Source organism: Bos javanicus, chromosome 24, assembly GCF_032452875.1.
Source record: "Bos javanicus breed banteng chromosome 24, ARS-OSU_banteng_1.0, whole genome shotgun sequence".
Classification (NCBI taxonomy): Eukaryota; Metazoa; Chordata; class Mammalia; order Artiodactyla; family Bovidae; genus Bos; species Bos javanicus.
Window position 1 is genome coordinate 61,738,279 of NC_083891.1, and position 69,151 is coordinate 61,807,429.

At 45.8% G+C, this 69,151-nt stretch overlaps 4 protein-coding genes across 9 annotated transcripts; 1 reads left to right on the plus strand and 3 right to left on the minus strand.

Moving 5' to 3' along the window:
* Window positions 1-5,227: 5,227 nt before the first annotated feature.
* SERPINB13 (serpin family B member 13) lies at window positions 5,228-17,280 on the plus strand. Of its 3 annotated transcripts, none has more exons than XM_061400391.1 (8): window positions 5,228-5,507; window positions 6,807-6,988; window positions 8,142-8,232; window positions 10,558-10,682; window positions 11,108-11,225; window positions 12,743-12,885; window positions 13,323-13,478; window positions 16,504-17,280. In XM_061400391.1, the coding sequence occupies exons 2-8, from the start codon at window positions 6,824-6,826 to the stop codon at window positions 16,894-16,896; spliced, it is 1,191 nt and encodes a 396-aa protein (XP_061256375.1). In that variant the 5' UTR covers window positions 5,228-5,507; window positions 6,807-6,823; the 3' UTR covers window positions 16,897-17,280. The 3 variants fall into 3 exon arrangements, with proteins under 3 accessions (XP_061256375.1, XP_061256374.1, XP_061256373.1); XM_061400390.1 differs by lacking the exon at window positions 8,142-8,232 and adding an exon at window positions 5,938-5,996 and having other exon boundaries at window positions 5,232-5,507; window positions 10,554-10,682; XM_061400389.1 differs by lacking the exon at window positions 8,142-8,232 and having other exon boundaries at window positions 5,232-5,507; window positions 10,554-10,682.
* A 5,711-nt stretch (window positions 17,281-22,991) lies between these two features.
* LOC133237837 (serpin B4-like) lies at window positions 22,992-30,112 on the minus strand. The gene is made up of 7 exons (XM_061400392.1): window positions 29,719-30,112; window positions 29,076-29,132; window positions 27,231-27,359; window positions 26,795-26,912; window positions 25,631-25,773; window positions 25,181-25,336; window positions 22,992-23,832 (listed from the first exon to the last, which is right to left on the minus strand). The coding sequence occupies exons 1-7, from the start codon at window positions 29,881-29,883 to the stop codon at window positions 23,428-23,430; spliced, it is 1,173 nt and encodes a 390-aa protein (XP_061256376.1). The 5' UTR covers window positions 29,884-30,112; the 3' UTR covers window positions 22,992-23,427.
* Window positions 30,113-39,742: 9,630 nt separating this feature from the next.
* Window positions 39,743-46,806, minus strand: LOC133237838 (serpin B4-like). 3 transcript variants are annotated; one of them, XM_061400393.1, is made up of 8 exons: window positions 46,700-46,806; window positions 45,497-45,686; window positions 44,855-44,911; window positions 43,450-43,578; window positions 43,010-43,127; window positions 41,683-41,825; window positions 41,237-41,392; window positions 39,743-40,569 (listed from the first exon to the last, which is right to left on the minus strand). In XM_061400393.1, the coding sequence occupies exons 2-8, from the start codon at window positions 45,659-45,661 to the stop codon at window positions 40,162-40,164; spliced, it is 1,176 nt and encodes a 391-aa protein (XP_061256377.1). In that variant the 5' UTR covers window positions 45,662-45,686; window positions 46,700-46,806; the 3' UTR covers window positions 39,743-40,161. The 3 variants fall into 3 exon arrangements, with proteins under 3 accessions (XP_061256377.1, XP_061256379.1, XP_061256378.1); XM_061400395.1 differs by having other exon boundaries at window positions 45,497-45,719; window positions 46,700-46,792; XM_061400394.1 differs by lacking the exon at window positions 46,700-46,806 and having other exon boundaries at window positions 45,497-46,252.
* An 8,825-nt stretch (window positions 46,807-55,631) lies between these two features.
* LOC133237839 (serpin B3-like) lies at window positions 55,632-62,828 on the minus strand. 2 transcript variants are annotated; one of them, XM_061400397.1, is made up of 8 exons: window positions 62,747-62,827; window positions 61,543-61,765; window positions 60,901-60,957; window positions 59,495-59,623; window positions 59,064-59,181; window positions 57,739-57,881; window positions 57,293-57,448; window positions 55,632-56,370 (listed from the first exon to the last, which is right to left on the minus strand). In XM_061400397.1, exons 2-8 carry the CDS (start codon window positions 61,705-61,707, stop codon window positions 55,966-55,968), a joined length of 1,173 nt encoding a protein of 390 aa, XP_061256381.1. In that variant the 5' UTR covers window positions 61,708-61,765; window positions 62,747-62,827; the 3' UTR covers window positions 55,632-55,965. The 2 variants fall into 2 exon arrangements, with proteins under 2 accessions (XP_061256381.1, XP_061256380.1); XM_061400396.1 differs by having other exon boundaries at window positions 55,633-56,370; window positions 61,543-61,732; window positions 62,747-62,828.
* Window positions 62,829-69,151: the final 6,323 nt, after the last annotated feature.

Consider the following 69,151-nt stretch of genomic DNA (forward strand, 5'->3'; position numbering starts at 1 on the left):
CTGCCAGGCTCCTCTGTCCATGGGATTTCCCAGGTAAGAATACTGGAGTGGGTTGCCATTTCCTTCTCCAGGGAATCTTCCCGACCCAGGGATCAAACCCATGTCTCCTGCAATTAGAAGCCCACACACTGAAACTACAGAGTAGCTTCCGCTGGCCAAAACCAGACGAGCCAAAAAACTAGACATGGCTAAAAAGCCCATGAACAGCAGTGAAGACCCAGCACAGTCAAAAATAAACAAATAAATCTTAAAAGAATTGTTGCTGTTGTTCAGTTGCTAAGCCATGTCTGACTCTTGGTGACTTCATGGACTACAGCTCCCCAGGCTCCCCTGTCCTTCGCCATCTCCTGGAACTTGCTCAAACTCATGTCCATGGAGTCGGTGATGCCATCCAACCATCTCATCCTCTGTCGCCCCTTTCTCCTCCCGCCCTCAGTCTTTCCCAGCATCAGGGTCTTTTCTAATACCAGGCTCCTGTCCACTGAATTCTCCAGGCAGGAATATTGAAGTGGGTTGCCATGCCCTCCTCTGTTCTGGCCTACCCTTTGCCAAAACCACATTTAAGTATTTAATGACAAGTCTTGCCCTCCAATAGAACAGGCCTTACATTCTTCTCCTTCAAGAGCACTTGGGCTATTCTTGGTGCTCTGCTATTCCATATAAATTTAGAATCGGCTGGTTAATATTTTGAAAAATGAAACCTCTTGGGATTTTGATTGAAATTATAATAATCAATTTGAGAGAATTGAAATTTTTACAGTATCGAGTCTTCCAAACCACAAAATATTTCCCACCATTTGCTTAAATCTTCTTAATATTTTTATATTATGTTTGATATTTTTCTATTTACAGGTTTGCACATTTTTCAGTTTTAATAAATATGAGATGCTTTTTTGATAATCTTTTAAATTGTACATTTAAGAAATTTTCAATTTCTAACTGTATGTTGCTAGTATATTAAAATATTTGATTTTTTAAATATTGACCTCACAGTCAGCAATTTGCTAAACTCACTTTTCAATTCTTATAATGTATGTGTGGGTTCCTCTGTAAATGATTATTCTGTTTTTTCATTTTGAGCCTTGAGACTTTAATGATTTGATCTATCAATTGTTTGTGGTTAAAGTTTCTTTACTTCAGTTTTTAAAATTAATTTTTATGGAGTTGATTCACAATTTTGTGTTAGTTTGTGCTGTACAGCAAAGTGCATCACTTGCACACACACACACATATCCACTCTTTTTAGACTCATTTCCCACATAGGTCATTACAGAGTATGGAGTAGACTTCTCTGTGCTGTACAGTAGGTCCTTACTAGATTGTGTGCATATATATTTGTGTGTCGTGTTCTTGTTCAATTGCTAAGTCAAGTTCTACTCTTTGGGACCCCCATGGACTGCAGCAGGCTAGGTTCCTCTGTCTCTCACCGTCTCCAGGAGGAGTCTGCTCTATTTCATGTCCACTGAGTTGGTGATTTTTTAATATATTAATAATAATGTACATATGTCAGTCCCAACCTGCCAATTTATCCTTCCTCCACACCTCTTTCCTTCCTTGGAGACCATAAGTTTGTTTTCTACATCTGTGACTCTTTTTCTGTTTTGTAAAAAAGTTAATTTGTACTTTTTTTTTTAAGATTTCACATATAAGTGGTATCGTATGATTTGGTTCAGTTTTGAACGGAAGCAGTGATAGCAGACACACTTGTTTTTTGTTTGATCACAAATAGAATACTGTTTTTTCCTCTCTCTCCATTTCTTTCTGTGTATTGACTCCATTGAAGAACATGTAGTATGAGTGTGATTCCTACTCAATGTGTGAAGACTCCAACGTTCGAGCCATTAATGTGCCAGTTCTGAGAAGTCCCCGGAGGATTCTTCACAGACCTTGATAAACTGATACAGAGTTTATCTAAAGGAGACTATATATAAGATTTGCCAAGGAATTTGGGGGAAGCAAAAAAGAGTGAAAGGGCTTGGCTAGATAATTAAAACAGGCTTGCCTCAGGTGAGCTGTCCTATGGGTAGAACCAAAGACAGAGAGGCTTATTCAGGTCCTCTGGGGGGTGGAGGTGAGGGGAGTGGTCCTCAGAGAGAACCAGGGCAGGGTAAGGGGCAAGTTAACCACCCTGAGGTCTCCAGTGGAGGCCGGCTTCTGTGACCCTCTGGGGGCTCTGGAGGACACGCTGCACTAGAAAACTGGCCTCATTCTGACGCAAGGGACCCATCTGTCCTTTTTACCCTTCTGCAGGTGAGTCACACCTGAGGTGTGGCTTGGCTGGGGGCAGGCTGCTGCCTAGCTCCCCGGGCAGGTAGCTTCCAGTGAGCTGGAAGTCATTTGACTGACAAAAGAGTGACTATGAACTATTAGGCAAAACAGCAGCTCGGCAGCAGGAGCAGTGGGGGAAGCAATCTGATTGGGACCCCAGGAGCATCCATGCCTTTTAATGAAGAATGAGGATCTTATAGGCAGTATCAGTAATAGACATGTGGAAGTTGTGCCAAAACTTGAGGGGCGGTGGGGAAACCATTAGTGCCCTGGTTTGGGGCTTAATTCCTTCCTCTCCTCACTCCTAAGCATAGAAAGCATTCTCCTATTTTCTAATCATCCACCTATTTCCTACCTTTAGGATCATTTTGATACAGGAAGGAAGAAACTGACAGAAAAATGGGATTGGGGCAGGGTCTAACGATTGGAGGTTGTGATGACATTGACAATTAGGTTTAGAGAAAACAATAATGAGATCTCTAGCCAAAGAGAGGAGGGCTTCCCTGGTGGATCAGTGGTAAAGAATCCACCTGCAAAAGGAATCTGCAGGAGACTCGGGTTTGATCCCTGGGTCCGAAGATCCTCTGGAGGAAGTCATGTCAACCCACTCTAGTATTTTTGCCGGGATAATCCCATGGATTATCATGGGATCACAGAGTCGGACACAACTGATGGTACTGAGCATGTGTACACACAACCCAAGGGAGGAATTGCAGAGTTCAGCAGTTTATAGCAGGAACAGTTCCTGCTGATGGTAGCATCCAAAGCGTGACCCTGTGCATGAGCTACAAGCCAGAGGGAAGGTGAGGGTCACTGACACACACGTGAAGACACAGAGAGGGGTGGTGGCAGGCAGGGGGACAGGAAGACATGTGACAAGGACCAAGGGGGCTTCTGGAGGGGGAAAGGATGCCACAGCAAGATGGGGGCCATCTCTAAAGGACACCCTGAAGGTGTCACTCTGAAGGTGACTGAAGGAAGAAAGGCTTGGGAGAAGCAGAAGTAAGCAGAGAGGCAAGGAATGGGGACCTCACCTCCTGACTGCAAGATGAGAGTGGTTGTCCCCAGGCGAAGACTTTGTGGTCTGTGGTGGTCTTCAGGGTAAAGCCAGGTTTTCCTGTAAAAATGAGGTGGTAGAAAAAATGCTTTAGGAGAAAGCAGGGGGCTTATGGAGATAAGTGGGAACTAGAACCGAGAGTCCAGGGTCACAGAGAAAGGGATTAGGAGATATCAACTGATGGACATATTAAAACATAGAGCACTATGGCCAGCTCAAATATTTTTTGCTATTTTATTTATTAAAATAAAAATAATCATTTTATTTTATTTTTTAGTGTTTTTTTTTTAATTTGTTTGCATTGAGCAAATTGTGAACATTGAGATGATGGTACGTACATTATCCACGGTCTTAGCAGCTGCTTCACTAAGCTGCTTCTTTAGACAGTCAGGTGAGAGGGAAGAGCTGAGATGGACTTCTAGGATTTGCTGCTTGGCAACGGCGACGAATCCTCACACACTTTACCAATGAGAATCATCTAAAGAGCCAACAGAGCCAGTAGGAATACCCTAGGGGTGGCAGGAAAGGCTGGAATTTGGAGGTGTAATTTCCGAATGCGTTTTAAAAAACAATGTTGTTTTCCTGAAATCAGTGAGCTTGTTGGATGTTCATGAATTATTGGCACTTGGGTTTTCTTTGGAGGGAATGATGCTGAAGCTGAAACTCCAGTACTATGGCCACCTCATGCAAAGAGCTGACTCATTGGAAAAGACTCTGATGCTGGGAGGGATTGGGGGCAGGAGGAGAAGGGGACGACAGAGGATGAGATGGCTGGATGGCATCACTGACTCGATGGACGTGAGTCTGAGTGAACTCCGGGAGTTGGTGATGGACAGGAGGCCTGGTGTGCTGCAATTCATGGGGTCGCAAAGAGTCGGACACGACTGAGCGACTGAACTGATCTGAACTGATTCCAGTGTCTGGTGGGCTAGTGGTAAAGAATCTGCCAGCCAATGCAGGAAACGCAGGAGACTTGGATTCGATCCCTAGATCTCGAAGACCCCTGGAAAAGGAAATGGCAGCCCCGTCCAGTATCCTTGCCTGGGAAATCCCGGACAGAGGAGCCTGGCAGGCTACAGTCTATGGGGTTGCAGAAGAGTTGGACACGATTCAGTGACTCAGACAATAACAACCCGGGTCTGGTACACAGTGAACTCTCGACAAACGTTCGGTAAGTGAATTAAAATGAGACGTTTCATAATGAATGGGCAGAATCCTTGAGAACGGGAGTGGTGTGTGTGTGTTGCCTCTCCAGTTTTCCTCAGTACCTTTTCTCTTTCTTTTCTAGGAAGTTAGCTTTCATACTTTACTTCTTCCTTTGCATTTGGTAACCCCAAGCCACGCAACTGAGAAGTTAACTTTATTGCAGGGTCTGGTCTTGTCAGGACAGCGCTCTGTACGTCTGACGTTAGGAAGTATGCTCTCAGATGTTCACCCAGCCTGTAAACCAGCGCTTCCCGACCTTGGCTGCACACCAGGATCACCTGAGGTGATAAAAATTCTGACGCCTGTTCCTGCCTTAACGATGCTGACTCAGTTGTCTGGTGGTGGGGGGCGGGGGGCGGCGGGGTCACTTGGCCACAGATTTTCTTTTTAAGTTTCCCAGGGGATTTTGCTGTGCATCCAGGGTGAAAACCAGTGGACTGAATGGTTCTTTTCAGAGGGTCCCCCATAGTATCAGGGAGGGAGGCCCCCTTATCACTGTCTGCTCCCACCCCCAGCATGGGGCGTAATTCATTTCTCTTGGTCATTCCAGTCCCTTTCGTCCCGGGGTGAATTCCTGCTTTTAGTCTTGTTTTGTCATCTGGTTAATTTAGATCTCTTTATGCTTGGGCCCCTAAAAGAATGTCTGAGAGACTTTGGAGAAGTGAGAATTGAAGCTCTATTCCTCTGTGTCGAGGTGTGTATTACTCACCACACAGTTGCTGACAACTTCAAGTGCAGAACTTCGCGATCATGAAGGAAAGAAACAGAAAATTCAATCCTCAGTTTTGTTGTAACCCTTGCATGCTAATTTTATTAGGGAAATAGCCATTGAGAAACCAAAGCTTGTTTCACGGGAAATGCGAGCCATGATGACTAGGGAGAGGCAGAGAGACCTATAAATTAAAGACTTCACCTGCTCATTTAGCACATGCTTCCTGGTTCCTTGCCCTGTCACCTCTGTCTTTCCAGAAACCAGGTAAGTTCCTTCTGCACCAACATGAGATTTCTGTGTTATGAGAGCCCCCATGTTTGTTAGTTTGAAAGAAGTACTTTTCTTGTACTAATCCCAAGTACCTAACTCGCCTTGGGGTGGTTTTGTTTAATTCAGTGTTTACTCAGCTGTGACAACGTTATCTTGTCTGTAAGTTAATTCATTTTATTTCTGAGTGAACCTGCAAGAAATCCTTGCAAGGAAACATGGGGTTGACATGGAAGTTTAAACAGCAGATATAAGATGCCTTTGCAGGGATGGGCCCTTGAGAGCAAAAATCCCTCAGAGTAGGCTTTTGATTGGCTTTAATCTCATTTTTGTTTTAAGATTTTTCTTTATTAACTAGTTGTAATTTGGCTGGTGAAAGTGAAAGCTTTAGTCACTCAGTCGTGTCTGACTCTTTTCGACCCTACAGACTGTAGCCGGCCAGGCTCCTCTGTCCATGGAATTCTTCAGAAAAGAATACTGGACCGGGTAGCCATTTCCTTCACCAGGGGATCTTCCCAATCCAGGGATCGAACCCGGGTCTTCTGTATTGCAGGCAGATTTAGCTGGTGAAGAAGAAAATACAAAGCATGTTCTAGTTATTTTTGGTAAATGTTAATTGCTCTTTAACTTTTGTGAGATAAGCAAAAATAATATGAACTCACTGCATAAGCTTGAAACAATATAGAAAGCTATATAAAAAAAGCTCTTTTGCCCCCAGTTAATAATCCATGACCAGAGACGCGTCACTGCCCTTTAAGGAGCATTTAGCCTGGGGTCAGGTTTGCATGCAGCTAGGGACTGGGGTTTAGGAGCTCTCGTGTATCTGGTCACTTTGTGCTGGATTTGAAGCAACTGAGAAATCAGCGTCAGAGAAGGCCACTTTGCTTTTGTTGAGGCTGGATCTGAGAACTCTGCTCGGACTCGAGGCCAACCCTTCCTACAGAACAAGCCCCTGGCCTTGTTCTCGGCAGTGGGACACGCCCGACATGGGAGGGCCAGGCTGGGCCAGCCCAGGAGGGGCGGCCAGCAGGCAGGTGCTGGTGTGGGCAGTTCCGACAGAAGGAGAGAGAGCAGAGCCTCTAGGGGATTCAGCCTGCTCCCTGGGACCCAGGAACCCAGAGTGTGCGGTGACACCCTGTGATTCATGTCCCGTCAAGAGCAGGGCTGGGAAGTGACCTTTCGCTGCGAGGGTGAAACTCCCTACGTCCTGGCTCAGTGCCCGAAGAGAAGCGGGAGAGGGTGCCCCGACACGAAGCCCTGTGGCTAAGTGCCGGGTTCTGGTTGCTGTTGTTCCAGGTCCTGCTGGAATCATCATGGACTCACTGGTCCCAGCAAGCACTTCTTTTGGGTTGGATCTTTTCAAAGACCTGAGTAAAACAGATGAAGGCAACGTCTTGTTTTCCCCTGCGGGCATCTCAACCACGATTGGAATGCTGCCCCCCATGATCCGAGGAGCCACCGCCACTCAGGAGCAGGAGGTAGCGTGGGTTTTCCTTGCTTTCCAGCCACAGGCTTGTCTCTAGGGCAACACTCTGGCATTACCTTGAAAACCTGCCTCCCTTGATCTGGGGCCAGGAAAAGACAGCATCTGACTGGGGCGATTTCAGGCCTATCAGCGAAGTTCTTTCTCCTCTTCCAATACCATCATGCCTTCTGCTCCCAAATGCTTGAGATTCTTTTGGGTAAGTGTCTTTGTCCAAAGCAATTCAGTTCAGTTCAGTCACTCAGTCGTGTCCAACTCTTTGCAACCCCATGAACTGCGGCACGCCAGGCTTCCCTGTCCATCACCAACTCCTGGAGCTTACTCAAACTCACATCCATCAAGTCAGTGATGCCATCCAACCATCCCATCCTCTGTCATCCCCTTCTCCTCTTGCCTTCAATCTTTCCCAGCATCAGGGTCTTTTCCAATGAGTCAGTTCTTTGCATCAGGTGACTAAAGTATTGGAGTTTCAGCCTCAGCATCAGTCCTTCCAATGAATATTCGGAACTGATTTCTTTTAGGATGGACTGGTTGGATCTCCTTGCAGTCCAAGGGACTCTCAAGAGTCTTCTCCAACATCACAGTTCAAAAGCATCAATTCTTCGGCGCTCAGCTTTCTTTATAGTCCAACTCTCACATCCATACATGACTTCTAGAAAAACCATAGCTGTGACTAGACAGACCTTTGTTGGCAAAGTAGTGTCTCTGTTATTTAATATGCTGTCTAGGTTTATCATAGCTTGCTCCTTTTCTTCCAAGGATCAAGCGTCTTTTAATTTCATGGCTGCAGTTGCCATCTGCAGTAATTTTGGAGCCCCCCAAAATAAAGCCAGCCACTGTTTCCTCATCTATTTGCCATGAAGTGGGAAAGCCATTAAGCTCATAATTATAGGTAGAGCAAGGAGGACAGAGCTCCTGGGGGAAACGACATGGTGTGAATGCCACGTCAAGGAGGGATGAATGAAGGGACTAACCAGCAGGGGTGAGATGAGCGCACAGCCCAGAACTTCTCAGGGTTTTGCAGGGACAGCCCTGTTCCTTGTGGACGAAGGAGGCCTGTTTAACAGTCATCCATTTTACCCGCACTGGGTCCCTGTGAGCTTTTCTCTGCTCTCACCACGGCCATAGTACTTTTTTTTTCTTCCTAGGTGCCTTTCTCTGAAAAAGACACAGAAAGCTCAAGAATCAAAGCTGAAGAAAAAGAGGTGGGGAGACATGGGCTTCCCTGGTGGCTCACTGGTAAAGAACCCACCTGCCAATGCAGGAGACGTGGGTTCGATCTCTGGGTTGGGAAGATCCCCTGGAGAAGGAACTGGCAACCCGCTCCAGTATTCTTGCCTGGAGAATCCCATGGACGGAGGAGCCTGGTGGCTACAGTCTGTGGGGTCGCAAAAGAGTGATTCAGCGACTAAACACCAAACAGCAGGACGCGTCCTGGAGCGTCCAGTGACGCCTTGGCAGATGTGGCTTCCCTGGGGAAATGGGTAGAAAGGTGTGATACTTATTGTTAAGCAATAATAACAATGGCAGCCAAATAATGTGGCTTATAGAGTACCATACAATAATAAACCGCAGTGTTAAGAGGAGGCCTCAGCTTTAATGCTCACTAACCACTAGGGTACATATCCATAAAGGCAAATAGACTGAAGAGTCCCTGTAGCAGAGGGAACGTGTTTTGGAGTTAGCAGCTGTGTGTGCTAAGTCACTTCAGTCGTGTCCGGCTCTTTGTGCCCCTGTGGACTGTAGCCTACCAGGCTCCTCTGTCCATGGAATTTTCCAGGCAAGAATACTGGAGTGGGTTGCCATTTCCTTCTCCAGAGGATCTTCCCGACCCAGGGATCTAACCCGTGTCTCCTATGTCTCCTGCACTGGCAGGGGAGTTCTTTACTATTAGCGCCACCTGGGGAGCCCATTTTGGAGTTAGAGTTCAAATCCTGGCTTCGTCACTTAACAGCTGTGCTAGTCTGTGCAAGTTGTTCATCTTTAAGCCTCTGTAAAGTGTCTAGTAGAGCAACCAGAACACCCTGGTGACTCACCCCATGGGCGCTGTGGTAGTAGTGGGTGATAATATTACTACAGACTTCCCTGGTGGCTCAGATGGTAAAGAATCTGCCTGCAATGCAGGAGACCCAGGATTGATCTCTGGATCAAGAAGATCCCCTGGAGAAGGGACTGGCAACCCACTTCAGTATTCCTGCCTGGAGAATTCCATGGACAGAGGAGCCTGGCGGGCTACAGTCCATGGGGTCACAGAATCAGACAGGACTGGGGGACTAACACTTTTATCACATTCTATTTTTATTTTAAGGAACTCTTCCTACTCTGATGATGTTTTACTCAAAAAAATATTAGGCCAGAACCAATGACTTCTTGAGATCTCTTCTGGCTCTAGGGTTACAGTATTCCTCACTCATGCGGCAGTCTGTGCACACGTGGCAGAATCCGTAGGGCAGGGCTGGCACTCAGAGGTGAACAGAGCTCCCTGGCAGGTCACGTCTGCCATGACCGCTATCACAGCCCTTTCCCCAGGCCCTCATTAAATTGTGGCTCAAGTCCCCCAACAGTATGAGCCATTCGGTCCACGATCCCACGTGGCCAGGCTGTCTGCATGGCTCAGCTGCATATATGAGGAGTCAGGCTTCCTTGCGGAGTATGTACCACAGAGTTGGGTCCAACGGCCGCTCTGCTATCTCGTCAGTCTATCAGTGCTACAGCTGTTTTCAGGCACTTTCTCTCCCAAGCATAGTCCTGTGCAGAGTCTTTGTGCAAACTAGGAAAAGGTTCACCTTGGGTGACAGATGCCTACTCCTGGGTGAAAAGCTTTTAATCTTTCACCACTGAGTGTGATGTTATCTGTGGGCTTTTCACATATGGCATTCTGTCCATGGGATTCTCCAGGCAAGAATACTGCAGTGGATTGCCATGCCCTCCTCCAGGGAATCTTCCTGACCCAGGGATCGAACCGAGTCTCTTTTGTCTCTTGCACTGGCAGGCGTGTCCTTACCGCTGACCCACCGCCGAAGTGCAGTAATGACCTCACTGCTTTGCGGGGTTCTACTCAGGAGCGCCCCCTGGTGTTTGTTTGTAGTGCTGCAGACCAGGGTGTGTGTTGATGGCCTTTGTGCTCAGGGACCAACCTGGTGCCTGTTCCTCTTGACACTTAGATTCAGGCAAGACACAAACCAGTCCCTCAGGCAGCCTCTGAAAAGTCAGAGTGCTGGACACACATTCCACACGCTTCTCTCCTCAGGGAGTTGGGGTTGCGAGTTTTCCCCCAATCACACCATGAGGTGAGGCAGGGAGAAGCATGGCGGGGGGAACATCATGAATTGTCCTGGGTTCATGCTTCTCTGGGCTACAGGAATCTCTGAGCTGGTTCCTGGGTTTCTTGTATTGTTGTTAAGTTGGTGTTTCCAGTGGAGGAAGAATGGCATCCAGAACCTACACCAAGCTCATGGACGACCCCCAAGGCTGCCGTGTCTTCTTGGTGTGGGAAGGGTGGTGAATCTAGGTTTACTTTTGCCAAGATAACTCACTGAGTTTTTGTTTTGATTTTGAAGTTAGAGAAGACAGAAGAGATACATCACCAGCTCCAAAGGGTTTTGAGTGAGATAAGCAAACCCAATGATGATTATGAACTGAAAATAGCCAACCGACTGTTTGGAGAAAAGACATACCTCTTCCTTCAAGTGAGTTTTGCTGAGTTCACAACATCTGTGAGTGGTACTCAGGAATGGCCAAATGACTCTGTTAAGACTGGGATCTTTGAGGCAAGATGCCTAATTTGAGTGCCTGACTCAACCCACATCACTGGGGGTGTCCCTCCCATCTCTCCCTCTCACCCTCCACCCCACCTGCCTCTTGACCTGTTCTCCAGATACCCAGACCTTTTGGGAGCTTCTTTTTCATCTTGAAATCTGATTGTTGCCTTAACTGTATTGAACCTGCACAAAAATATGCATGGAAGTACTCAAAGTGATTCACCCAGGCCCTAAAAAGATCTCTTCTTACAATGTTAGTCATCTTCCTGTACAGATACATTTGTTTAGAAATGATGGTAATGGATGAATTGAATTTTAAAGCTATTTCTATTCCTTCCCTGTTTCTCCTAAAGAAATACTTAGATTATGTTGAAAAACATTACCATGCTTCTCTGGAACCTGTTGATTTTGTAAATGCAGCAGATGAAAGTCGAAAGAAGATTAATTCCTGGGTTGAAAGCCAAACAAATGGTAGTGTATGGATGAATTGTTCATCATAAAAACACTTCTGAGTATCTGCTGTGAGTGAAGCCCTGTGCTGGACGCTGCATAGGGTATAAGGGTGTACAAGCTTTGGGAGGGGACCTGAGATGGGTATTTCAGCTTGGAGGGACTGGAGCCAAGGAGTGGGGGAATCCACTGCAGACAGTGGAATGGCCTCAGCAGATGTGGAGAGAGCCAAGGGAATTGGGCAGGGGACCACAGGAAGCCAACTTCGTGGAGACACGTAGTGGAGAATTACTTGCGCATAGCTGGGGATCCCAGTGACTTTGGGGCTCCTGATACCTGGCTCATGTCTGTCGTGAGGTCACATTTGACTTTTACGTGAGCACCTTTCTTTCTGAGTCTGGGTCCATAAGTAAAAACGTCAGAGGGCTCCTTTCTCTCGGTCAGTGAGAAGCATCAGCCCACTAAAGACGCGCCTGGGCCGTCCGCGGCTGGGCTCCTGCACGGAGGGCGGCAGCCTTGAGCCTCGTCCGCAGCAGGGACTCGACAAAGCCCCGCCTCCTCCGGCCCGCCTCACGCCCCGGTAGGAGCCAAACTCGCAGGAAATAGCAGACAGCAATGTTAAGATTTTGCAGAGCAGTGCTGATACTTTAGTGTTAGTATTTCAGAATACATTAAAAAAAAAAAGGGTTTATTTAAGGATTTGGCTGTGCCAGGTCTTAGTTTTGGCTTGTGGAATCTTCCGTGGAGGCACGCGAGGTCTTTAACTGCAGCATGCAAACTCTTAGGTGCGGTTTGTGGGATCGCGCTCCCTAACCAGGGAGAATACATTTAAAAAACAAAATTCCAGTTATCAGAGAGACAGCTGTCATTTCAGATTGCATTTTTTCTTCATACTCAGTTCAAAGGAAATGAAAATTTTAAAAGGGGGATAAAAGAGGATCTATCAAAGGGTTGGTTGAGGGCAGTATTCTTCAGAATTTCAGTGGGATGGGCTGAACCCAGAGATAAAACATCAGCTCCTTTGCAATAAAATAAGAGATCTCTAAACCTCACGTAGCTATAATGAATGGGTTAAAAATAATAATAGCTAACTCCGAGTGCTTATTATGAGCTGGATAATATTCCAAGTGCTTCTCTACATAGGGAATCATTGATTCCTTTCAGCAGCTCTGTGAGGCAGGTTTTATTCCTGTTTTACAGGTGTGGAAACTGAGGCTCAGAGAGCTTAAGTAACTTACCCAGGACCCCTCAGCTGATGAGAGGCAAAGCTGGATGCCAGCAGTGGCAATCTGACTCCAGAGCCTGAGCTCTTAGCCCTCACACCTCAGTTTATCCTATGGGATAAATTGGAGATGGGCAAAGTGAGAACCTCCTATGATTTCTGCCAGCGAACTCTTTATTGGCTAAGCCTTCAGGCGCTGACCTGGCTGAGGTTTGAACGGTCGGTCAAGTCCGTGTTCATCGTATCTGACATGTGTAGATCTGACTTGTAATTCTGAAGATGGACCCATTTTGTTCTTGTGGCTGTTCATTTGCAGAAAAAATCAAGGACCTGCTTCCAGACGGCTCTTTAAGCAGCTCCATCAAGCTGGTGGTAGTGAATGTAATTTATTTTAAAGGGCAATGGGACAGGGAGTTTAAGAAAGAAAATACCAAGGAGGAGGAATTTTGGCTGAATAAGGTATGTTCTTTAATTAATTTATGTGATATGCTTACAGATAAAATGTAGAATCTGGAGTCATCTTTGAGCAAATGTACATGGTATGTGGCTTCCCAGGTGGCTCAGTGGTAAAGAATCTGCCTGCTAGTGTAGGAGACACAGGTTCGATCCCTGGGTCGGGAAGATCCCCTTGAGGAGGAAATGACAACCCATTCCAGTTTTCTTGCCTGAAAAATCCATTGGACAGAGGAGCCTGGCAGGCTACAGTCCAAAGGGTCACAAAGAGTCAGACACATCTTAGCCACTACACAGCAACAGTGATATGTGTGTATATAAATAAAATGCTGATTCCCAGGCTCTGGTCTTTAGCATGGTCGAAGGTTGAGTGAATTATTCTGGGGAGCCCCCTTGGTGGCCTTCCGCCCCTTGACGCCTCGAGCTCTGCTGACTCGTTGCAGAGCACAAGCAAGTCTGTGCCGATGATGACACAGCGCCAGTCCTTTAGCTTCAAGACCCTGGAGGACGTGCCGGCCAAAATTCTGGGCCTTCCGTATCGAAGCCATGACCTCAGCATGTTCGTGCTGCTGCCCAATGACATCGACGGGCTGGAGAAGGTAAAGCCTTACCTCTTCCTCGTTCTGCCTTCATCTCCCGAGGCTCTCTGTCCCAGAGCTTGTTTCTGGGTGAGTCTGGAGTTAGGGCTCTGATCTGGAGCTGGTGAAATAGAAAATATTTCTGTCTCTGCAGCAGGTAAAGATGGGTATCTAAAGAGGAGCATTACATGGTGTCAGGTTTATTGAGAAGAACCAGTACTAAAATATTTGGGGATGAGATAACATGAACATTTGAGGTCATATAGGAGTTCTAAAGATAACCCACCGTTCTCCAAAGTGGTTGATCTCTGTAGACCCTCTTCCCCAGGGAAGAAAGTCACCTAGGCACGTGGACAGCAATTTTGAATTCTGTTCACAGGCTATTGGACTTTCTGAGTTCCTTTTTTAGACATTTCATTTTTTGAAAGACTTTTTTCGGGCAATTTTATGTTTACAGCAAAACTTGGAGGCAGGTACAGAGATTTCCAATACACCTTGTGCCCCACATGCCACAGCCTCCCCATAATCGGCATCACTCACCAGTGTGTTTTTTTTAACCCCAAATAAACCTACCTCCACTCATAATAAAAGTCCATAGGACCCTTAATCATAAATCCCTTGATTTAGTCCTGCCCACTGGTTGCTCAGACAGTAAAGAATCTGCTGTAACGGGGGAGACCTGGGTTTGATTCCTGGGGTGGGACGGTCTGCTGGAAAAGGGAATGGCAACCTGCTCCAGGATTCTTGCCTGGAAAATCCCATGGACACAGGAGCCTGGCAAGCTATAGTCCATGGGGTCGAAAAAAGTCAAACACAACCGAGTGACTAACACTTAAACTGAAGCTGCTTTGCAGTTAAAACACTGATGTGGCGAGTAGCCTGTGCTTTGGAGAACAGGGAGGTTGTTTTAAGTCCCTGTTCTGTTTAGTGCCTTTCGACCCTTTGACGTTTCTTCATTTCTTGGAACCTCAATATTTTCTCATTTATAAAATGAGTTCCACAGTTCTTAATGTGTGTGTTGTAATTAGAATACACACACGCGCACACACACATACATGTACGTCCTGGACCAACTCTAAGGGACCTCCTAGAATGGATCTGAAAAATGAAGTTGCTCAGTCGTGTCCCCGTGGACAGTAGCCTACCAGGTTCCTCCATTTCCTTCTCCAGGAGATCTTCCAGACCCAGGGATTGAACATGGGTCTCCCGCATTGTAGGCAGATGCTTTACTGTCTGAGCCACTAGGGAAGTCCAGAATGGATCTAGGACATGAAGACTTGCCTAGAATGGTTCCAGTTCTTGGAAAGTGCTCGATAAATCGATGGATGCTGTATTATTAAGATACTAGAAGCTCTCCTGCTTCTGTGAAACGTGTTTAGCTGCTGCTAAGTCGCTTCAGTCATGTCCGACTCTGTGCGACCCCATAGATGGCAGCCCACCAGGCTCCCTCGTCCCTGGGATTCTCCAGGCAAGAACACTGGAGTGGGTTGCCATTTCTTCTCCAATGCATGAAAGTGAAAAGTGAAAGTGAAGTCGCTCAGTCGTGTCCGACTCTTCGCGACCCCATGGACTGCGGCCCACCAGGCCCTCCGTCCCTGGGATCCTCCAGGCAGGAGCACTGGCGGGGGCGCCATCGCCTTCTCCATTAGCAGCATTATATGTTGGCAAATATTTTGGGAAAGCAAAATGGCAGGACGAATGCAAGCTTTATGAGACTGACACACTACTTACTGTTCTAACAAGGCACTTATCTGCAAGCTTAAAAGTATTCATAATCTGACTCAAAAAGCCCAGTTGTGGGAATTACTGTAGGGAAATAATTCAAGAATAAAATTTACTTTCTGAGCCAAATCAGCAGCATCTTCCTTAAATCCCTGGTGGCTCAGACGGTAAAGAATCTGCCTGCAATACAGGGGACCCGGGTTCTATCCCTGGGTAGGAAAGATCCCCTGGAGAAGGGAATGGAAAGCCACTCCAGTATTGCTGTCTGGAGAATTCCATGGACAGAAGAGCTTGCAGGCTAGAGTCTACGGGGTTGCAAAAAGCCAGACACTAGGATGCTCGGCTTGAAATTTATATAATAGTAATCATAATTTATTATTAATAGATGCTGCATCCACAGTATCTATCAGCATCCACTTGATACATATTTAGATGATTGTAAAATGAATGAGAGGATGAATGTTAGGTGGAATTTATCAGCTTGATGGAAATATCTATCAGTTTGAAGATACTTAGAGATATGCAGTGCTGTGAAATATATTTACTTTATAACAAGAAAAGTGGATATTCAATGTAATTGCAACTATATAAATATATATTATATTAATATAATATAAATTACATTCATTATAATTTTATAAATTAAGTTCATTATAATATAGTAATATATAAACTATATTATAATATTCATTATATAAGATAGTATATAAATTATATAATACATATGTAGACAAAGATTATGGAGAAGGCAATGGCACCCCACTCCAGTACTCTTGCCTGGAAAATCCCATGGATGGAGGAGCCTGGAAGGCTGCAGTCCATGGGGTCGCTGAGGGTTGGACACGACTGAGCGACTTCACTTTCACTTTTCACTTTCATGCATCGGGGAAGGAAATGGCAACCCACTCCAGTGTTCTTGCCTGGAGAATCCCAGGGACGGGGGAGCCTGGTGGGCTGCCGTCTATGGGGTTGCACAGAGTCGGACACGACTGAAGCGACTTAGCAGCAGCAGCAGACAAAGATTAAAGGGGAATAGTAAAAAATGAAATAATATATATTAAATTGATAGAATAAGAAATGACTTAAAAATTTATTTACATGCAATAGAGTTTTCATACATACACAGATAATTTAAATATAGAAATATAAGACAAGTAGCTGGTATATGTATATATATAAATAGCAGTTGAGTGAAATAAAATTTCTGGTTTCACTTGTTGCTAAAGCTAATATTAATAATTTCTGACTGACTGACATTAGTATTGCACTGTTTTGAATTTGCACTGATGATCAAGCCATTCTTCCCTCTTTTTCTCCTTACCAGATTATAGATAAAATAACTCCTGAGAAGTTAATAGAGTGGACCAGCGCGGGGCGTATGGAAGAGAGGGCCGTGGACTTGCACTTGCCCCGGTTCCGGGTGGCGGGCAGCTATGACCTGGAGGCCGCCTCCGCGGGGCTGTGCGCCGCTGGCCTCGCGGGGGGCCTCGCGGGGAGCCCCGTGGGCGCCGGGCTGCGCGCCCAGAGGCTGCTGCACAGGTCGGTGCTGGAGGTGACCGAGGCGGGCACGGAGGCTGCGGCCGCCACCGCTGTGGGCTTCGCCGTCACGCCGGCCCAGGACTGGGAACGTTTTCACTGCAATCACCCTTTCCTGTTCTTCATCAGGCACAACGAGTCCGACAGCGTCCTTTTCTTTGGCCGATTTTCTTCTCCTTAGTACAGTCCCTGTCTTGGCGGAAAGCGACCACCACCGCCGGTGCCGGGGTGTTCACAGGTTTATGGAAATAGCCCGCTCTTTAAAAAATTGTTTTACTTGAATTCCAGCCTTACCATCAAAATCAATGATTAATGATGGCAATACTGTTTTCTCTGAAACGGAAATGTTTTGTTTGTGACGTGCAGATATCAGGTCAAATCAAGGCTCCTTAATAACCTTCCACTGATTTCCTCTAGGAGATCAATGCTTTGTAGTTTCGTGCACTATGGAGAGAAACAGTCTCTTTGCTGAAGACCATGGACTAGTGCTTTTGAGACTCCCACCAGTTCTAATATTTTGGTAGATTATAATACAGGAGTAAAAGAAAACAAAAATTTATATTCAGTTCATGTGTTGCTTTTTTCTTTCTTAGCATATAGTGTGGCAAACTGAACCTAGGAAAGAGAATTGAGAAACACATTAGCAAAACATAAATTAAAACTCAAAAACCGAAACAAAACAAAACAATCTACCAGGCAGAGAGGATTCCCATATTTTCATCCTCTGTTCTAATAGTAGATTATCCATGGTCAGTTACATGAACACTTTGATATTGTGAAATAAATGTGATCATAAAATCCACCCTTTTAAGCCTAGAACCTGACACATTTTGACAAATGTGCCGTGAAAACGCTACCACACCCGGAACACAGAGCGCTTCGTCATCCCCCAGGGTTCTCTGCTCTGCTTCTGAGTCAGCTGTCCCTGAACAAGCCCTGCCAGCCGGCGGCTGCCCTGCCTTCCGTCAGTCCAGGGTAGACCTGCCGTCTCTAGCTTCACACAAACGGATTCCGACCATGTCCTCTTTCATGTCTAGCTTCTGTGGCTCGGCACTGTGTTTTCAGATTCATGAGACTAGGTGGGATATCAGAAGTTGATTACTTTCTACTGACAAGCAGTGTTCCATCATCTGGATAAACCACATTTGTTTATCCATTTACTCATTGACGGGCATTTTTGTTGCTTCTAGTGTGGGGCAGCTATACATAATAATTGTTGTCTAGTTGCTCAGTCGTGTCCAAATCTTTTGTGACCCCATGGACTGTAGCCCGCCAGACTCCGCTGTCCTTGAGATTCTCCAGACAAGAATACTGAAGTGGGTAGCATTTCCTCCTCCAGGGGATTGCCCCAACATGGAGGTTGAACTCACGTCTCCTGCATTGCAGGTGGGTTCTTTACCACCGAGTCACCAGGGAAGCCAGTGAATAATGTTACTATGCCCAGAAGTTTGTGTGAACATATGTTTTCACTTCTCTTTGAGTGGATAACTAGGAGTGAGATTACCGAGTCAGACGATAAATACATGTTTAATTGTATAGGAAACAGTCAGTATGTTCTCCAAAACGCCCATACCATTTTCTACTACAAGCAATGAGTGAGCATTGCAGGCGTCCTGAAGACACACCAGTGGGTGGTGTGGCCGGTCTTCTTCATTATAGCCGTTCTCGTGGATGTGAGGTGGTATCTCATTGTGGTTATGCATCTTCCTTTTAACTAATAATGTTGAGCATCTTTTCATGTGCATATTGACCCTGTGTATATATTCTTTTGTGAAATGTCTGTTCAAATCTTTTGCCCATTTTTATTAGATTGTTTGCTTTCTCATTATTGATGTGTAATTGCTTTTAATATATTCTAAATAAAAATTTTCTGTCAGATATATTTTTCTTAATGGTGTCTTGAAAAGCAGTTTTAAATTTTAATGGGATCCAATTCATTAATTTTTTCTTTTATAGTTTCTATTTTTCTGTCTTATTTGAAAAATCTTTGTCTATCTCAAGTCTGCTAAGACTTTCTCCTAGAACTTTTATGATATTAGCTTTTGCATTTAGATCTATGATCTATTTTGTTTTTTGTTTTTTGTATACCCAATAGTCTTTGTTTTATTTATTTATTTATTTTAATTGGAGGCTACTTACTTTAAAATATTGTAGTGGTTTTGCCATACGTTGAAATGAATCACCCATGGGTGTACATGTGTTCCCCATCCTGACCCTCCCTCTCACCTCCTTCCCCACCCCATCCCTCAGGGTCATCCCAGTGCACCAGCCCTGAGCACCCTGTCTCATGCAATGAACCTGGACTGGCGATCTGTTTCACATATGATAATATACATGTTTCAATGCTATTCTCTCAAATCATCCACGCACAGGTTTCATGCGTGGGGACAGTGGTCAAGATGGGGAGGGGGATGTCTGGTCTTTATATGGACGGGCACGATTAAGCAGGTTTGCAGGGGCTGGGCAATTGCAAAGAGCAGGACAAGGGTGAGTGAGATAAAGTCCATTTCCCAGTATTGAAAGTCCCCACTTTTTGAGACTACGTGACCTATGTGATCCAGACTTTGCAAGGGGCAAGCTGAGTTACAGAGGCAGAAGGAGAAGGAGGTTATGTAAAATTTTAACTTTTCCTCTTCAGTGGCTCATTATTATTAATGTGGACATTCAGTCGTTCCAGCCACTTGTATTCTGAAAAGACTACATTCATCCTCAGGTGATTTAAGTGCCTTGGAATCCTTGTGACACGTACACATGCTGGATCTGCTTCTAGACCCTCTTCTGGTCCCCTGATCTGTTTCTATCACATGTCACCACCTCTTTATCCCTGACAATAGCCCCCTCCTGCGGTCTAATCTGTCTAATAATAATGTAAACAATTAGGCTTTCATATGGCCAGTGTCGGCAGGCTGTGCCTTTTGCCATCCTTTCAGTTAACCTGTATGTGTTCCTAAGTGAGGTTTTTAAAAAAAGACTTATTTATTTATTTTGTTTATTTTTGACTGCTCTGGGTTTGTGTTGCTGCCATGGGCTTTCTCTAGTTGCCGTTCTTGGGCTTCTCACGCAGTGGCTTCTCTGGCTGTGGAGCACAGACTCTCGGGGGCAGGGGCTCAGCAGCTGTGGCTCCCTAGCATGCGGGGTCTTCCTGGACCAGGGATTGAAACTGTGTCCTCTGCATTGGCAGGCAGATTCTTGACCACTGGACCACCAGGGAAGTCCTGATTTTTGTTTTAAGTAGACATCGTAGACTGGGATGTTGTGGTTATCCCATGGATGTAAAACGGACTCCCCATCAAAAAAAAAAAAAAGGTTGGATACTGAGATTAATGATTCCATACAAAAATGTTAATTCCTCGTGTAATGAAGTTTCTGGGGAGCCTGTGGCAGGGTTCCTGGCTACCGAGAGCCTGCAGGGCTTGACCATGATTAGGAGCTGGCCTGGGGAAGGGCTCCTGGGCATGGTCAGGCTTGCTTGGCTTGCACTTCCTGCAGGTACCGGGGGAGGGAGCTCCAGGCCTTTCCTTGCCAGCTGGCTTAGTTTTGTGTGTGTGTGTGTGTGTGTGTGTGTGTGTGTGTGTGTCTAGGGTGGGGGTGGTTAGAGGGAAACAAAAAGGGGTGGGACTAGAATGTTGTCAGGAGAAGGCAATGGTAACCCCACCCCAATCCTGCCTGGAGAACCCCGTGGACAGAAGAGCCTGGTGGGCTACAGTCCATGGAGTCGCAAAGAGTCGGACACGACTCAGTGACTAAACCACAGAATGTTGTCAATAGTCAATTATCAAAAATGAGTCACTCTTTATTACACCCTTTATTCTCGCTTTTAAATGTAGTCTGACAGTTTCTATCCTTTTGTGTGTGTTTGTTTATCAGTCGCTCAGTCCAGCCCTTTGTGACCCCATGGACGGAACACCGCCAGGCTCTTCTGTCTATGAAATTTTTCATGGAAGAATACTGGAGTGGGTTGCCATTTCCTACTCCAGAGGATCTTCCCAACTCAGGGCTTGAACCCGAGTCTCCTGCATTGCAGGCAGATTCTTTACTGTCTGAGTCAAACAAGTTTGCGTGCCCCATCAGAGAGAGCTCAAACAAACTGAAATGTCAGAGTTTGGAGCAGAGAAAGGTTTATTGAAGGACTAAGCAAGGAGATGCTAAGAGTTGGACACGACTGAGCGACTTCACTTTCACTTTTCACTTTCATGCATTGGAGAAGGAAATGGCAATCCACCCCAGTGTTCTTGCCTGGAGAATCCCAGGGACCGGGGAGCCTGGTGAGCTGCCGTCTATGGGGTTGCACAGAGTCGGACACGACTGAAGCGACTTAGCAGCAGCAGCAGCAGCAAGCAAGGAGAATGAATGGCGTGGGCTAAAAAAACAAAAAACAAAAAACTGAACTCCCCGGTGATTTGGAGGGAGAACTTTTTGTAAGCAAAATTTGGGGTGAGCGCTGCAGGGCCTGTGATTCTCTTCCAGTTGGTTGTTAGCAGGGTGGTGCTCTAGGAAAGTTTTGCTCAGCCAGAAGGAAGTTACCATCCCCGACTTGGGAGGGGGGCGGGGCTTAGTTCCTGCAGAAAAGCTCAAACGTGTACTGTATGTATATCCCTTGAGGGGGAACCAGGATCCCATTTTAATGTTGCGCTATAGTTTCTTAATTGTTCCTTCTTTGTTTCTGCATTTCCTCCCTTGCCTGATCAGCAACTGTTTGAATCTGCCCTTTGTTACGCAAGGGCTTCCTCTCAGAGCTCAGTTGGTCAAAATTCTGCCTGCAATGGAGGAGACCCCAGTTCAATCCCTAGGTTGGGAAGATCCCCTGGAGAAGGGAAAGGCTACCCACTCCAGTGTTCTGGCCTGGAGAATTCCATGGACTGTATAGTCTGTGGGGTTACAAAGAGTCAGACACAACTGAGCGACTTTCACTTTGGTACTCAGGAAAACCTAGGAGACTAAAACCTTTTTCTTACAAATAACAAACTGGGACAAGAAAAGGATTTTGTGACCAGGAAGGTCCCACATGGTCCTACTTGTTTTCACTTCCAAGTTACGATTGCATGCTCAGTCACTCAGTCATGTCCAACTCTTTGTGACCCCACGGACTGTAGCCTGCCAGGCTCCTCTGTCCAGGCAAGAATACTGGAGTGGATTGCCATTTCCTTCTTCAGGGGATTGAGAGGGTAACAGGCAGGAAGGCCAGGGGTCTCCAAACGCAGGAAATAGCCTACAAGTGTCAGACATTTTTCTCTCTCTTAAGGGGCAGGAGGAAACAAGCTAGCGATACTTTTTCCTTCTCTACAAATTTAAAAAGAGGTTTCTCTTAAAATACTGTGTTGCCATAATGACACCTGGTTTCACCTGAAGTTAACTATTCTCAAACCTTGAGTTAACCAATGCCATTTTCTTATGGGAATGTTTGTCTTAGGCTATGCTAATGTACTACACATTTACCCCAAACTCTTGTCTTCAAGTTCCGCCTCTTGGCTCAGAACCTACTTGACAAACCAGTATGTTATACTCAGATATTGTTCCCCTAATCTATGTAAACGGAACTATTTGTATGGTGATCTGCCCTTCTTCAAGATTCAAGTTAATCATTTTATGGCCCAGGATGAACCATTTGGTGCCAAGATTATCCCAAAATGCATCTTATGGGTGAGGGGCCTGGTGCCATTCTGAGTTTTAAGACATTCCTTTCTTTCATTAACAGACTGCTAGTGACTATATAACGTCCAGCTGAAGACTAGCAGGGGGTACTCTTTCTGCCCCCTTCTGATGCCTATGTCAGAAGCTTCCTCTATCTCCTTTATACTTTAATAAAACTTTAATACACAAAAGCTCTGAGTGATCAAGCCTAGTCTCTGGCCCCGGATTGAATTCTCCTCCGGGGGCCAAGAATCCCAGCGTCTTTGCGTGATTCAACAACAACCTTTCAGGATCTTCCCGACCCAGGGATCAAACCCACGTCCCTTGCGTTTCTTGCATCACAGGCGGATTCTTTCTGCTGCAGCACCTGCGAAGCCCGTCTCACTCTTGTGTCCCCACCCGTGAGGCAGGAGAGTTTTCCTTGGTTCACTTTCCTTCCAGTGTTTGAGGCGGCCAGATCTTAACATGCGCTATAATCCTTTCATATTCTGGTTCCAGCCTACTTCTGCAGGCTTATCATGCTCTACTCTGGTTTTGAATTTTTCTTTTTATAAATTCATATGTTTCCAAATTATCTTTCCAATGTGTGGCAGGCCACTTGCCCTTTGTTGAAAAGAAAGAAGGAAGAAAAAGAAAAGCACCAAGTAAACTGAAAAAGTACTGTTTTATTGATCACCTGTTTTATCAGAGCAAACATTTTCAGCTGGTAAGCGTCCCCCATATCACTTAAACTCAAATAAATGTGGAGGTCTGGCTGAGTAGATTTGAATAATAGATGTGATTTTTGAAACAGCAGATATATTATGTCAAAGTTAGGTGAAGATAGAATATTGATATATCCTTTTATCTTATGTTGAACATTTTGTCCAAATGGGAGCTTCCATGGGGAAATAGAGTAGGTTTACATGTGTTTGTGGAAAGAGAGGGAGAAGGACAGACATGCTCTTTCAGAGATTATTTTCTTAGAGATGACTATGAGGTTGGAAAGGAAAACGAATCCAAGGGAACCTGTTACACCAGCATTCTAGCTCCGGGAACAGCTCTCTGAATGTCCCCGAGTGTGGCCGCTGCCCAAGGACGTCTAAGGGGAAGAGACTCGGCCACAGAAGAGGATGCTGTTGGTCTTGATGTGCTTGATGAGGAACAGGAAAGGGTGATCGCAGCGGAAGCTCTCAGAATTTCTTCCTGCTCTTTCAATAATTTCTACACCAGTAGCAGCTGCGGCCTCCGTGCCCTCCTCGGTCACCTCCACAAAGGACTTGTGGAAGACCTTTGACACCACCAGATCGCGTCCCCCGGTCATGCCCGAGAAGTCGGCCACCCCACCACGGAAGGCGTCCACCATCCCCAGGGCTTGCAGTGTGGGCACGAGGTCGTAGCTCTCTTCCACTTTAAACCGAGGCAGGTATAAGTCCACTTGTCTCTTCCTCATATTCTGTGGGCTCGTCCACGCTATTAACTTCTCAGCAGTGAGCTGGTCTTCAAGCTGTAACAGTGGAAAAGGAACAACTGTCAGGATTCTCAGCGGTCATGGAGCCCACCTAACCTAGGATTGAATTGTCTGGAAAACGATTATCTTCACAGTAAACATGAATACAGGAGGTTCAGTTATATTATACATATAAACTCACTATATTATATACATATATTTATATATTGCATGTAATCTCATTGTATACTATAAGCTGAATATTTTGTAATAGTTATATGATAAACTGAGCCTTCTGTATATATATGTGTATATATATCCATACATAACAGCAGAACGATTAAATAAATTTATTTTGTAAAAGATGAACTATATATCTTCACTTCTTAAGTTGCCAGATCACTACATGTTTCATTTTCAAATAGTCTTGTCTTGTTAATGTCTTTTTGTGCATAGTTTTTGCATGATATAATTATAGTGTACAACCCATTATTATTCCTTTTACTTGCTTGACCTATTTGAAAACGTTTTCTGTATAGATATGTTTCTCTGATCAAGTTTAAATTGTTGCATAATACCACCATGAAGTAGAGATTCAGTGTATGTGTTTACTTAGTTAACATTTTTAGGCATCGTGTGTTAGTCCCTAAGCTACCGCATATATATTTTACGTGTGGCAAGTTCACTGCAAATTCAGCATCATTGGCTATTACAGTAATTGCAGATGGCCATTTATGGAATGACTTTTACATGCCGGATATTGTTATTGGTTTCTTTACAAATTATCTTGAACCAATATAACAATGCTAAAAGGAAGATTCACTTTTTTTTAAATTCCCAGCAATGAGGCTCCAAAGAACTCTGAGAGAATGCGTCTGAATAGAAAGTGAGCATCAAGATAGGTTGGTTTGTCTGCTCTCTACGAAGCACGTGATTCAGCCTGCAGAATGGAGCTCAGCAGTGTTTTACTTTGTTTGATGTTGTTCATGAGTGAAAGAGTCACCTACATTTGACTCTTAGTCTCCCCTGTCTTCAAATGAATAGACTGGAGTAGGTGAAGTTTTGACGGTTGCAAAATATTCACATGTGAGCCAAGCATATTACTTTTTGAAGTGGCATTCTAGTTTTCTCAGAGTATTACTGGGGCCTGTGAAGTTAAGATTTTCTACATATTCTTCCATATCACACTATAAGGTCTATTTTTTTGGAAAGTGACAGGATGCCAAGTTCTCCTTCATGATTTTCCATTAGACTCAACAGAGAAGAAATGACACACTCCAGTATTTTGCTCTCCTGGCACATCACCAGCATTCTGTGAGCACTGCTTCTGTGAGCAGCCCGCACAGGCGCTGTGTCGCCAGCAATGTAAGCAGCAGCATGAAGCGCCACAGGCACCAGGTTTTACCTCCTGCAGACCGTCTACTTCATCGGGCAGCAGCACCATCATGCTTAGCTCGGAGCCTTTGTACGGGATTTCCAGGATCTTGGCTTGCACGTCCTCCAGTGACATGAAATTGAAACTATTGGTTTGTTTCATCATCTGCACAGGTTTGCTTGCATCCTGCAATAAATTCATGTGGCCAAAAATGCTAAATGGGCATTAGTCCAAAAGAAAAAAAAAGTTAATCTTATTGAGATACCAAACTCATCTTCCTTCTAAGAGATGGTCTGGGAAATCTGTGAATTAGAGACAAGAGTTTCTTCACCTATACCAACTAAATAAAGGCAAAAAAAGACAGCCTCGATAGATCCTACTTCTACTCGCAGTTATAAAGGAAATGATCAAATATGTATTTAACTTTCACATTGTACAGAGAGCTATGTAACATTATTATAAATTAATTACAGACAACACCTTGTTCAACCGAAACTTTTCCTCCACAGTATTTTCTTTCTTAAACTTCTGGTTCCACTGCCCTTTGAAATAGACGGCATTCACCAGAACCAGAACAGTAGAGCTGTTGAGAGAGTCGTTGGGAAACAGATCCTTGATTCTTTCTGCAAAGACAGAAAATCAAAAGTCTGTCATGAAAGGCACAAGTGGTTTGTCTGGAAGATGTTTAGAAAGTTGCAACTGATGATTAAATATTCACACAAGCCAGCCTGTGAGGGACTCCATGCCCAGTGGTTCACCAGGTGAGCCTTTGCTCACGGCCCCAGCTTGATGGAGTCACCCTCGTGTTCAGTCTGTGTGTGGGGGGGCATCAGTCATGTCACAAGAAGCCCCGATGGCCTGATTCTAGATACAGTTTCCACGAATCATATTTCTGCATCCTTCCCTCACTGCCCACCCCGCGTCCTCTCCTGTTTCCTCCAGCCTGTGTTCATTCTCCTGTTCTTCCTTCCTTTCTCTCTCTCTGTCTTTTGAAATTTGAGCTCAATATTCTGAAGAAGTAGCCAGAATACTCTTCTGGACAATCAACATGCACCCAGTAATCTAAAGTACGTGGCAGACACCATTTCCTGAGGGGTCTTCATCTTCATTCTCCACGTTGAGTTGCTGTAGGTTGGTCCTCTGTTTTGGACAGGGAGACTTTGCCCAGCCACCTGCCCTGGGAGGGGAGGACACCTATGACAATCCTGTGGGAGGGGGACGTGGGCCAGACACCTCCTACTGCAGGTGGTCATTTCTGCAGAAAGGGTGGTTTGGGGGAGAGAAGGTTGTTTCCCAATTAGCAAAGGGACCCTTTCTAATATCTTCTCTTAGGGAATCATAATCCAGAAGTTAAGCCTCTAATTAAAAGAAACACTTACGAATTAACCTGAAGTCTGAGCAGAGACTTGGGATCCACAAGACAGTCATCCAGACCCAGCTGTGCCTGCAGGGGGCTGGCCCTGGGAGCCCCACCTGCCCGTTTCTCTCCGCATGACGTGGACCGTCCACCCCCTGCAGGGCCTCCCCACCCTCTGCAGTCTCGTCTCACCCCGCTCCTGACAGCCCGGTCAGGGTCCAGCACCGTGTTCACACACAGCGGGGACGCAGCCGTGGTTTGTAATGAGTGACTCTCTCATAACCTACCATTGGTTTGGCTCTCCACCCAGGAATTAATCATCTTTCGACTTTCCTCTGCAGCATTTTTAAAATCAGCAGATTCCACACTGGCTAGATAAAATTTCTGAACATTATCCATGTATTCCTATGACATGAGCAGGAAGGAAGCAGGAATGAAAAGTAATTTATCAGTAATTATGTAGATATTCCCAAATTAAATTAAATGTGTTAAATCCTGATCAAGCAGAGTTCACAAGCCAATCCCTCGCCCCCCCTCACCGGTGTGCTATCAGCCTCTGGACACTCCAGCGGGTGCGGTTGTGGTCGGGGAGCCCGGCGCCCCTGGGAGAAATTCCCCCGTGTGGGTCCCCAGGCTCCTCTGATCCCCCGCCGCCATTCAGTAGGAGATGGGGCCCGAGGACCTGGGATGCAGACCAAAGGCGTGACAGACCAGGAAACTCACCTGGAGAAACCGAAACTCCTTTTCTCCGTAGAGCCTGTTGGCGACACTCAGCTCATAGGCATCAGTGGATTTCTTTAATTCTGTCAGAAGCTTTTGAAAGTGATGATGAACATTTCCTGGCCTTTCAACCTTCAAATGTCGAAAAGTGAGCTCATTGGAATCTCTGTCAATGTGAACTCTACACCCCCAGGGGTCTGTTGGATCCCTGTCTGGAGAGGGGTATCCCCAGGGATGATGGTTGTTGTTATTTCCCCTAATTCGCGCGTGTTACTGGAATTAGCTTTCCTAATCTTTACATTAAATCTTCCAGGTAACTCTCTCTTCCTGCTCTAACACACTCCAACCTTTTCTCTGTTGAACTAGAGATGCATCAACATTCCATTATTGCACTGTCTCTCAGTCGTCTCCAACGGTTAGGGTAAAGGTCTCAGCTAAACATAAGCTCCTGGAGGCCTGGAGCCATAGAGAATTTCTAAGTCACCAGCTGTGTGAGAACATGAACTCTGTATGTCGTCCTATGCTGTGATTCGATGCCCTGTTATATCCTTTGGGGGATTACCTTCTAAGACCTGTTGACTGTGATCTGTGGCTCTTCACTGTGATGGCCACACTTCCCAGTGTAGGAACAGTGGGTGCCAGATAGCCTGGGAACAGCTGTACCTCAGCATCTCTAAGTCTTCAGTGCCATTCGCATGAAGACAGGAGAGCTCAGAGAGCTTAGAAACTTCTCCAAGGAGATACAGATAATTTTTTCAACGTAGGCTTGTCTCAGTTCAGAATCTCTCACTTTCTGGCTAAGAGTTTTAGACTATTTAGATAAACCGTAGCTCTCATTCATTTTCCAAAATACTCCATAATACACTTGATCATATGCTTATTGCTCTTAATCTAAGAGCTAATTAAGTCTATGCAATTATAGGAACATATTGTGATTAATATACTCATTTTTATTCTATATAATAATATATAACCTTTATGAGAGTTTACCAGCGTTTACCAGAGTTTCCTGGCCCTGCTGTCCTATTTGCATGTATTTGCGTGCGATGCAGCAACCCTTTTATTGCCCCTGGCTAATTGGGATGGAGTCACTGTGGCTGAGAGCCATCGTATTTTTGCCATGTTCCTCATTCCTGAACAGCAGATCACTATTTGAAGCTCCTTCAGGTTTCAGAGTCCCTGATGTTAAGCATATGCTTCTCTCCTTTCAGAAACACAAAGATATGAAGTAAATAAGTGACGGGAAGTGAAGTGAAATTGCTCAGTCATGTCTGACTCTTTGTGATCCCACGGACTGTAGCCTACCAGGCTCCTCCGTCCATGGGATTTTCCCGGCAAGAGTACCGGAGTGGGTTTCCATTTCCTTTTCCAGGGCATCTTCCTGACCCAGGGATCGAACCCAGGTCTCCCTCATTGCAGGCAGATGCTGTGCCGTCTGAGCTACCATGGAAGTAAATAAGCATGTAATGTGTAATGAGAGGGCTTTCCAGGTGGTGCCAGTGGTAAAGGACCTGTCTGCTGATGCAGGAGACATGAGAGATGCTGGTTCAGTCCCTGGGGTGGGAAGATCCCCTGGAGGTGGGTACGGCAACCCACTGCAGTATTTTTGCCCGGAGAATCCCACGGACAGAGGAACCTGGAGGGTTACAGTTCATGGGGTCACAATGAGTAGGACATAAATGAAATGATTTCCCACGCGCACACACGTGAACTGAGAAACAACTCTCTCCAGTTTGCCTAGCATGACCTCTAAAAATGGACTTTTCCCAGTCTATCTGAAATCCCCAGTTTAAGCTACGGCCCTCTTGGATGTATGACCTCCTCTACATCCAATGCTCTCTGACTCACGGGATTTCTTGTCGCTGTTCCTCTTGGCTTCTCTGTGATTTCATTGAAGTGAAGGACCTGGAGAAGGCAGGGAGTCGGACAAGGAGTCTGTAACGATCTATACACATCAGAGTAAGTAAAAAAGAAAGAACGGAAGGACAAAAGAATACCCATAAACAAAACTATATACCAAATAACCGCCCCTCACGAGACAAACTCAAGAGGAAACAAAAAGCACACAGAAATGTTGAGTGAAAGCTTCATCCTTAAAAAACACAGTCTGTGTGTGGAAAACACAAAGCTGCTTGAGCGCTGTCCACTTTAAAGAACCGTGTCTCGTTTCTCATTCATCATTGAGGAAACATGTAAAGAGGTCTCCCGTGGATTTTAGTCAGGGCCTCACTTCCAGTGAACTCTTCCATTAAAGCCTCACCTCTGGTTGTTGGGCAACTGGAGGGCTTCATCCCAGCCCCCAGAGGAAGTCCAGGCACAGGAAGCAGGTGGGGAGCCCTGTGGGAGAGTGCGTGCCCCTCTCTGTGCCCACCCAGTCGTGGGGCTGCTTGAGCTTCCCGTGGGACCCGGGGACAGCAGACCTGTGGTCATCTGCACAGCAGCCAGCAGACAACCCATGCAAACCTGTGATGGAAAGGCAGCTGCCACCCACCTTCTGCATTTCTGATGCGGTGTTTTCTCGGGCCCCTAAGTAAGTCATGGCTAAGGCTGACGAGATACTCAAAGGCGACAGGAAGATGTTTTCCTTCTCTGATTTTCTGATCTGGTGGAACAGATCAATTGCAAGGTGGATGATTGCTTCACTGAGGGAACTCATGGTGGCCGGATGTGGTCTGGAAGTCCTGGAAGAGCATCAGATGCATTTTATCATCACTCTAGGGAAGGAAGGTAGTCTGTAATGAGAATTTCTAAAAGAAAGCCTTATGTGTGGGTTGTGGATTTCTGGCAACGAAGATTTTTCCTTTGTATACATTTAGTAATTAGAAGGCTTGAAATTAGGAATGCCGGAGTGGGTTGCTATGCCTTCCTCCAGGGGATCTTCCCCACCCAGGGACTGAACCCACATCGCTTACAGCTCCTGGACTGGTAGACTTGTTCTTTACCACTAGTGCCACCTGGGAAGCCGTATTTATAGAAAATGTTTCTTAAATAGAATAGAAACTTGATGTTATACATTTCATAACTGAGAGATGTACCTGTATCCATCTCATAATTAGATAACTATTGAAATTAGTATTTAAAGAACATTTTTCTAAAAAGTAATAGAGTATCTTTACTGTTTCTTCCTTACTGACTGTACAAGAGTGGGTAAAAAGTGCTTTATAACAGAGGTTGTGTTGTTGTTGTTCAGTTGCTAAGTCATGTCCAACTCTTTGCACTCCATGGACAAGCTCCTCTGTCCTCCACTACCTCCCAGAGTTTGTCCAAATTCATGTTCATTGAGTCCGTGATGCTGTATAACCATCCCATCCATGCTGACCCCTTTTCTCTTTCCTTTCAATTTTCCCCAGCCTCCAGGTCTTTCCAAGTGAATTTATAACAGATTCAAAGGCAAAACAGATGTGGTAACATCCAGCCATCTCCCATCAGGTACCTCCGTGCCTTACTTGAAGGATCTGTGGATGCTGGACAGCCTACCCCTGATACACGTGCCCCCGAGGGAACGTGGGTTTTCTTTTAGAAATAAGTAAATTACCTGTGGACTAAATCAGGAGAAAAAGTTCTTCTGTGGCAGAATACGTAAAATACCATCATACCAAAGGAAATATTTAACACACGCACGATAAAACATCACATTCATTATTATTTTCAGAAAGGACTCCTGAGTTAGCGCAGAGCTGCTGGAAGCACTTACCTGTGTTCCTGAAGGAAGAAGAGGTGGGCAGGCAGCCTGTAAGCCTGTGTGCCGGGTGCGCTCAGCCCTGAATATATATACCTCTACCTGCCGCCGCCCGTGCCCCAAGACAGCTGGTATTTCAAGATCAACTTCTGATTTCGTCACCACTTACCTTCAACTTCATGAGGAAGAAGTCTTTATGAGTCAAGACAAGATTATTGACCAACTCCTGTAGGTCCTTTCCTTCTGCAGAAGAGATTGTGCCCTACCATCCGTGCTCATGGGAAAGGCATGTACATGCCTTTCCGACACCTATGACAGTACACTTATGTGGCAGCTTCTTCACGTGCCCTGAGGAACGAGGCCCAGCCAGAAATAACCCTTAAAAATCTTTCTTCTCTTGTTAATACATGTTGACTTGTGTTTAAGACCACTTCTAACACAAACAATCGAAACGCTGACCTTTTTTAAGTTCTGAAAAGGCTTTTCATTAAAAATATTTTGTATACCTGGGAAAATAGCTCAATGTCTCAGCTGAAGAGAGACTGGCAAACTGTGTCAGCTGTAGGTGGAGACCAGGCGTGATCTGCCTCCCCTCGAGGCTGGACCCTGGCGCGGTCCTCCCGGTGACCCCATTGTCCTCGTGGTTAATCCCAGCTGTGCCCTGGTTGCCAAGGTCAGAGGGCAGCTCATTTTCCGCAAACTCACTTGCTCTCAGTGAGAAGAACAACGGATACAAAAGGACCCATTTTAAGGGCAGTTTTCTAATGTTTTTGTACGAAGATTTCTCAGAAAAGTAAATAGCTTGAGCTCCAGAACTACAACATTTCTCCATCATCCTGATCTGCAGCACACCCACTTCCGATTCATGACCAGAACAACAGAGTCAAATGTCTGTAAGAAAAAAAGAGGAAAAAATGTGTTCTTTGAATGGCATGGCTGAGTCTCACCACTGGAGTCTCATCTCTTCAAGCATCTGGTGTTCCTGTAATAGAATAATATTAAACACTGCTGTTTTAATACAAAACACTGGGGTTTTCTATTCACCCATTTTCCTCGTTAGTACCATGTTTAGGTTGGTGAGTTGGCTTTCCCCATTTCACAGATAACAGAAATGAGCCACAGAGTGGCTGAACAGAAGCCCAGGTGGTGAATTGCCCAGGTGAGCGCTCCAGGCAGGTAGCTGGTTCCAGGAGGCTGCGCGTGAATCCACTCCCCACAGGGAGGTGTAGACAGACTCCGGGCCTTTACTGACAAATCTCCTTGTGTTTAGATGAAAAGAAGCTGCGTCTTCTGCCCTCTCAGTAGAGATCATGTTCTCCCACAAAATATAAAGGGGTGGGAATGGGTCCCTAATTTCACCTCCAAGGACCCCACAGTCATTAGGGAGGAAGGCAGGGTTTCAGATACTCTTTTAGGGTTGTGTAAAATAGCAGTTTCAGTGTGGACATATGTTTTAATTTCTTGGGCATATACTTAAGAATGAAATCTGTGGGTCAACGGTAAGTTTACACTTGATCGATTGATTGGTTGAATTTCACTCTCTGATTGATTTAGAAGAACTACCAGACTGCCTTCCCCAGCAGCTGCACCACTTTACTTCCAGCAGGTTAGGAGAAAGCACGTGTGTGTGGGCTCCAATCCTCTCCTCACCCGGCACTCAGTACTGCCCTTGGTCCAAGGCTGCAGTCCCAGCACAGCACCCACTCACAGGAAGCCTCACCCACCTCAGAGTCCCAGAAGCACAGGGATGGAGACACGAGCTGGAGGAAGGGGAGACCTGTGTGCCTAAACCGGAAAGATGATTCCTGAGCTCAGCCCTGCTGCTCTTAGGGCTCCTCCTGGTTATGTGTCCTGACCCCCGAATGACACTGGAGGTCAAAGACCCCAGAGCTGAGACTGGGTGGGCTGAGCGAGGATGGAGTCTGCTGGAGTCTGATGGCGGAGCTGAGTATAAAGAAGAAGGAAATAGCAGGAGAAAAGATCCAGGACGGAAAACAACAAACATGCAGAGTAAGAGCTCCAGTCAAGGCTTCATCATGGGCGCTGTCAGAGAGCAGGGAAGCCCCCGGGCCAGAGCAAGGTGAACGTCTTTGGGTTCAAAGAGAAAGGGCTCTGAGCCCAGAGACAGAAGCAAGGAGCCCCGGCTGGGCCTGGAGGAAGCCCAGGGCACAGAGCAGGAGTCGAGGACTCAAGGGAACCACTGACTGAGCTGATTCCTCCTGTGAGTAAGTTACCAAGGTTGGTGGTACAGAGGCTGGCTTTGAGGAAGAGTAACTAACTGATGAAGATCAAGATTTTGTTCTGGAGGAGGAAATGGCAACCCACTCCAGTATTCTTGCCTGGGAAATCCCAGCGACAGAGGAGTCTGTCGGGCAACAGTCAGTCCATAGGGTGGCAAAGAGTGGGACACGACTGAGCATGTATGCAAAGCAAAGGATTCTGCTTAAATTTAGAGGGAACTTTGGTTAGTTCAAATAAGAATCCATATCGCATCCTTCTCTCCCTCCTTTTCAAAAGTGCTCCTGGCATGTATTAGACAAGGTGAAGACACCACGATGTCACACATTGTCACAGGACACTCAGCACTTCTCAGACGATTCTGCAAGTCAGTACTTGCCACCTGCCTTTGGGTATTTTCTAAATATACCAACATCATTGGCATCATGAATCCCAGAATCCAATAAAACTGAGGAGGAAATGACATGTCCAGGAACCATCCCACATATTTCTAATACCTGTGTAGGTTGCTTCAAAATAGCTCCTCTGCTCTCCTCCTGTTTTCTTCCTTCCTTGTGAAGGGCGTGAAGGTTCACCAGCTTTGCTGAGGTGCACATCCTAGGGGGCATTTTACCTCCCTTCTTATTACGCACGTGGTCATACCCATCTGCAGGTAAACTGGTTACTTGAGAAAACCCTTCAAGCTTTCAATAACAGGATATCTGCCAATTACTGTTTTATTTATTTATTTTTTTAAATTTTGTTTTATTTAACTTTACAATATTGTATTGGTTTTGCCATAAATCAAAATGAATCTGCCACAGGTATACATGTGTTCCCCATCCTGAACCCTCCTCCCTCCCCATACCATCCCTCTGGGCCGTCCCAGTGCACCAGCCCCCAAGCATCCAGTATCGTGCTTCGAACCTGGACTGGCGACTCGTTTCATATACGATCAATTACTGTTTTAATATTCCCATACAGATGCAGATCCATACAATGTAAATAGCATCTGAACAGGATGAATCAGATTTACCTTAATGTCCCTTAGTTGGGGAATGGTCTTGTCTGTAGGTGTGTCATGGCAGACTGAGACAGTTCATTCTCACCACCCGTCTCCCCATTCCCATGCCTCCAGTTCCACTCGGGACCGTCATCCTACTCTGCGCTTAGCACCATCCAACCCTCTCTCACATCTCCTGTCTCTAGAACCATTTCTACAGCCCTTCCTTTCAGCAGTTTTTGATTGACATTTAACATTCCAATTGATTTTGTGTGTGTTTGCTAAGTCACTTCAGTCGTTTCCCACTCTTTGTGACCCTCTGGGCTGTAGCCCACCAGGCTCCTCTGTCCATGGAGAGTCTCCAGGCAAGAATACTGGAGTGGGTTGCCATGCCCTCCTCCAGGGGATCTTCCCAATCCAGGGATTGAACCTGGGTCTCTTATGTCTCCCGTGTTGGCAACCTGGTTCTTTACCACCAGTGCCAACTGGGAAGCCCCTTGAATCGATTAAAATTATATATTAAGGAAGGACTGAGTAAGTCCTTAGTCAACATTTTATTCTATAACTTCTTATCATATCAGAAAGATCGCACTGCCTCCAGGATTCGCTTTTATGGGTCTCTTAATTTTTTGGTAGAATGCAGGAAGAGAGAAACTGTTCTTTGTGCATGAACTAGGAATCAGTGACTCTTGGTCTCTTACATTTGAAAGAAGGCTTCTTGATTCCGTGTGAATGTAGGGGTGATCACATAATGTGTTTGATTATCTATTTTTATAATTTCTTAATGATTCACTCTCCATTCATTGAGTTCTTAATTATGTTCCATGACTTAGTACTGAGCTTAGTGAAGGGTCTCTACCACAGTGCTAGAAGCAGGGACTTAATGACAAGGGAGGTTTGCCAAGGCTCCTTTACATTTGGTGGCCACTGACTTCCTAAGCCTCATCCTCTGAGACAAACTCTGAGACCACGATAGCACCATCCTTCCCCACCCCATGACTTCTGCAACCAGGCTCTGTGTTCCCGGACGTGACTCTGGCTTTAGCACATATCTCACCAGGACTGCCAGGGACAGCTGTCATCAGCACCTTCAGTTTCTCAGTGATCCAAGCAAGAAAACGTCAACTCCATAGACCCCAGTAAATGTCTATCATTGCTCAAGGAACGCCTGGCTCTAACTTGTTCCAGGGATTTCCTCCCTGCATCTGATGACCACCTGACAAAGCATCCCAAATACCTGTACTTGGAGTAAAAGATTTGATCCTGAAACTCAGGGCATTTCATTGAATGTTGATGTACAGTGTTGTTTTGATGGGGCTCATGTCCTTCTTTGAATGTATTTTTGATTGCTGAAATGGTTGATTTTTTGCTCTAGTAAACTACCGTAACTTAACAGTTTAGGCACGGGAGCGTGAGAGGGCACTTCTCTGCTCTCCAGGCACTGTGTTAGGTTCCTAGGACCTCTGTCGTGAGCGGCCCACACTGAGGTTTCAAACCACCGTATTCATTCTCTCCCACTTCTGGAGGCTTGAGGTCTAAAATCAGTGTGTTCTCAGGACCACACTTCCTCGCGAGGCTCTCGGGGAGAAATCTCTTTACCTTTTCTACTCCCTGGTGGTTCCTCGAGTTTCCGGGCCTGTGCCTCTGTCTCGACATGACCGTCTTCCCTGTGTCTCTTCTCTTCATAGAAGGGTCCAGTCATTGGATGAGGACCCAGCTTGAGTCAGTACGATCTTATGTTAACTAGCTATGTCTATGATCTATTTACACATAAGGTCACACTCTGTGATTAGAAATAAATTGGGGGGGTGTGTGGGGGGCAGAGGAAGGTCTCTTCAGTGCGGTACCACCAGCGATCCTATCAGCCAAACTACACACTCGTAAGAGTCTGGAGAGAAGCCATGGCAGTATTTTTCCGTGACCACGAGACATTTATCTGTATCCATGCGGTCCTGAGCAAGCCTGCGCAGCGCGGACACTGAGAGCTCAGGACACGAGGCCCTGGAGCAGCGGGGCCGGCGGCGGCGTTGGAGCGGACGCGGCGCCGGGGGGCGGCGCGCAGGAGGCGGTCAGGGCCTCGCAGGCCGGCCTGCGGGTGTGGGCGGCTCTGTCGTGGCTCCGGCGGTGCTTCTCCTCCCCAGAACCCAGAAGGGTGAGGAGAGATGCGCTCTGGCTTGTTCCTGGTTGCAGGGCCACTAAGCGTGGCAGCAGTTCAGAGCCCCAGGAGGTGAAGTCCTCGTTTCAAGGGTGGAGATGGGAGGGCAGCGCGGGAAACTGGCTGCCCCGGCAGGGGCTTTTCCTGAGGCCTTCCTGGAGGCTTAGCTCCAAAGCCGAGGTGTGTTTAATGGTGGAGCCCTGCTGACCCAGCTCCCTTGTTTAGATGCTGTGCGTGTTTGGTGAGAGAGAGGCAGAGAGAGAGAACGTGTAGGGAGGCAGGGAGAGGAAAAGAGGGGGAGAGAGAGAGAGGTGGAAGGGAGGGCGGTGCAGAGGGAGGCAGAGAGACTGAGCCCCGGCGGCGGACCGGGGTCCTGGACCGTCACAGCTGAGGTTCCAGCCCCTGCGTGAGGCTGGAAGGCCCCCCGCAGCCCCCTTGGAGCAAGCTTCCAGCTGCCTATGGAGGCATTATTACTGTACGAAGCTGCAACATCTCAAGGGCCTGTGTTCTGTCTCCAGACTTAGCTACCTGAGAATCTCCTGCGTTCACAGGGGCAGGTTTCCCAACCTGCCCACATGTCACAAAAGAACAGTGAGCTTGTCGCCTCCCTCAGATCTTCCTGATGAGACACGCCTGGGAGCAACCAAGACAAAACTGCTTTACTGATGGATCAAGACTGCACAGGCCCACTCACAGGGCTTCTGCTTCCCTGGCTCATAGAGATTCCTGTACGCTGTGAAGGATGCAGCATCCGAAGGGCAGTAGTCAGCTCAGAATGACTTGTTCTGAAGATAAGATAAGGGAAGGTGATGGAAGGAGTAATGACAACTTTTCACTAACAACATAACTTCTCAAATCTTTCACTGTTTTCAGATTGGGATCTTTTGGAGACCCAACCAGAGGAGCATCTGGAAATCTACTCAAACTAAATGTGATATTTCTACCTATGAGTTTACACCGGACACATTTTTATGTTATTCCTGATACTTATTCAAACACAAGGAAATACCAAAACTCTGGAGTGTTTCATGGTTATATAGTTTTAAGATACGTTGGGTTAAACCCATGAATGAAACTTATAAAATTTCTTGCCAATACAGTGTGTAGTAATCAATTAATATACAACCTTTGTGTTATTAATCCGATCAAAATTTCTTCTCTTATGAAGGTGATTCCTCATTTGTTTCATCTCTGGAAATGTTTACTGATTCAACGTGCCAATAGCAAAGCTGAAAACTTATGTTAGCCACACAACCAATGAGTGTTTGGCGGTATCCATCTTCGTCTTAAGTGAAATAGCACAGGGAAATTATGTTCTGATCCATCTCATTCAATAAAATACTCGCTTTCATATTTAATAATTGGCTATCACTTCTTTGTATTTTTTACTATCATTTCCTATGATCGTATTGTTCTAAGTGTTTCAAAAGTCTCTTGTATTGAGATGTAACTACATTTGTTGTCGATTAGTCGCTCGGTCGTGCCTGACTCTTTGCGACCCCATGGACTGACTGTAGCCCACCAGGCTTCTCTGTCCGGGGGATTCTCCCGGCAAGAACACTGGAGAGGGAAGCCATTCCCTTCTCCAGGGGACCTTTCCAACCCAGGGATCAAATCCATGTCTCCTGCATTGTCAGGCGGGTTCTTTACCACTGAGCCACCGGGGATGCCCAGCTACATTTATCCATAGTGTAAAATTGTCATCTGAGGGGATTACATAACACACACTCATTCTTTTCAGTCTCTTGTTTGCACAGCACAGCGTGTAGGAGTTTAATCCATGTTGTCAGTAGTTTTTTCCTTTTTATCTCTAAGTACTATTCTTGGGTTTGTACTTTCCTTCACCTGTTTTGTTCACCTGTTAGACATTTGAGGTTTTGCCAGCTTTCTGGCCATTACGAATAAGGCTTCAGTGAACATTTGTGTCTTAGTCCTTTTGTGGTGGATGTATTCATATCTCTTGGGTAAAATCAGCATGTGGAATTACTGGTCTGGTAATAGTCTGGTCAGCTTTTAATCCTGTAAGAAAGTAGTGATATCTGCCACTTTGTGTACTTGAGAAAGACTTTCTCTAGAAGTGCATTGCTCAGCCAAGGAGATATGTGGTTTTCTGGAGACATCACCCGGATGGCAGCATAGGAGACCCCAGCTTCCCCTCTCCCTTAGAGATCAACAGTGTGACAGCTGTTCTTGAACAACACACCTCCCGAAAAAGAAATGACAATACTGTGATGAGAGAGTGTGAATGATGTATGAATGATGAATGGTGTATAAAGAGCTGTACGTATTTAATGTATGAACGTCAGGAGTTTTGAGGTGAGTATATATCTGTGAAACCATCATGCCAGTCTCTGTAATAAACAATCACCTCCAAATGATTCCTCTTCCCTGAGAGAGCAGTGTTAGTGCAAGCTGTGCTGGTGGTCACTTTGTAGAAAATGAGGGTATCAGATTTGTATGTAGAAAATGAGTGTACCGCATGTTCACCTTCAACTTACTCCATGGTATGGGCCAATAATATTTTAATAAAGATGGAATAAATAAAATTGCAAGACTGTTTTCCTGAGTGGTTGCAGCTTTTGTATCCCTACCAGTGGTGTGGGAGAGTTCCGGTTGATCCACGTTTTCTCCACACAGGGTTTGACCAGTCTTTTAATTTTAGCTTTGTGCAATCCCATGGGGACAAGTTGGTGTCCTGTGGTGTCTGGTGTTGTGTTGTTTAGTCACTACCTCATGTCCAGCTCTTTTTTGAACCCAGGTCTCCTGCTTGGCAGTCAGATTCCTTATCACTGCACCACCAGGGAAGCCTGTCCTGTGGTGTATATGCATTATATTCTTTATTAAGCATCTGTTATCTTTATGTTTAAAGTCACACATTGATTTTTATTACTTTGTGTTCAAAAATAACTTTCTTCATGTATGAATGATGTATAAAGAGCTGTATGTATTTAATGTATGAACGTCATGAGTTTTGAGGTGAGTATATATCTGTGAAACCGTCATGCCAATCTTTGTAATAAACATATCACCTCCAAATGATTCTTCTTGCCCTGAGAAAAGTTATGTTTTGGAATATAAAATTTGTCAGTTCTTTGCTTTATGGGTTGGTGGAATTCAGGGTCATATGTCAGCCCTTCTTCTCACTGGATGGTCTCCCAATCTTATCCCATCTCTGCCTTCAGCTACAATTACCATATTTCTCTTGGTAGCTCTAACATATGTATCATCTGTCTTACCTACTTAGAGACTCAGTTCACATCCCAAGTCTGAGTTCTAGATGCTTATATCTAGGCTCTTACATGGGTTACAGAGCCTTCCATGTTCTGACAGCAGTCTGCCTTTTTAACCTCATCATGCTGCACTATTTTGATTTCTATGTAGGATAATATCTTTCTATATGATCTTTTCCATGTGTGGGGGTCACTTGCAGTTTGTTGGAAAAAAAAAGGATGAGCAACAAATGACATGAACAAGCCATGGTTTTATTGATAATGCATTTCAGAAAATTAAAAAATTTAGACATGTAAGGGTCCCACATACCACCTGAACTCAAGTAAATATGAATGTCTAGGTTTGAAAAGTAAAAATAACTTTTGAAATAGGAGCTATGATATTTCAAACTTAGTAGAAGATAGAGTATGGAAATAACTTTTTAAAATATAGTGAACACTTTGTCCAAGGAGGCGTTTTCATGTGGAATAGAGTAGGTTACATGTGTTTGTAGAGAGAGAGAGACAGACAATATTTTATCCAATACATTGTGAGTGGTGACTATAAGTTTGGAAAGGAAAATAAATCCAAGGGAACCTGTTGCACCAGCATTCAAGCTCCGGGAACATCTCTCTGAATGTCCCCGAGTGTGGCCGCTGCCCAAGGACATCTAAGGGGAAGAGACTCGGCCACAGAAGAGGATGCTGTTGGTCTTGATGTGCTTGATGAGGAACAGGAAAGGGTGATCGCAGCGGAAACTCTCACGAATCGGCAATGATGTGAGGACAGCAACACCCACACCGGTAGCAGCCGCGGCCTCCGTGCCCTCCTCGGTCACCTCCACAAAGGACTTGTGGAAGACCTTTGATACCGCCAGATCACGGCTCCCGTTCATGCCCGAGAAGTTGGCGACCCTGAAAATGAAGGCGTCCACCATCCCCAGGGCTCGCAGTGTGGGCACGAGGTCGTAGCTCTCTTCCACTTTAAACCGAGGCAGGTATAAGTCCACTTGTCGCTTCCACATATTCTGTGGGCTCGTCCACGCTATTAACTTCTCAGCAGTGAGCTGGTCTTCAAGCTGTAACAGTGGAAAAGGAACAACTGTCAGGATTCTCATGGTCATGGAGCCCACCTAACCTTGGATTGAAATGTCTGGGAAACCTTTATTTTAACAGTAAACATGAATACAGGAGATTCAGTTTATTACATTTTCTCTGAGGAGGAAACAATAACAGTCCTGAATATATATCATATGATCAAATAAATGTTTTTATACATTTATAACTTTGCTCTTTCTATGTATGTATGTACACACTATATACACGTATGTAGAAATGTCTATACACATGTGTAGATGTGTGTTATATAAACATGCACACAGAAATGAAACAACATGTGTTTCATGTGAAGGTCATGTCTGACTCTTTGTGACCGCATGGTCTGCATCCCTCCAGGCTTCTCTGTCCATGATTTCCCAGGCAGAAATACTGGAGTGGGTTGTCATTTCCTCTTCCAGGGGATCTTCCTGACCCAGGGATTGAACCCATGTCTCCTGTGGCTCACACACTGCAGGCGGATTCTTTACCATTGAGACACTGATGTTTAAGATATTGATGTTATTATTATTATTATTTTTTTTGTTCTATGCTGCCAGGCAGTACCACCAATCTATGAGCAGCCCACACAAGCACTGAATCACTGGAAATGTGAGCAATGGCATGGAGACAGTGAATACCAGGTTTTACCTTCTGCAGACCGTCTACTTCATTGGGCAGCAGCACCATCATGCTTAGCTCTTCGCCTTTGTACGGGATTTCCAGGATCTTGGCTTGCACGTCCTCCAGTGACACGAACTTGAAACTATTGGTTTGTTTCATCATCCGCACAGGTTTGCTTGTATCCTACAGTAAATTCATGTGCAAAAGAATGCCAAGTGAGCAGTAGTCCAGGAAAAAAGATAGTATTATTGAGACACCAAACTCAGCCTCCTAAGAGATGATCTGCGAAATTTGTGTCTTAGAGATAAGAGTTTCTTCAAGGAATCCCAAGTAAATAAAGTTTAAAAAAAGGACAAGAAAATAAGCCTTGACAAATTCTATCTTCTATACGAGTTATATATTAATTACTATGCATTTAAATTTCACAGTGCATGTAGCTACACTTGGTTATACATGTAAATTACAGACACTACCTTGTTCAGCCAAAACTTTTCCTCTGCAGTATGTTCTTCCTTAAATTTCTGGTTCCACTGCCCTTTGAAGTAGACGGCGTTCACCAGAACCAGAGCAGTAGAGCTCTTGAGAGAGTCTTTGGGAAATAGGTCCTTGATTTTTCCTGCAAAGACAGAAAATCAAAGGTCTGTCATGAAAGGCACAAGTGGTTTATCTGTCAGATGCGTTGGAAGTTACAAGTGATGATTAAATATTGACACGTCAGCCCGTGAGGGACTCCATGCCCAGCAGTTCACCAGGTGAGGCTTTGCTCTCAGCCCGAGCCTGATGGAGTCGCCCTCATGCAGACGCCCCTGCTCCTGACTGGGAAGGTGTTCAGTCTGTGTGTGTGGGGACATCAGTCATTTCACAAGGAATCCTGATGAACTGATTTCTGATATTTAAGATGCCATGATATTTCTATGATACTTAAGATGCCACGCTGTGCTAAGCCTCTTCAGTCTGTGAGCCCACGGACTGTAGCCCACCAGGCTCCTCTGTCCATGGGACTCTCTAGGCAAGAATACTGGAGTGGGATGCTGTGCTCTCCTTCAGGGCTCTTCCTGACCCAAGAATTCTGGGTGATCAATTCTGACAATATGATGCTCATCAGAACTGATGAACAGGTCATCAATTCTGAAGAACTGATCTCAGCTGACCTTTACTGGTCAGTTTTCTTCTTCCCTTTCCTCCCTTCCTGTTCCCTCAGTAGCCTTGTCTCTTGTTTCCATTCCCTGTCTTCTTCTTCATTCTGCACATTGAGTTGCTGTAGGTTAAGCCTATGTTTCGGAAGGGAGGTAGGATACGGTTCATGGGATGGAGACGTTGTCCAGCCCGTCCCTGGGTGGGGTGGACACGGTGACAATCCACTGGGAGGGGGACGTGGGCCAGGACCCTTCTCCTGCAGGTGGTCATTTCTGCAAGAAGGATGGTGTAACGGAGAGCGGCTTGTTTCCCAGTTAAGAAAGCAAAAGTGGACTCTTCATATTTTCTCTTAGGGATTATAACCCGGAAGTTACGCCTTTAATTTAGAAACAACTTATGAATCAAGCTGAAGTCTGAGCAGAGACTTGGGATCCACAAGACACTGTCTTCCAGACCCAGCTGTGCCTGCAGGGGGCTGGCCCTGGGAGCACCCCGGCCGTTTCTCTCCGCATGACGTGGACCGTCCACCCCCTGCAGGGCCTCCCCACCCTCTGCAGTCTCGTCTCACCCCGCTCCTGACAGCCCGGTCAGGGTCCAGCACCGTGTTCACACACAGCGGGGACGCAGCCGTGGTTTGTAATGAGTGACTCTCTCATAACCTACCATTGGTTTGGCTCTCCACCCAGGAATTAATCATCTTTCGACTTTCCTCTGCAGCATTTTTAAAATCAGCAGATTCCACACTGGCTAGATAAAATTTCTGAACATTATCCATGTATTCCTATGACATGAGCAGGAAGAAAGCAGGAATGAAAAGTAATTTATCAGTAACTATGTAGGTATTCCCAAATTAAATTAAATGTGTTAAATCCTGATCAAGCAGAGTTCACAGGCCAATCCCTAGCCCCCCCTTACTGGTGTGCTATCACCCTCTGGACTCTCCAGCAGGTGCGGTTGTGGTTGCAGAGCCCTGGTGCCCCTGGGAATAATGCCCCCGTGTGGGTCCCCAGGCTCCTCTGGACCCTCCCCGCCGCCATTCAGTAGGAGATGTGGCCTGAGGACCCGGGATGCAGACCAAAGGCGTGACAGACCAGGAAACTCACCTGGAGAAACCGAAACTCCTTTTCTCCGTAGAGCCTGTTGGCGACACTCAGCTCATAGGCATCAGTGGATTTCTTTAATTCTGTCAGAAGCTTTTGAAAGTGTTGATGAACATTTCCTGGCTTTTCAACCTTCAAATGTCAAAAAGTGAGCTCATTGTATTCTCTGTCAATGTAAACAGCACACCCCCAGGGGTCTGTGGATCCCTGTCTAGAGGGCGGTATCCCCAGGGATGATGGTTGTGGTTATTTCCCCTAATTGGTGTGTTTTACAGGTATAGCCTTCCTAATCCTTTCAGCCGGTCTCCTAGGCAATTCTTTCTCCTGCTCAGACACACCCTCTTTTCTCCTTTGAACTCCCACGCAGCGCCGTTCCTCCAGGCACTGTCTTAGCCGTCTGCAATGCTTAGGGTCACCTTCTCAGCTAAAGTTAGGCTTCTTGACGGCCAGACCATAGTGCGTCTCTGACAGTCATCAGCTGTGTGAGAAAGTGAAATCCCTGTATCGTCCTAGGTTATGACGTGAAGCCCTGTTATACTCCTGGTGGGATTGTCTTCTAAGACCTGTTGACTCTGCCCTACGGCTCTTCGTTCTGATGGCCGCACTTCTCACTGTGGGAGCAGTGTGTGTCTGGGACTCTGCCAGCAGCTGTACACCAGCATCTCTAAGTCTGGCTGGATTCACATGATGACAAGAGAGTGCAGAGGGCTAAGTAGCTTCTGCAAGGAGACAGAGCCAGGTTTTCAACCCAGGCTTGTCTCAATCCAGAACCTTAACCTTGCTACCTGAGAGTTTTGGAGGAGCCTATAAACAATAGCTCTCAGTTAATCACTTTCCATAATATATTTTGATGCCTACCTATTGGTCTTCATAATATGAACTACCATCATGATTTAACATTATCCAATAATAATATTAATATTATGAGTTCATACTATGCAATGTTAGAAACATGTTATAAATAGTATAATTATTATTTTGCTATAATAACCATAATAAAATACGTACTATACATCAGAGTTTTCATTTTCCTGGCCCTGCTATTCTGTTTCACATGGATTTGCATGTATTGCAGCAGACATTTTATCATCCCCAGTTAACTGGGATGAAGTCACTGTGGCTCAGAGCAGTTGTATTGTCCACATTTGTCATTCCTGAACAACAGAGCGCAATCTGAAGCCCCTTTGGGTTTCCGAGCCCTTCCCGTGAAGCACATGCTACTCTCCTCTCAGGATAACAAAGACGTGAAGCACATATATGTAACGTGAAATGAGCTACAACTCTGTCCGCTGGGTTTCACTTAAGATGTCCCTAAAAGTGGACTTTCCCCACTTGGTCTGAAATTCCCAGTTTAAACTATGACCCTCTTGGATACGTGATCCTCTAAATCCGGTGCCCTGTGACTCACGTGCTCTTTTGCGGCTCCTCCTCTTGTGTTCTCTGCGATTTTATTGAAGTGAAGGACCTGGAGGAGACAGACAGTGGGGCAAAGAAGTGTCACCTGATATATCTGTGTGCATCACAGTCGACCAAAAAGAAAGAAAAAAGTCAGGAAGAAGAAAGGAAAGAAAATGCAAACCAAGTACCAAACCAAACAAAAAACCCCCAAAGCATAGGGAACAAAGAAAAGAAGAAAGAATATTCAGTGCAAACACTTGCTTCTTAAAAAACACAGTCTGTGTGTGGGAAACACAAAGCTGCTTGAGCGCTGTCCACTTTAAAGAACTGCGTCTCGTTTTTCATTCATCGTTGAGGAAACATGTAAAGATATCTCCCGTGGACTTTAGTCAGGGCCTCACTTCTACTGAAGTCTTCCATTAAAGCCTCACCTCTGGTTGTTGGGCAGTTGTAGGGGTTCATCGCAGCCCCCAGAGGAAGTCCAGGCACAGGAGGCAGGTGGGGAGCCCTGCCCCCATAACTCTGTGCCCACCCAGTCGTGGGGCTGCTTGAGCTTCCCGTGGGACCCGGGGACAGCAGACCTGTGGTCATCTGCACAGCAGCCAGCAGACACCCCATGCAAACCTGTGATGGAAAGGCAGCTGCCACCTACCTTCTGCATTTCTGATGCGGTGTTTTCTCGGGCCCCTAAGTAAGTCATGGCTAAGGCTGACGAGATACTCAAAGGCGACAGGAAGATGTTTTCCTTCTCTGATTTTCTGATCTGGTGGAACAGATCAATTGCAAGGTGGATGATTGCTTCACTGAGGGAACTCATGGTGGCCGGATGTGGTCTGGAAGTCCTGGAAGAGCATCAGATGCATTTTATCATCACTCTAGGGAAGGAAGGTAGTCTGTAATGAGAATTTCTAAAAGAAATGCCTTATGTGTGGGTTGTGGATTTCTGGCAACGAAGATTTTTCCTTTCCATACATTTGGTAATTAGAAGACTTGAAATTAGGAATACCGGAGTGGGTTGCTATGCCTTCCTCCAGGGGATCTTCCCCACCCAGGGACTGAACCCACATCTCTTACAGCTCCTGGACTGGTAGATTTGTTCTTTACCACTAGTGCCACCTGGGAAGCCTTATTTATAGAAAACGTTTCTTAAATATAATAGAAACTTGATGTTATACATTTCATAATTGAGAGATGTACCTGTATCCATCTCATAATTAGACGACTATTGAAATTAATACTTAAAGAACGGTTTTCGAAAAAGTAATAGAGTATCTTTACTGTTTCTTCCTTACTGACTGCACAAGAGTGGGTAAAACGTGCTTTATAACAGAGGTTGTGTTGTTGTTGTTCAGTTGCTAAGTCGTGTCCAACTCTTTGCACTCCATGGACAAGCTCCTCTGTCCTCCACTACCTCCCAGAGTTTGTCCACATTCATGTTCATTGAGTCCGTGATGCTGTATAACCATCCCATCCATGCTGACCCCTTTTCTCTTTCCTTTCAATTTTCCCAGCCTCCAGGTCTTTCCCAGTGAATTTATAACAGATTCAAAGGCAAAATGGATGTGGTAACATCCAGCCATCTCCCATCAGGTACCTCCGTGCCTTACTTGAAGGATCTGTGGATGCTGGACAGCCTACCCCTGATACACGTGCCCCCGAGGGAACGTGGGTTTTCTTTTAGAAATAAGTAAATTACCTGTGGACTAAATCAGGAGAAAAAGTTCTTCTGTGGCAGAATATGTAAAATACCATCATACCAAATGAAATATTTAACACACGCACGATAAAACATCACATTCATTATTATTTTCAGAGAGGACTCCTGAGTTAGCGCAGAGCTGCTGGAAGCACTTACCTGTGTTCCTGGAGGAAGCAGAGGTGGGCAGGCAGCCTGTAAGCTTGTGTGCCGGGCGCGCTCAGCCCTGAATATATATACCTCTACCAGCCGCCGCCCTTTCCTCAAGGCAGGTGGTATTTCAAGATCAACTTCTGATTTCGTCACCACTTACCTTCAACTTCATGAGGAAGAAGTCTTTATGAGTCAAGACAAGATTATTGACCAACTCCTGTAAGTCCTTTCCTTCTGCAGAAGAAATTGTGCCCTACCATCCGTGGTCATGGGAAACGCATGTACATGCCTTTCCGGCACCTGTGACAGTACACTTATGTGGCAGCTTCTTCACGTGCCCTGAGGAACTAGGCCCAGCCAGAAATAACCCTTAAAAATCTTTCTTCTCTTGTTAATACATGTTGACTTGTGTTTAAGACCACTTCTAACACAAACTATTGAAACGCTGACATTTTTTAAGTTCTGAAAAGGCTGTTTCTTTAAAAATATTTTGTATACCTGGGAAAATAGCTCAATGTCTCAGCTGAAGAGAGACTGGCAAACTGTGTCAGCTGTAGGTGGAGACCAGGCATGATCTGCCTCCCCTCGAGGCTGGACCCTGGCATGGTCCTCCCGGTGACCCCATTGTCCTCGTGGTTAATCCCAGCTGTGCCCTGGTTGCTAAGGTCAGAGGGCAGCTCATTTTCCAGCAAACTCACTTGCTCTCACTGAGAAGAACAACGGATACAAATAGGACCCATTTTAAGGGCAGTTTTCTAATGCTTTTTACGAAGATTTCTCAGAAAAGTAAATAGCTTGAGCTCCAGAACTACAACATTTCTCCATCATCCTGATCTGCAGCACACCCACTTCTGATTCATGACCAGAACAACAGAGTCAAATGTCTGTAAGAAAAAAAGAGGAAAAAATGTGTTCTTTGAATGGCATGGCTGAGTCTCACCACTGGAGTCTCATCTCTTCAAGCATCTGGTGTTCCTGTAATAGAATAATATTAAACACTGCTGACTATTTACTGAGGGGGTTTTGTATTCACCGATTTTCCTGTTTAGTACCATGTTTAGGTTGGTGAGTTGGCTTTCCCCATTTCACAGATAACAGAAATGAGCCACAGAGTGACTGAACAGAAGCCCAGGTGGTGAATTGCCCAGGTGAGCGCTCCAGGCAGGTAGCTGGTTCCAGGAGGCTGCGCGCGTATCCACTCCCCACAGGGAGGTGTAGACAGACTCGGGGCCTTTACTGACAAATCTCCTTGTGTTTAGATGAAAAGAAGCTGCGTCTTCTGCCCTCTCAGTAGAGATCATGTTCTCCCACAAAATATAAAGGGGTGGGAATGGGTCCCTAATTTCTCCTCCAAGGATGCCACAGTCATTAGGGAGGAAGGCAGGGTTTCAGATACTCTTTTAGGGTTGTGTAAAATTTAGCAGTTTCAGTGTGGACATATGTTTTAATTTCTTGGGCATATACTTAAGAATGAAATCTGTGGGTCAACGGTAAGTTTACACTTGATCGATTGATTGGTTGAATTTCACTCTCTGATTGATTTAGAAGAACTACCAGACTGCCTTCCCCAGCAGCTGCACCACTTTACTTCCAGCAGGTTAGGAGAAAGCACGTGTGTGTGGGCTCCAATCCTCTCCTCACCCGGCACTCAGTACTGCGCCTGCTCCAAGTGTGCAGTCCCAGCACAGCACCCACTCACAGGAAGCCTCACCCACCTCAGAGTCCCAGAAGCACAGGGATGGAGACACGAGCTGGAGGAAGGGGAGACCTGTGTGCCTAAACCGGAAAGATGATTCCTGAGCTCAGCCCTGCTGCTCTTAGGGCTCCTCCTGGTTATGTGTCCTGACCCCCGAATGACACTGGAGGTCAAAGACCCCAGAGCTGAGACTGGGTGGGCTGAGCGAGGATGGAGTCTGCTGAAGTCTGATGGGAAGCTGAGTGTAAAGAAGAAGGAAATAGCAGGAGAAAAGACCCAGGATGAAAAACAACAAACATGAGGTATAAGAGGTCCCAGTCAAGGCTGGGTCATGGGCGCTGTCAGAGAGCAGGGAAGCCCCCTGGGCAGGGTGAACAGGGTGAATAGGCCAGAGCAGGGTGAACGTCTTTGGGTTCAAAGAGAAAGGGCTCTGAGCCCAGAGACAGAAGCAAGGAGCCCCGGCTGGGCCTGGAGGAGCCCAGGGGACAGAGCAGGAGTCGAGGACTCAAGGGAACCACTGACTGAGCTGATTCCTCCTGTGAGTAAGTTACCGAGGTTGGTGGTGCAGAGGCTGGCTTTGAGGAAAAGCAACTAACTGATGAAGATCAAGATTTTGTTCTGAAGGAGGAAATGGCAACCCACTCCAGTATTCTTGCCTGGGAAATCCCATGAACAGAGGAGTCTGTTGGGCAACAGTCAGTCCATAGGGTGGCAAAGAGTAGGAAACGACTGAGCATGTATGCAAAGCAAAGGATTTTGCTTAAATTTAGAGGGAACTTTGGTTAGTTCAAATAAGAATCCATATCACATCCTTGTCCCTCTCCTTTTCAAAAGTGCTCCTGGCATGTATTAGACAAGGTGAAGACACCACGATGTCACACAGTGTCACAGGACACTCAGCACTTCTCAGACGATTCTGCAAGTCAGTACTTGCCACCCGTCTTTGGGTATTTTCTAAATATACCAACATCATTGGCATCATGAATCCCAGAATCCAATAAAACTGAAGAGGAAATGACATGTCCAGGAACCATCCCACATATTTCTAATACCTGTGTAGGTTGCTTCAAAATAGCTCCTCTGCTCTCCTCCTGTTTTCTTCCTTCCTTGTGAAGGGCGTGAAGGTTCACCAGCTTTGCTGAGGTGCACATCCTAGGGGGCATTTTATCTCTTCCTTCTTATTACGCACGTGGTCATACCCATCTGCAGGTAAACTGGTTACTTGAGAAAACCCTTCAAGCTTTCAATAACAGGATATCTGCCAATTACTGTTTTATTTATTTATTTTTTTAAATTTTATTTTATTTAACTTAACAATATTGTATTGGTTTTGCCATAAATCAAAATGAATCTGCCACAGGTATACATGTGTTCCCCATCCTGAACCCTCCTCCCTCCCCATACCATCCCTCTGGGCCGTCCCAGTGCACCAGCCCCCAAGCATCCAGTATCGTGCATCGAACCTGGACTGGCGACTCGTTTCATATACGATCAATTACTGTTTTAATATTCCCATATAGATACAGATCCGCACAATGTAAATAGCATCTGAACAGGATGAATCAGATTTACCTTAATGTCCCTTAGTTGGGGAATGGTCTTGTCTGTAGGTGTGTCATGGCAGACTGAGACAGTTCATTCTCACCACCCGTCTCCCCATTCCCATGCCTCCAGTTCCACTCGGGACCGTCATCCTACTCTGCGCTTAGCACCATCCAACCCTCTCTCACATCTCCTGTCTCTAGAACCATTTCTACAGCCCTTCCTTTCAGCAGTTTTTGATTGACATTTAACATTCCAATTGATTTTGTGTGTGTTTGCTAAGTCACTTCAGTCGTTTCCCACTCTTTGTGACCCTCTGGGCTGTAGCCCACCAGGCTCCTCTGTCCATGGAGAGTCTCCAGGCAAGAATACTGGAGTGGGTTGCCATGCCCTCCTCCAGGGGATCTTCCCAATCCAGGGATTGAACCTGGGTCTCTTATGTCTCCCGTGTTGGCAACCTGGTTCTTTACCACCAGTGCCAACTGGGAAGCCCCTTGAATTGATTAAAATTATATATTAAGGAAGGACTGAGTAAGTCCATAGTCAAAATTTTATTCTATAACTTCTTATCATATCAGAAAGATCGCACTGCCTCCAGGATTCGCTTTTATGGGTCTCTTAATTTTTTGGTAGAATGCAGGAAGAGAGAAACTGTTCTTTGTGCATGAACTAGGAATCAGTGACTCTTGGTCTCTTACATTTGAAAGAAGGCTTCTTGATTCCGTGTGAATGTAGGGGTGATCACATAATGTGTTTGATTATCTATTTTTATAATTTCTTAATGATTCACTCTCCATTCATTGAGTTCTTAATTATGTTCCATGACTTAGTACTGAGCTTAGTGAAGGGTCTCTACCACAGTGCTAGAAGCAGGGACTTAATGACAAGGGAGGTTTGCCAAGGCTCCTTTACATTTGGTGGCCACTGACTTCCTAAGCCTCATCCTCTGAGACAAACTCTGAGACCATGATAGCACCATCCTTCCCCACCCCATGACTTCTGCAACCAGGCTCTGTGTTCCCGGACGTGACTCTGGCTTTAGCACATATCTCACCAGGACTGCCAGGGACAGCTGTCATCAGCACCTTCAGTTTCTCAGTGATCCAAGCAAGAAAACGTCAACTCCATAGACCCCAGTAAATGTCTATCATTGCTCAAGGAACGCCTGGCTCTAACTTGTTCCAGGGATTTCCTCCCTGCATCTGATGACCACCTGACAAAGCATCCCAAATACCTGTACTTCGAGTAGAAGATGTGATCCTGAAACTCAGGGCATTTCATTGAATGTTGATGTACAGTGTTGTTTTGATGGGGCTCATGTCCTTCTTTGAATGTATTTTTGATTGCTGAAATGGTTGAGTTTTTGCTCTAGTAAACTACCGTAACTTAACAGTTTAGGCACGGGAGCGTGAGAGGGCACTTCTCTGCTCTCCAGGCACTGTGTTAGGTTCCTAGGACCTCTGTCGTGAGCGGCCCACACTGAGGTTTCAAACCACCGTATTCATTCTCTCCCACTTCTGGAGGCTTGAGGTCTAAAATCAGTGTGTTCTCAGGACCACACTTCCTCGCGAGGCTCTCGGGGAGAAATCTCTTTACCTTTCCTACTCCCTGGTGGTTCCTCGAGTTTCCGGGCCTGTGCCTCTGTCTCAACATGACCGTCTTCCCTGTGTCTCTTCTCTTCATAGAAGGGTCCAGTCATTGGATGAGGACCCAGCTTGAGTCAGTACGATCTTATGTTAACTAGCTATGTCTATGATCTATTTACACATAAGGTCACACTCTGTGATTAGAAATAAATTGGGGGGGTGTGGGGGCAGAGGAAGGTCTCTTCAGTGCGGTACCACCAGCGATCCTATCAGCCAAACTAAACACTCCTAAGAGTCTGGAGAGAAGCCATGGCAGTATTTTTCCGTGACCACGAGACATTTATCTGTATCCATGCGGTCCTGAGCAAGCCTGCGCAGCGCGGACACTGAGAGCTCAGGACACGAGGCCCTGGAGCAGCGGGGCCGGGGCGGCGTTGGAGCGGACGCGGCGCCGGGGGCGGCGCGCAGGAGGCGGTCAGGGCCTCGCAGGGCGGCCTGCGGGTGTGGGCGGCTCTGTCGTGGCTCCGGCGGTGCTTCTCCTCCCCAGAACCCAGAAGGGTGAGGAGAGATGCGCTCTGGCTTGTTCCTGGTTGCAGGGCCACTAAGCGTGGCAGCAGTTCAGAGCCCCAGGAGGTGAAGTCCTCGTTTCAAGGGTGGAGATGGGAGGGCAGCGCGGGAAACTGGCTGCCCCGGCAGGGGCTTTTCCTGAGGCCTTCCTGGAGGCTTAGCTCCAAAGCCGAGGTGTGTTTAATGGTGGAGCCCTGCTGACCCAGCTCCCTTGTTTAGATGCTGTGCGTGTTTGGTGAGAGAGAGGCAGAGAGAGAGAACGTGTAGGGAGGCAGGGAGAGGAAAAGAGGGGGAGAGAGAGAGAGGTGGAAGGGAGGGCGGTGCAGAGGGAGGCAGAGAGACTGAGCCCCGGCGGCGGACCGGGGTCCTGGACCGTCACAGCTGAGGTTCCAGCCCCTGCGTGAGGCTGGAAGGCTGCCCCCAGCACCCCTTGGAGCAAGCTTCCAGCTGCCTATGGAGGCATTATTACTGTACGAAGCTGCAACATCTCAAGGGCCTGTGTTCTGTCTCCAGACTTAGCTACCTGAGAATCTCCTGCGTTCACAGGGGCAGGTTTCCCAACCTGCCCACATGTCACAAAAGAACAGTGAGCTTGTCGCCTCCCTCACATCTTCCTGATGAGAAACGCCTGGGAGCAACCAAGACAAAACTGCTTTACTGATGGATCAAGACTGCACAGGCCCACTCACAGGGCTTCTGCTTCCCTGGCTCATAGAGATTCCTGTAAGCTGTGAAGGGTGCAGGATCCGAAGGGCAGGAGTTCAGCTCAGAACAACTTGTTCTGAAGATAAGATAAGGGAAGGTGATGGAAGGAGTAATGACAACTTTTCACTAACAACATAACTTCTCAAATCTTTCACTGTTTTCAGATTGGGATCTTTTGGAGACCCAGCCAGAGGATCGTCTGGAAATCTTCTCAAACTAAATGTGATATTTCTACCTATGAGTTTATACCGGACACATTTTTGTGTTATTCCTGATACTTATTCAAACACAAGGAAATACCAAACCTCTGGAGTGTTTAATGGTTATATAGTTTTAAGATACGTTGGGTTAAACCCATGAATGAAACTTATAAAATTTCTTGCCAATACAGTGTGTAGTATTCAATTAATATACAACCTTTGGGGTATTAATCCGATCAAAATTTCTTCTCTTATGAAGGTTATTCCTCATTTATTTCATCTCTGGAAATGTTTAGTGATTCAACCTGCCGATAGCAAAGCTTAAGACTCTACGTTAGCCACACAACCAATGAGTGTTTAGCGGTATACATCTTCATCTTAAGTGAAATAGCACAGGGAAATTATGCTCTGATCCATCTCATTCAATAAAATACTAGCTTTCATATTTAATAATTGGCTATCACTTCTTTGTATTTTTTACTATCATTTCCTATGATCGTATTGTTCTAAGTGTTTCAAGGTCTCTTGTATTGAGATGTAACTACATTTGTTCTCGATTACACGTTCGGTTTATCTGACTCTTTGCGACCCCATGGACTGACTGTAGCCCACCAGGCTTCTCTGTCCGTGGGATTCTCCTGGCAAGAACACTGGCAAGGGCAGCCCTTCCCTTCTCCAGGGGACCTTTCCAACCCAGGGATCAAATCCATGTCTCCTGCATTGTCAGGCGGGTTCTTTACCACTGAGTCACCGGGGATGCCCAGCTACATTTATCCATAGTGTAAAATTGTCATCTGAGGGGATTACATAACACACACTCATTCTTTTCAGTCTCTTGTTTGCACAGCACAGCGTGTAGGAGTTTAATCCATGTTGCTTCCGTAGTTTTTTCCTTTTTATCTCTAAGTACTATTCCTGGGTTTGTACTTTCCTCCACCTGTTTTGTTCACCTGTTAGACATTTGAGGTTTTGCCAGCTTTCTGGCCATTACGAATAAGGCTTCAGTGAACATTTGTGTCTTAGTCCTTTTGTGGTGGATGTATTCATATCTCTTGGGTAAAATCAGGATGTGGAATTACTGGTCTGGTAATAGTCTGGTCAACTTTTAACCCTGTAAGAAAGTAGTGATATCTGCCACTTTGTGTACTTGAGAAAGACTTTCTCTAGAAGTGCATTGCTCAGCCAAGGAGATATGTGGTTTTCTGGAGACATCACCCGGATGGCAGCATAGGAGACCCCAGCTTCCCCTCTCCCTTAGAGATCAATAATGTGACAGTTGTTCTTGAACAACACACCTCCCGAAAAAGAAATGACAATACTGTGATGAGAGAGTGTGAATGATGTATGAATGATGAATGGTGTATAAAGAGCTGTACGTATTTAATGTATGAACATCAGGAGTTTTGAGGTGAGTATATATCTGTGAAACCATCATGCCAATCTGTGTAATAAACATATCACCTCCAAATGATTCCTCTTCCCTGAGAGAGCAGTGTTAGTGCAAGCTGTGCTGGTGGTCACTTTGTAGAAAATGAGTGTATCAGATTTGTATGTAGAAAATGAGTGTACTGCATGTTCACCTCCAACTTACTCAGTGCTATGGGCCAATAATATTTTAATAAAGATGGAAAAAATAAAATTGCATGACTATTTTCCTGAGTGGTTGCAGCTTTTGTATCCCTACCAGTGGTGTGGGAGAGTTCCGGTTGATCCACGTTTTCTCCACACAGGGTTTGACCAGTCTTTTAATTTTAGCTTTGTGCAATCCCATGGGCACAAGTTGGTGTCCTGTGGTGTCTGGTGTTGTGTTGTTTAGTCACTACCTCATGTCCAGCTCCTTTTTGAACCCAGGTCTCCTGCTTGGCAGTCAGATTCCTTATCACTGCACCACCAGGGAAGCCTGTCCTGTGGTGTATATGCATTATATTCTTTATTAAGCATCTATTATCTTTATGTTTAAAGTCACACATTGATTTTTATTACTTTGTGTTCAAAAATAACTTTCTTCATGTATGAATGATGTATAAAGAGCTGTATGTATTTAATGTATGAACGTCATGAGTTTTGAGGTGAGTATATATCTGTGAAACCATCATGCCAATCTTTGTAATAAACATATCAGCTCCAAATGATTCCTCTTGCCCTGAGAAAAGTTGTGTTTTGGGGAATAAAATTTGTCAGTTCTTTGCTTTATGGGTTGGTGGACTTCAGGGTCACTTGTCAGCCCTTCTTCTCACTGGATGCTCTCCCAGTCTTATCCCATCTCTGCCTTCAGCCACAATTACCATATTTCTCTCGGTAGCTCTAACATATATATCATCTGTCTTACCTACTTAGAGACTCAGTTCACATCCCAAGTCTGAGTTCTAGATGCTTATATCTAGGCTCTTACATGGGTTACAGAGCCTTCCATGTTCTGACAGCAGTCTGCCTTTTTAACCTCATCATGCTGCACTATTTTGATTTCTATGTAGGATAATATCTTTCTATATGATCTTTTCCACGTGTGGGGGTCACTTACACTTTGTTGAACAAAAAAGGATGAGCAACAAATGACATGAACAAGCCATGGTTTTATTGATAATGCACTTCAGAAAACTAAAAAATTTAGACATGTAAGGGTCCCACATACCACCTGAACTCAAATAAATGTGAATGTCTAGGTTTGAAAAGTAAAAATAACTTTTCAAATAGGAGCTATGATATTTCAAACTTAGTAGAAGATAGAGTATGGAAATAACTTTTAAAAATATAGTGAACAATTTGTCCAAGGAGGTGTTTTCATGGGGATTAGAGTAGGTTACATATGTTTGTAGAAAGAGAGAGACAGAGAAACAATATTTTATCCAATACATTGTGAGTGGTGACTATACGTTTGGAAAGGAAAACGCATCCAAGGGAACCTGTTGCACCAGCATTCAAGCTCCGGAAACAGCTCTCTGAACGTCCCCGAGTGTGGCTGCTGCCCAAGGACATCTAAGGGGAAGAGACTCGGCCACAGAAGAGGATGCTGTTGGTCTTGATGTGCTTGATGAGGAACAGGAAAGGGTGATTGCAGCGGAAAGGCTCACGAAACGTTAATGATTTGCGTATAATAACCACACCGGTAGCAGCCGCGGCCTCCGTGCCCTCCTCGGTCACCTCCACAAAGGACTTGTGGAAGACCTTTGATACCGCCAGATCACGGCTCCCGTTCATGCCCGAGAAGTCGGCCACCCCACCACGGAAGGCGTCCACCATCCCCAGGGATTGCAGTGTGGGCACGAGGTCGTAGCTCTCTTCCACTTTAAACCGAGGCAGGTATAAGTCCACTTCTCTCTTCCTCATATTCTGTGGGCTCGTCCACGCTATTAACTTCTCAGCAGTGAGCTGGTCTTCAAGCTGTAACAGTGGAAAAGGAACAACTGTCAGGATTCTCATGGTCATGGAGCCCACCTAACCTTGGATTGAAATGTCTGGGAAACCTTTATTTTAACAGTAAACATGAATACAGGAGATTCAGTTTATTAGATTTTCTCTGAGGGGGAAACAATAACAGTCCTGAATATATATCATATGATCAAATAAATGTTTTTATACATTTATAACTTTGCTCTTTCTATGTATGTATGTACACTATATACGCGTATACAGAAATGTCTATACACATGTGTGGATGTGTGTTGTATAAACATGCACACAGAAATGAAACAACATGTGTTTCATGTGAAGGTCATGTCTGACACTTTGTGACCCCATGGTCTGTATCCCTCCAGGCTCCTCTGTCCATGGCATTTCCCAGGCAGAAATACTGGAGTGGGTTGTCATTTCTTCCTCGAGGGGACCTTCCTGACCCAGGGATTGAACCCGTGTCTCCTGTGGCTCGCACACTGTAGGCGGATTCTTTACCATTGAGCCACTGGCACCTACTCCAGTACTCTTGCCTGGAAAATCCCATGGACGGAGGAGCCTGGTGGGCTGCAGTCCACGGGGTCGCTGAGGGTCGGACACGACTGAGCGACTTCACTTTCACTTTTCACTTTCATGCATTGGAGAAGGAAATGGCAGCCCACTCCAGTGTTATTGCCTGGAGAATCCCAGGGACGGGGAGCCTGGTGGGCTGCCATCTATGGGGACGCACAGAGTCAGACACGACTGAAGTGACTTAGCAGTAGCAGTAGCAGTAGCAGATGTTATTATTATTATTATTATTTTTTGTTCTATGCTGCCAGCCAGTACTACCAATCTATGAGCAGCCCACACAAGCACTGAATCACTGGAAATGTGAGCAATGGCATGGAGCACTGTGAATACCAGGTTTTACCTCCTGCAGACCGTCTACTTCATTGGGCAGCAGCACCAACATGCTTAGCTCTTCGCCTTTGTACGGGATTTCCAGGATCTTGGCTTGCACGTCCTCCAGTGACACGAACTTGAAACTATTGGTTTGTTTCATCATCTGCACAGGTTTGCTTGTATCCTGCAGTAAATTCATGTGCAAAAGAATGCCAAGTGAGCAGTAGGCCAGAAAAAAAGATAGTATTATTGAGACACCAAACTCAGCCTCCTAAGAGATGATCTGGGAAATTTGTGTCTTAGAGATAAGAGTTTCTTCCAGGAATCCCCAGTAAATAAAGTTTAAAAAAAGGACAAGAAAATAAGCCTTGACAAATTCTATCTTCTATACGAGTTATATATTAATTACCATGCATTTAAATTTCACAGTGCATGTAGCTACACTTGGTTATACACGTAAATTACAGACAATACCTTGTTCAGCCAAAATTTTTCCTCTGCAGTATGTTCTTCCTTAAATTTCTGGTTCCACTGCCCTTTGAAATAGACGGCGTTCACCAGAACCAGAACAGTAGAGCTGTCGAGAGAGTCTTTGGGAAATAGGTCCTTGATTTTTCCTGCAAAGACAGAAAATCAAAGGTCTGTCATGAAAGGCACGAGTGGTTTATCTGTCAGATGCGTTGAAAGTTACAAGTGATGATTAAATATTGACACGTCAGCCCGTGAGGGACTCCACGCCCAGCGGTTCACTAGGTGAGGCTTTGCTCACGGCACCAGCCTGATGGAGTCGCCCTCATGCAGATGCCCCTGCTCCTGACTGGGAAGGTGTTCAGTCTGTGTGTGTGGGGACATCAGTCATTTCACAAGGAATCCTGATGAACTGATTTCTGATATTTAAGATGCCATGATATTTCTATGATATTTAAGATGCCATGCTGTGCTAAGGCTCTTCAGTCTGTGAGCCCACGGACTGTAGCCCACCAGGCTCCTCTGTCCATGGGACTCTCTAGGCAAGAATACTGGAGTGGGATGCCGTGCCCTCCTTCAGGGGCTCTTCCTGACCCAAGAATTCTGGGTCATCAATTCTGACAATACGTTGTTCATCAGAACTGATGAACAGGTCATCAATTCTGAAGAACTGATTTCAGCTGACCTTTACTGGTCAGTTTTCTTCTTCCCTTTCCTCCCTTCCTGTTCCCTCAGTAGCTTTGTCTCTTGTTTCCGTTCCCTGTCTTCTTCATTCTGCACATTGAGTTGCTGTAGGTTAAGCCTATGATTCGGAAGGGAGGTAGGATACGGTTCATGGGATGGAGACGTTGTCCAGCCCCTCCCTGGGTGGGATGGACACTGTGACAATCCAGTGGGAGGGGGACGTGGGCCAGGACCCTTCTCCTGCAGGTGGTCATTTCTGCAAGAAGGATGGTGTAACGGAGAGCAGCTTGTTTCCCAGTTAAGAAAGCAAAAGTGACTCTTCATATTTTCTCTTAGGGATTATAACCCGGAAGTTACGCCTTTAATTTAGAAACAACTTATGAATCAACCTGAAGTCTGAGCAGAGACTTGGGATCCACAAGACACTGTCTTCCAGGCTCAGCTGTGCCTGCAGGGGGCTGGTCATCGGAGCACCCCCGCCTGTTTCTCTCCACACTGACCTGGACCGTCCACCCCCTGCAGGGCCTCCCCACCCTCTGCAGTCTCGTCTCACCCCGCTCCTGACAGCCCGGTCAGGGTCCAGCACCGTGTTCACACACAGTGGGACTCAGCCGGGATTTGCAATGAGTGACTCTCTCATAACCTACCATTGGTTTGGCTCTCCACCCAGGAATTAATCATCTTTCGACTTTCCTCTGCAGCATTTTTAAAATCAGCAGATTCCACACTGGCTAGATAAAATTTCTGAACATTATCCAGGTATTCCTATGACATGAGCAGGAAGAAAGCAGGAATGAAAAGTAATTTATCAGTAACTATGTAGGTATTCCCAAATTAAATTAAATGTGTTAAATCCTGACCAAGCAGAGTTCACAAGCCAATCCCTAGCCTCCCCTCACTGGTGTGCTATCAGCCTCTGGACACTCCAGCGGGTGCGGTTGTGGTCGGGGAGCCTGGCGCCCCTGGGAGTAATGCCCCCGTGTGGGTCCCCAGGCTGCTCTGCACCCTCCCCCCATTAGGAGATGGGGCCCGAGGACCAGGGATGCAGACCAAAGGCGTGACAGACCAGGAAACTCACCTGGAGAAACCGAAACTCCTTTTCTCCGTAGAGCCTGTTGGCGACACTCAGCTCATAGGCATCAGTGGATTTCTTTAATTCTGTCAGAAGCTTTTGAAAGTGTTGATGAACATTTCCTGGCTTTTCAACCTTCAAATGTCAAAAAGTGAGCTCATTGGATTCTCTGTCAATGTAAACAGCACACCCCCAGGGGTCTGTGGATCCCTGTCTAGAGGGCGGTATCCCCAGGGATGATGGTTGTGGTTATTTCCCCTAATTGGTGTGTTTTACGGGTATAGCCTTCCTAATCCTTACAGCCGGTCTCCTAGGCAATTCTTTCTCCTGCTCAGGCACATCACTCTTTTCTCCTTTGAACTCCCACGCAGCGCCGTTCCTCCAGGCACTGTCTTAGCCGTCTGCAATGCTTAGGGTCACCTTCTCAGCTAAAGTTAGGCTTCTTGAGGGCCAGACCATAGTGCGTCTCTGACAGTCATCAGCTGTGTGAGAAAGTGAAATCTGTGTATTGTCCTAGGTTATGACGTGAAGCCCTGTTATACTCCTGGTGGGATTGTCTTCTAAGACCTGTTGACTCTGCCCTACGGCTCTTCGTTCTGATGGCCGCACTTCTCACTGTGGGAGCAGTGTGTGTCTGGGACTCTGCCGGCAGCTGTACACCAGCATCTCTAAGTCTGGCTGGATTCACATGATGACAAGAGAGTGCGGAGGGCTAAGTAGCTTCTGCAAGGAGACAGAGCCAGGTTTTCAACCCAGGCTTGTCTCAATCCAGAACCTTAACCTTGCTACCTGAGAGTTTTGGACGAGCCTATAAACAATAGCTCTCAGTTAATCACTTTCCATAATATATTTTGATGCCTACCTATTGGTCTTCATAATATGAACTACCATCATGATTTAACATTATCCAATAATAATATTAATATTATGAGTTCATACTATGCAATGTTAGAAACATGTTATAAATAGTATAATTATTATTTTGCTATAATAACCATAATAAAATACGTACTATACATCAGAGTTTTCATTTTCCTGGCCCTGCTATTCTGTTTCACATGGATTTGCATGTATTGCAGCAGACATTTTATCATCCCCAGTTAACTGGGATGAAGTCACTGTGGCTCAGAGCAGTTGTATTGTCCACATTTGTCATTCCTGAACAACAGAGCGCAATCTGAAGCCCCTTTGGGTTTCCGAGCCCTTCCCGTGAAGCACATGCTACTCTCCTCTCAGGATAACAAAGACGTGAAGCACATATATGTAACGTGAAATGAGCTACAACTCTGTCCGCTGGGTTTCACTTAAGATGTCCCTAAAAGTGGACTTTCCCCACTTGGTCTGAAATTCCCAGTTTAAACTATGACCCTCTTGGATACGTGATCCTCTAAATCCGGTGCCCTGTGACTCACGTGCTCTTTTGCGGCTCCTCCTCTTGTGTTCTCTGCGATTTTATTGAAGTGAAGGACCTGGAGGAGACAGACAGTGGGGCAAAGAAGTGTCACCTGATATATCTGTGTGCATCACAGTCGACCAAAAAGAAAGAAAAAAGTCAGGAAGAAGAAAGGAAAGAAAATGCAAACCAAGTACCAAACCAAACAAAAAACCCCCAAAGCATAAGGAACAAAGAAAAGAAGAAAGAATATTCAGTGCAAACACTTGCTTCTTAAAAAACACAGTCTGTGTGTGGGAAACACAAAGCTGCTTGAGCGCTGTCCACTTTAAAGAACTGCGTCTCGTTTTTCATTCATCATTGAGGAAACATGTAAAGATATCTCCCGTGGACTTTAGTCAGGGCCTCACTTCTACTGAAGTCTTCCATTAAAGCCTCACCTCTGGTTGTTGGGCAGTTGTAGGGGTTCATCCCAGCCCCCAGAGGAAGTCCAGGCACAGGAGGCAGGTGGGGAGCCGTGCCCCCATAACTCTGTGCCCACCCAGTCGTGGGGCTGCTTGAGCTTCCCGTGGGACCCGGGGACAGCAGACCTGTGGTCATCTGCACAGCAGCCAGCAGACACCCCATGCAAACCTGTGATGGAAAGGCAGCTGCCACCCACCTTCTGCATTTCTGATGCGGTGTTTTCTCTGGCCCCTAAGTAAGTCATGGCTAAGGCTGACGAGATACTGAAAGGCGACAGGAAGATGTTTTCCTTCTCTGATTTTCTGATCTGGTGGAACAGATCAATTGCAAGGTGGATGATTGCTTCACTGAGGGAACTCATGGTGGCCGGATGTGGTCTGGAAGTCCTGGAAGAGCATCAGATGCATTTTATCATCACTCTAGGGAAGGAAGGTAGTCTGTAATGAGAATTTCTAAAAGAAATGCCTTATGTGTGGGTTGTGGATTTCTGGCGACGAAGATTTTTCCTTTGTATACATTTAGTAATTAGAAGGCTTGAAATTAGGAATACCGGAGTGGGTTGCTATGCCTTCCTCCAGGGGATCTTCCCCACCCAGGGACTGAACCCACATCGCTTACAGCTCCTGGACTGGTAGATTTGTTCTTTACCACTAGTGCCACCTGGGAAGCCTTATTTATAGAAAACGTTTCTTAAATATAATAGAAACTTGATGTTATACATTTCATAATTGAGAGATGTACCTGTATCCATCTCATAATTAGACGACTATTGAAATTAATACTTAAAGAACGGTTTTTGAAAAAGTAATAGAGTATCTTTACTGTTTCTTCCTTACTGACTGTACAAGAGTGGGTAAAAAGTGCTTTATAACAGAGGTTTTGTTGTTGTTGTTCAGTTGCTAAGTCGTGTCCAACTCTTTGCACTCCATGGACAAGCTCCTCTGTCCTCCACTACCTCCCAGAGTTTGTCCAAATTCATGTTCATTGAGTCCATGATGCTGTATAACCATCCCATCCATGCTGCCCCCTTTTCTTTTTCCTTTCAATTTTCCCCAGCCTCCAGGTCTTTCCCAGTGAATTTATAACAGATTCAAAGGCAAAACTGATGTGGTAACATCCAGCCATCTCCCATCAGGTACCTCCGTGCCTTACTTGAAGGATCTGTGGATGCTGGACAGCCTACCCCTGATACACGTGCCCCCGAGGGAACGTGGGTTTTCTTTTAGAAATAAGTAAATTACCTGTGGACTAAATCAGGAGAAAAAGTTCTTCTGTGGCAGAATACGTAAAATACCATCATACCAAATGAAATATTTAACACACGCACGATAAAACATCACATTCATTATTATTTTCAGAGAGGACTCCTGAGTTAGCGCAGAGCTGCTGGAAGCACTTACCTGTGTTCCTGGAGGAAGCAGAGGTGGGCAGGCAGCCTGTAAGCCTGTGTGCCGGGCGTGCTCAGCCCTGAATATATATACCTCTACCTGCCGCCGCCCGTGCCCCAAGACAGCTGGTATTTCAAGATCAACTTCTGATTTCTTCACCAGTTACCTTCAACTTCATGAGGAAGAAGTCTTTATGAGTCAAGACAAGATTATTGACCAACTCCTGTAAGTCCTTTCCTTCTGCAGAAGAGATTGTGCCCTACCATCCATGCTCATGGGAAACGCATGTACATGCCTTTCCGGCACCTGTGACAGTACACTTATGTGGCAGCTTCTTCACGTACCCTGAGGAACGAGGCCCAGCCAGAAATAACCCTTAAAAATCTTTCTTCTCTTGTTAATACATGTTGACTTGTGTTTAAGAATACTTCTAACACAAACTATTGAAACGCTGACATTTTTTAAGTTCTGAAAAGGCTGTTTCTTTAAAAATATTTTGTATACCCGGGAAAATAGCTCAATGTCTCAGCTGAAGAGACATTGGCAAACTGTGTCAGCTGTAGGTGAAGACCAGGCATGATCTGCCTCCCCTCGAGGCTGGACCCTGGCGCGGTCCTCCCGGTGACCCCATTGTCCTCGTGGTTAATCCCAGCTGTGCCCTGGTTGCTAAGGTCAGAGGGCAGCTCATTTTCCAGCAAACTCACTTGCTCTCACTGAGAAGAACAACGGATACAAACAGGACCCATTTTAAGGGCAGTTTTCTAATGCTTTTTACGAAGATTTCTCAGAAAAGTAAATAGCTTGAGCTCCAGAACTACAACATTTCTCCATCATCCTGATCTGCAGCACACCCACTTCTGATTCATGACCAGAACAACAGAGTCAAATGTCTGTAAGAAAAAAAGAGGAAAAAATGTGTTCTTTGAATGGCATGGCTGAGTCTCACCACTGGAGTCTCATCTCTTCAAGCATCTGGTGTTCCTGTAATAGAATAATATTAAACACTGCTGTTTTAATACAAAACACTGGGGTTTTCTATTCACCCATTTTCCTCTTTAGTACCATGTTTAGGTTGGTGAGTTGGCTTTCCCCATTTCACAGATAACAGAAATGAGCCACAGAGTGGCTGAACAGAAGCCCAGGTGGTGAATTGCCCAGGTGAGCGCTCCAGGCAGGTAGCTGGTTCCAGGAGGCTGCGCGTGAATCCACTCCCCACAGGGAGGTGTAGACAGACTCCGGGCCTTTACTGACAAATCTCCTTGTGTTTAGATGAAAAGAAGCTGCGTCTTCTGCCCTCTCAGTAGAGATCATGTTCTCCCACAAAATATAAAGGGGTGGGAATGGGTCCCTAATTTCTCCTCCAAGGACGCCACAGTCATTAGGGAGGAAGGCAGGGTTTCAGATATTCTTTTAGGGTTGTGTAAAATGGCAGTTTCAGTGTGGACATATGTTTTAATTTCTTGGGCATATTCTTAAGAATGAAATCTGTGGGTCAACGGTAAGTTTACACTTGATCGATTGATTGGCTGAATTTCAGTCTCTGATTGATTTAGAAGAACTACCAGACTGCCTTCCCCAGCAGCTGCACCACTTTACTTCCAGCAGGTTAGGAGAAAGCACGTGTGTGTGGGCTCCAATCCTCTCCTCACCCCGGCACTCAGTACTGCGCTTGGTCCAAGTGTGCAGTCCCAGCACAGCACCCACTCACAGGAAGCCTCACCCACCTCAGAGTCCCAGAAGCACAGGGATGGAGACACGAGCTGGAGGAAGGGGAGACCTGTGTGCCTAAACCGGAAAGATGATTCCTGAGCTCAGCCCTGCTGCTCTTAGGGCTCCTCCTGGTTATGTGTCCTGACCCCCGAATGACACTGGAGGTCAAAGACCCCAGAGCTGAGACTGGGTGGGCTGAGCGACGATGGAGTCTGCTGGAGTCTGATGGGAAGCTGAGTGTAAAGAAGAAGGAAATAGCAGGAGAAAAGATCCAGGACGGAAAACAACAAACATGAGGAATAAGAGCTCCCAGTCAAGGCTGCATCACGGGTGCTGTCAGAGAGCAGGGAAGCCCCCGGGCCAGAGCAGGGTGAACGTCTTTGGGTTCAAAGAGAAAGGGCTCTGAGCCCAGAGACAGAAGTAAGGAGCCCCGGCTGGGCCTGGAGGAAGCCCAGGGCACAGAGCAGGAGTCGAGGACTCAAGGGAACCACTGACTGAGCTGATTCCTCCTGTGAGTAAGTTACCGAGGTTGGTGGTGCAGAGGCTGGCTTTGAGGAAAAGCAACTAACTGATGAAGATCAAGATTTTGTTCTGGAGGAGGAAATGGCAACCCACTCCAGTATTCTTGCCTGGGAAATCCCATGGACAGAGGAGTCTGTCGGGCAACAGTCAGTCCATAGGGTGGCAAAGAGTGGGACACGACTGAGCATGTATGCAAAGCAAAGGATTTTGCTTAAATTTAGAGGGAACTTTGGTTAGTTCAAATAAGAATCCATATCACAGCCTTCTCTCCCTCCTTTTCAAAAGTCCTCCTGGCATGTATTAGACAAGGTGAAGACACCACGATGTCACACAGTGTCACAGGACACTCAGCACTTCTCAGACGATTCTGCAAGTCAGTACTTGCCACCCGTCTTTGGGTATTTTCTAAATATACCAACATCATTGGCATCATGAATCCCAGAATCCAATAAAACTGAAGAGGAAATGACATGTCCAGGAACCATCCCACATATTTCTAATACCTGTGTAGGTTGCTTCAAAATAGCTCCTCTGCTCTCCTCCTGTTTTCTTCCTTCCTTGTGAAGGGCGTGAAGGTTCACCAGCTTTGCTGAGGTGTACATCCTAGGGGGCATTTTATCTCTTCCTTCTTATTATTCACGTGGTCATACCCATCTGCAGGTAAACTGGTTACTTGAGAAAACCCTTCAAGCTTTCAATAACAGGATATCTGCCAATTACTGTTTTATTCATTTATTTTTTTAAATTTTATTTTATTTAACTTAACAATATTGTATTGGTTTTGCCATATATCAAAATGAATCTGCCACAGGTATACATGTGTTCCCCATCCTGAACCCTCCTCCCTCCCCATACCATCCCTCTGGGCCGTCCCAGTGCACCAGCCCCAAGCATCCAGTATCGTGCATCGAACCTGGACTGGCGACTCGTTTCATATATGATCAATTACTGTTTTAATATTCCCATATAGATACAGATCCGTACAATGTAAATAGCATCTGAACAGGATGAATCAGATTTACCTTAATGTCCCTTAGTTGGGGAATGGTCTTGTCTGTAGGTGTGTCATGGCATACTGAGACAGTTCATTCTCACCACCCGTCTCCCCATTCCCATGCCTCCAGTTCCACTCGGGACCGTCATCCTACTCTGTGCTTAGCACCATCCAACCCTCTCTCACATCTCCTGTCTCTAGAACCATTTCTACAGCCCTTCCTTTCAGCAGTTTTTGATTGATATTTAACATTCCAATTGATTTCGTGTGTGTTTGCTAAGTCACTTCAGTCGTTTCCCACTCTTTGTGACCCTCTGGGCTGTAGCCCACCAGGCTCCTCTGTCCATGGAGAGTCTCCAGGCAAGAATACTGGAGTGGGTTGCCATGCCCTCCTCCAGGGGATCTTCCCAATCCAGGGATTGAACCTGGGTCTCTTATGTCTCCCGTGTTGGCAACCTGGTTCTTTACCACCAGTGCCAACTGGGAAGCCCCTTGAATTGATTAAAATTATATATTAAGGAAGGACTGAGTAAGTCCTTAGTCAAAATTTTATTCTATAACTTCTTATCATATCAGAAAGATCGCCCTGCCTCCAGGATTCGCTTTTATGGGTCTCTTAATTTTTTGGTAGAATGCAGGAAGAGAGAGACTGTTCTTTGTGCATGAACTAGGAATTACTGACTCTTGGTCTCTTACATTTGAAAGAAGGCTTCTTGATTCCATGTGAATGTAGGGGTGATCACATAATGTATTTGATTATCTATTTTTATAATTTCTTAATGATTCACTCTCCATTCATTGAGTTCTTAATTATGTTCTATGACTTAGTACTGAGCTTAGTGAAGGGTCTCTACCACAGTGCTAGAAGCAGGGACTTAATGACAAGGGAGGTTTGCCAAGGCTCCTTTACATTTGGTGGCCACTGACTTCCTAAGCCTCATCCTCTGAGACAAACTCTGAGACTTTGATAGCACCATCCTTCCCCACCCCATGACTTCTGCAACCAGCCTCTCTGTTCCTGGACGTGACTCTGGCTTTAGCACATATCTCACCAGGACTGCCAGGGACAGCTGTTATCAGCACCTTCAGTTTCTCAGTGATCCAAGCAAGAAAACATCAACTCCATAGACCCCAGTAAATGTCTATCATTGCTCAAGGAACGCCTGGCTCTAACTCGTTCCAGGGATTTCCTCCCTGCATCTGATGACCACCTGACAGAACATCCTAATTACCTGTACTTCCAGTGAAAGATTTCTGGCTGTTTTAAGAAATAAAAAACGGGGAGATGCCGGGAGCCGGCATATTGCATATTGAGTGCAGCACTTTCCACAGCATCATCTTTCAGGATCTGGAATAGCTCAACTGGAATTCTATCACTGCCGGTAGCCATGTGAGGAGCTCCGCCCCTGGCAAAGGTCATGAGGAAGGAGGCTTGGCATACGCAAAGGCAGGATCAAGCCTCAGGAGTCTCCCTGGAAAATCTCGAGCAATCTACCCCCCAAACCAGAGTCTGCCTACTTTCTGCTTTGTGCTTTCACCTGTCCCCCACTACCTCTCTCCGAAAAAAGAGTTAGCTTACAGCTCCAGTTAATAATTCCTGGGTGTGACAGTGTTTCAACCTACAAACTCCCTTGGAAGTCCTCTAGCCTGCCTGAATAGGTTTTTCCGGCCACATGTGATTGCTCAGAGCCTCCAAACTGTGAGAGGCATGAGATGTTCTAAACTGTCTAAATACAGATTCCTTTGAGCAGTCAAAAGATTGATTAGAAATTGTATTGGTGAAGGGATTTTCACTTGTTGGGCCAATATTTGCTGCCAAGTCTCCATATCCCTTACCTGCTGTGTCCCTGGCAGTGTATTGATTAATATAATTGGTGTAAGTAGTAGCTTTAATGTTTGTAACCTGGGACCCTTGAGGTAATTCTTTTTCTTGTTATAGCCCACCACACCTTTGCTCTGTAGGAATGCAACTTTATCTAATGCTTTTTGGAGGCTGGCACCTGACTTTAGAATAATCACCTTTAGAGGAAAAGGCCTCTGGGCCAGAAGATGATGCAAATCACCTAAACTTTTGCATATGATAAGTTTGCAGGAAGAAAGCCTGGCTTACTGCATGACTCTACCCCTTCCCCCATTATCCTCTATGCATAACTTAAGGTATAAAAACTACTTTGGAAAATAAAGTGCGGGCCTTGTTCACCGAAACTTGGTCTCACCATGTCGTTCTTTCTCTTACCTTCTGGCTGAATTATTCAGCCTCTTTTCTCCACTGAATTTCCTCACTGAGCGATCCTTATTCTATTACTCTTTATATCCTCAATTAACGTTTAATTAAGCAGTTGTTTCCTGATCCTCGCCAATGCCGTCCCCGCTTCGAATTCCCTGGATCCACCAGGGCTGGACCCCGGCAAGATTTGCTCCTGAAATTCAGGGCACTGCATTGAATGTTGATGTACAGTGTTGTTTTGATGGGGCTCATGTCCTTCTTTGAATGTATTTTTGATTGCTGAAATGGTTGAGTTTTTGCTCTAGTAAACTACCATAACTTAACAGTTTAGGCACGGGAGCGTGAGAGGGCACTTCTCTGCTCTCCAGGCACTGTGTTAGGTTCCTAGGACCTCTGTCGTGAGCGGCCCACACTGAGGTTTCAAACCACCGTATTCATTCTCTCCCACTTCTGGAGGCTTGAGGTCTAAAATCAGTGTGTTCTCAGGACCACACTTCCTCGCGAGGCTCTCGGGGAGAAATCTCTTTACCTTTCCTACTCCCTGGTGGTTCCTCGAGTTTCCGGGCCTGTGCCTCTGTCTCGACATGACCGTCTTCCCTGTGTCTCTTCTCTTCATAGAAGGGTCCAGTCACTGGATGAGGACCCAGCTTGAGTCAGTACGATCTTATGTTAACTAGCTATGTCTATGATCTATTTACACATAAGGTCACACTCTGTGATTAGAAATAAAGGGGGGGGGGTGTGGGGGGCAGAGGAAGGTCTCTTCAGTGCGGTACCACCAGCGATCCTATCAGCCAAACTAAACACTCGTAAGAGTCTGGAGAGAAGCCATGGCAGTATTTCTCCATGAGCACGAGACATTTATCTGTATCCATGCGGTCCTGAGCAAGCCTGCGCAGCGCGGACACTGAGAGCTCAGGACACGAGGCCCTGGAGCAGCGGGGCCGGCGGCGGCGTTGGAGCG

Excerpts from the sequence above, each read along its gene's own strand:
- LOC133237839 (XM_061400397.1), bottom strand. The coding sequence starts at position 61,707 with ATGAGTTCCCTCAGTGAAGCAATCATCCACCTTGCAATTGATCTGTTC. Across the intron at positions 59,624-60,900 it reads GAGGAGCCGCAAAAGAGCAC|GTTGAAAAGCCAGGAAATGT; the intron begins GTGAGTCACAGG and ends TGACATTTGAAG. Across the intron at positions 59,182-59,494 it reads AGGAGTTTCGGTTTCTCCAG|GAATACCTGGATAATGTTCA; the intron begins GTGAGTTTCCTG and ends CTCATGTCATAG.
- LOC133237837 (XM_061400392.1), bottom strand. The coding sequence starts at position 29,883 with ATGAGTTCCCTCAGTGAAGCAATCATCCACCTTGCAATTGATCTGTTC. Across the intron at positions 29,133-29,718 it reads CCGCATCAGAAATGCAGAAG|GTCCTTCACTTCAATGAAAT; the intron begins GTGGGTGGCAGC and ends TGCCTTCTCCAG. Across the intron at positions 26,913-27,230 it reads AGGAGTTTCGGTTTCTCCAG|GAATACATGGATAATGTTCA; the intron begins GTGAGTTTCCTG and ends CTCATGTCATAG.
- SERPINB13 (XM_061400391.1), top strand. The coding sequence starts at position 6,824 with ATGGACTCACTGGTCCCAGCAAGCACTTCTTTTGGGTTGGATCTTTTC. Across the intron at positions 8,233-10,557 it reads GCTTCCCTGGTGGCTCACTG|AGAAGACAGAAGAGATACAT; the intron begins GTAAAGAACCCA and ends TTTTGAAGTTAG. Across the intron at positions 12,886-13,322 it reads AGGAATTTTGGCTGAATAAG|AGCACAAGCAAGTCTGTGCC; the intron begins GTATGTTCTTTA and ends GACTCGTTGCAG.
- LOC133237838 (XM_061400393.1), bottom strand. The coding sequence starts at position 45,661 with ATGAGTTCCCTCAGTGAAGCAATCATCCACCTTGCAATTGATCTGTTC. Across the intron at positions 44,912-45,496 it reads CCGCATCAGAAATGCAGAAG|GTCCTTCACTTCAATAAAAT; the intron begins GTAGGTGGCAGC and ends TGTCTCCTCCAG. Across the intron at positions 43,128-43,449 it reads AGGAGTTTCGGTTTCTCCAG|GAATACATGGATAATGTTCA; the intron begins GTGAGTTTCCTG and ends CTCATGTCATAG.